The sequence below is a fragment of the Solanum stenotomum genome, chromosome 9, assembly GCF_019186545.1.
Source record: "Solanum stenotomum isolate F172 chromosome 9, ASM1918654v1, whole genome shotgun sequence".
NCBI lineage: Eukaryota > Viridiplantae > Streptophyta > Magnoliopsida > Solanales > Solanaceae > Solanum > Solanum stenotomum.
The window spans coordinates 52,404,681-52,476,769 of NC_064290.1; the positions used below are offsets into that span (position 1 = coordinate 52,404,681).

General features: G+C 31.9%; 5 protein-coding genes and 1 pseudogene across 5 annotated transcripts; 3 read left to right on the plus strand and 3 right to left on the minus strand.

The window, feature by feature from the left end:
* Positions 1 to 11,098: 11,098 nt before the first annotated feature.
* On the minus strand, positions 11,099 to 12,521 carry LOC125877819 (stemmadenine O-acetyltransferase-like). The gene has a single exon (XM_049559085.1). The coding sequence runs from the start codon at positions 12,491 to 12,493 to the stop codon at positions 11,099 to 11,101; it is 1,395 nt and encodes a 464-aa protein (XP_049415042.1). The 5' UTR covers positions 12,494 to 12,521.
* Positions 12,522 to 14,161: 1,640 nt separating this feature from the next.
* On the plus strand, positions 14,162 to 15,891 carry LOC125877644 (aldehyde oxidase GLOX-like; annotated as a pseudogene).
* Positions 15,892 to 17,629: 1,738 nt separating this feature from the next.
* On the plus strand, positions 17,630 to 22,772 carry LOC125877818 (xylose isomerase). The gene is made up of 21 exons (XM_049559084.1): positions 17,630 to 17,650; positions 18,313 to 18,392; positions 18,600 to 18,710; positions 18,815 to 18,889; positions 18,979 to 19,108; positions 19,209 to 19,300; positions 19,496 to 19,546; positions 19,780 to 19,856; positions 19,937 to 19,991; positions 20,133 to 20,234; positions 20,470 to 20,521; positions 20,682 to 20,727; positions 20,808 to 20,863; positions 20,984 to 21,035; positions 21,110 to 21,189; positions 21,299 to 21,369; positions 21,477 to 21,517; positions 21,741 to 21,840; positions 21,939 to 22,010; positions 22,102 to 22,179; positions 22,534 to 22,772. The coding sequence occupies exons 2-21, from the start codon at positions 18,324 to 18,326 to the stop codon at positions 22,567 to 22,569; spliced, it is 1,446 nt and encodes a 481-aa protein (XP_049415041.1). The 5' UTR covers positions 17,630 to 17,650; positions 18,313 to 18,323; the 3' UTR covers positions 22,570 to 22,772.
* Positions 22,773 to 23,630: 858 nt separating this feature from the next.
* On the minus strand, positions 23,631 to 34,727 carry LOC125876013 (ADP-ribosylation factor 1). Its single transcript, XM_049557108.1, has 9 exons — positions 34,571 to 34,727; positions 34,296 to 34,417; positions 34,137 to 34,175; positions 33,482 to 33,544; positions 29,889 to 29,907; positions 27,458 to 27,569; positions 25,127 to 25,174; positions 24,494 to 24,624; positions 23,631 to 23,872 (listed from the first exon to the last, which is right to left on the minus strand). The coding sequence occupies exons 2-9, from the start codon at positions 34,396 to 34,398 to the stop codon at positions 23,839 to 23,841; spliced, it is 549 nt and encodes a 182-aa protein (XP_049413065.1). The 5' UTR covers positions 34,399 to 34,417; positions 34,571 to 34,727; the 3' UTR covers positions 23,631 to 23,838.
* A 19,873-nt stretch (positions 34,728 to 54,600) lies between these two features.
* LOC125876010 (zinc finger protein CONSTANS-LIKE 5) lies at positions 54,601 to 56,137 on the plus strand. Its single transcript, XM_049557104.1, has 2 exons — positions 54,601 to 55,394; positions 55,539 to 56,137. Exons 1-2 carry the CDS (start codon positions 54,651 to 54,653, stop codon positions 55,935 to 55,937), a joined length of 1,143 nt encoding a protein of 380 aa, XP_049413061.1. The 5' UTR covers positions 54,601 to 54,650; the 3' UTR covers positions 55,938 to 56,137.
* A 5,614-nt stretch (positions 56,138 to 61,751) lies between these two features.
* Positions 61,752 to 69,451, minus strand: LOC125876004 (probable receptor-like serine/threonine-protein kinase At5g57670). Its single transcript, XM_049557099.1, has 10 exons — positions 69,292 to 69,451; positions 68,609 to 68,763; positions 67,866 to 67,984; positions 67,465 to 67,592; positions 66,601 to 66,984; positions 65,630 to 65,884; positions 64,937 to 65,094; positions 63,251 to 63,466; positions 62,059 to 62,208; positions 61,752 to 61,961 (listed from the first exon to the last, which is right to left on the minus strand). The coding sequence occupies exons 1-10, from the start codon at positions 69,434 to 69,436 to the stop codon at positions 61,815 to 61,817; spliced, it is 1,857 nt and encodes a 618-aa protein (XP_049413056.1). The 5' UTR covers positions 69,437 to 69,451; the 3' UTR covers positions 61,752 to 61,814.
* Positions 69,452 to 72,089: the final 2,638 nt, after the last annotated feature.

Below are 72,089 nucleotides of genomic sequence, written 5' to 3' on the forward strand. Positions count from 1 at the left end.
TGCTTATATTTGTGTAGGTTATGAGTCCGGATCTTCGTGATACTCTCTCTTCTCTTCTTATCTCAGGCTTCTTGTGGAGATTTGTGAGGTAGTTGTTTGTCCTCTCAATAGAACCTCTTACTCTTTTTTATGATTTTGTTCTACTTTAGAAACAATATCATTTGAGATTTGTGTTTTTCTTTCAAATCTATTGTAATACATTAGAGGAGTGTGCACATGACAACCAGGTTTTGCGGATTAAGTTATAATGACTTGTTATGCACGTTATTTTTTATTGTTAAAGTTTCATTTTTATTTTACTCCCACATTTTATCGTGATATATAGATTTTAGACTGACTTGTCTTGGTGGGATAAGACGAGTGTCATCACATTCATTTTGGATCGTGACATTAATCGACTTCTTATTTTTCACCATTCTCCTCTTTAAGCTTAAATGTAATTTGTAATTTTGATAATTTTTTGTGGTAAATTCAGTGATAGGTGATAAAATTAATGGCGGTATGAATTTTAATTTCGATAATTGGCAATGAAACTTGTGTGTTTTTTATGGTGGATGCTGAAATTTGTGATTATGATTGTAATGAATTTCAATGGTGGCAATAGTGGCGATGTGATTTCGATAGTGAATTTAGTTAAATTTATTATGGTTGTTTGTAATTTTTTATGGTGGCAGTGGTTGTGGGAAGATTTCGATGGTGAATTTGATTGTGGGTGGTGAAATCTATAGTGGTGGAGATGTGAGTTTGTTGATATTGACATCAGGTACTGGTTTAATGGTGGGTTTGATGGTGTATAGGGAAGAAGAAGCAATTGGAGTAAAATACAAATTTATTTTATTTTTAATTTAAATTTGACATAATTGTTTATGTGACTGTAACATGGTGATGACATGGCACGAGTATGAAACATTTCTCATCATGTGACTGATTTTATGTGCGTTACGATTAAAATAAAATCACTTTTAAGTAATTTAGGGTTGTTAAATAGATCGTTACAATAATTTATCTGTGTAATTGACTTTTCATGACAAGTTCAAAAGAAAAATGTATGTCTTTTCCCAATAAGAAATGTATCAATTTATTCTATTATGAATACACAAAATTCATGAACAGAGACCAGAACATAAGGGTCTATTTGGATAGACTTATAAAAAGTAACTTATAAGTCATAAGTATACGGTACCCTCCTTTTGACTTATTTTTAAACTATTTTTACCTAAAAATGGATGCTTAAAACACTTTATAAGCTTTCCAAACACCTCCGAAACTAAAAAACTACTTGAACGGGCACTGAGCATCACAACAGAAAATGCAATCACAAGTTTCATCTGGATCACATTCCCCTATTTGAATTGGTCCCTTAATACCAGGGGGTGGAGGGCTGTGACCATACTTGCTAATGCATAGAGCATTGCACTTCAAAGCATCACAAGGTTGTGTTGGTGATGGGATGTACACATGACAATAGCCCAATGATCCATTCATCTTAGTACCTTCAATTTTGTGTAAAAAAAAAAAGTACTTAGTAAAAGATCATAAATGATAAATTTATAATAAGATTTTCATTCATTGAATAAATAAATCACATAAATGAATATTTAACTTACTGTGAACACTAGTATAGAGGGCAAATAAGAAGAAAGTTATGCTTAAGAAGTACTTCATGATTGTGTCAATGAAACTTTTGATGTCAAATTAAGTTATTATAAGCTATATATATATAGGAACACATTAATTTAAGGTCAAGTAATAATTAACTTTTCAAGATTATGAAAATAAGTGAATAGTTTACCAGATTTTTAGTTAATTATTAAAGATAATACAGACATGACATTAATTAATTTTAGTCAAGTGACACTTACTTTTCAAGATTACTAGTATATATGAATAAATTACAAAAAATTTGACTATTTTTTACCTAATTAAATTAGAGATATATAAAAATAGTTATCAAAAATGACTTAATTGAGAGTAAGTGAGTAACTAACTATATATTATATAAGTTTATCGCACAACAAAAAATCGCAAAACAAATAAGATAACTGATAGATACCTTGACGAATAATAGGATACAAATTTAATCAAAAAAAAAATTAAGGTTATTCAAATAACTATATTTATATAAAATGTTGTTTAAAATTAAATTATCAATAAAAAAATATGTACTTCTACTACTAATATATAAATGGAAATAAATAAATAGTTGAGTTGGGCGTCAACATGTATGCATCAGTTGTGTGCTTCACCACATAGTCAGGTATTTTGGTTGGAGCTTGACACTACATGTCAAAGGTCTCTAGTTCAAGCCTGAGTGACCACATTATTGAAGATTTTGTTCTCGATGCTTGACGATTAATTAAGACGTTTAGATCAGTACAAGCATCAAATTAAAAATGTAGTGATTTGGCTAAGAAACCTATGACGTTTCAAAAATTCAAGTTAAATATAAAAATAATAAATACAAAAAATAGATCTGAATCACATAACAAATACATATTTAGATATTAAAATCAATATTTAAGCATGTATGAAGTGCACAAAAAGAATTAGAGTTGAAAAACAAGACAAGTGATCTTCTACGACATGTTAAATTGCGTTGAAAGTATAAAAAATCAGATAAGAACTATTATTAATATTATTTTAAAGACGTGTTAATTTGGTGTCTGCTTTTGAACTTGAAACATCCACTAATAATATTTAAATTATTTATTTCAACAAATAATAGACTAATATATACAACAAAATATTCACTTCCCATGGGCCATGAGGAGAAAAGTAACTGATCTATACAAAACAAATAGACTAATATTATTAGTAGGCATTTGGCCATGCGATATCATATTACGATATGATATCGTGAGATGAAATCAACATTTGGACATGCAATTTTACGCTGATTTCATATCATGAGAGGTGATATCATATTCTCCAAAAACCATGATATGGAATCACCATGTGATTTCATATCATGATTTGAAATATTTTAATACAATAATTGATCCATGAGTTTATATTTTGTTAAAACAACCCCACATTTATATCTACTAACCATTGTTTTATTTAAAAAATGTATTTTGACTGATTTTAAGAGTCGCCACTTAATTTTTAGAGAAAAATTAAGAAAACTATTTTTTCAAAAGACTAAAACAGTAAATCTATTGAAAACTTGAAAAGGGTTTGAGGTTCTTATTAACACTCTAGGAAGGTTTTAAAAGCACCTAGAATGTCCACTAATGTGGTTATCCGACAATCGATCATTTGGCTAAAATAATTTAACCTAATTTGAATTGAACAATTTTTATAGTTAGAATCGTTTTTGAAAAGGGAAAAGGAAAATATTGACCTTTCATTTAAGCGAAATATTTTGTAAAAATACCTATTTATTTATTTATTTATTAAGTCAAGTAAGAGATAAATAATCTGGTTAAGCAATTAATTCAAAATGGGTGTCTTTTGGGGATTTGAAAATTTTAAAACCCTTAAGATTAATAGCAGATAGTGACGAGTAAATAAACACAACAAATAAAGGAGGGAAAGAGATTTGGGCCCAAATCTGGTTTTCCTGTCCGCGTGGGCCAGTATTTGGGCCCATTTTCGTTTTGAAGGCCCAATTTTCACCTGTCCTAAGAACTAACAAGTAATAGTAAGTAAAATGGCGAGGGCTTAGGCCCAATAATAACAAAATACAATTCCGAATAAATAAAGATAGGCTTTGGCCCAATCCTTTTCAACTCCCGATTTGCTCCGCTTTTCTTTCAATTTTGAGACCTGTTCGTCGATTTTGATATCTAGCTGACTCGGATAAGAGGGGATATGGGCCTCTGTGGCCCAAAGGAAAATGTGAGGATAGAGTCTGTGAGGCCCTGGACAAATTTCACATGCAAACACGAAAATGAGAATCAATAAGTAAGAGTTATGAACAATATAAGAAAATTTATTATATTCTAATATTTACTACACTATCATATGCTAATATTTATTACACTACTATATTCTAAAATTTATTATACTACCATATTCTAAAATCTATATACTACCGTATTTTATTATTTACATACTACCATACTTTAATATTTATATACTACTATATTCTAAACAATTATATACTACCGTAATCTAATATTCATATACTACCATATTTTAAATCTATATATTGCCGTGTCCTAATGTTTATATACTACCATATTTTTTTTATTTTTTTTTTTTTGATTTGCACCGGGTGTCCGAGTCTCTTTGAGCCCCGACTAATCCCGGGGGTGCACAGGCCCTCGGCAAGGAGTTTCCCGCAAGTGCACCACGGTTAATTCAGGTTTTACCCAGTCCGATGGCCCTCAGAAATTGTTTGCACCTAGTGGGTTTCGAACTTGAGACCTTGAAAGGGAGCAAACCCCAAGGCTCAAGTCAATTGCCAGCAGGCCAAATTTTAAATCTATACAAACTACCACTCCAATGAAATACCCACTAGGAGACAAACCTTAGCAAAATAATTTAGATAGCCTAGACACAGGCTATTTAATTCTAAATGGAGGACAACCTAGTTCATATGCACTGGAAAACAAAATAAATAAATACTCAATGTTTGAATGTCCTAAGCATCCAATAAAATCCAAGTAATCAAATACTTAGCCAATGAAAAATAATATAAAGCAAGAACGAAGCATTTTAAGGAGAAGTCTAAAACGTGTCATTAAAATAAACAATAGCAAGAGACGATTTTAGAGTAATGGCAATCTGTTCGAGTGGACTTCTTCTTAAGAAAAATAAAATAAAAAAATGAGTAAACATGGGAATTTAAAGCAAATGGGCAGTCCAGCGAGAAGAAGATGCGGATTGAGATAAGTCGAGATCGAAAAAAAAAAACGATATCATCTCACCTCTTTTACCTTAATTCAAATATAAAATAGTAAATAAATTCTAACTAAAAGGGGACAAAATGAGGACATAAACTTGATGAAAACAGGTCATGCTAGGCAATAAGAGGTCTGAGGGATAAAAAAAAAAAAAACTAAACTATGGAAATAAGAATACAACAACACTACATACAATCTACCATATCTATTAGTTGAGATTCTGCTTCTATACGAACAACAATACTAACAATAACAGCCCGTGAGAAACCTGATACTTACAAGACATAGCGAAATACAAGTAAAGCCAAACAGATTCAGCAGCATATAGGCGAAACCAACTCAAGACAAGGGATGATAAATATACAAAGACAATCTAAAACTGCTCACTCGAACACAGGATCCAACGACTAAAATAGGACGATACCAAATTCGACTTTAACAGGGAAGAACTAGGTTCGTACATTACCATACTAATCGAGTTCAAGCTGAAATAAACATCGCATAATACTTCACTAAATAAATGATTAGCTAAACCAAAGTAAGAGGAGAAGAGAGGTCACCTTTATTAGAGCAGCGACTGGAATGACGAGCTTGAAGGTAGTGATTTCCACACCTCTTACGAATTCCGACAAAAAATAAATAAAAAAAAATTGAATACGAGCTTCAGATTGAAGAGAAATCAGAACTTAGAGTTGGTGCCTTGCCTTCAGACGGTAACTATGGATATCTCATTTTTCAAGTCTATTGCTATATGATTTTTGTCTCTAACTAAAAAATTCTCCCAACCTCTTCCCCTTTACTTGACTGTAATTCTTTTTTTCGACTAAAATCTCCTTCAAAATTTTCCCCCCTTTTTCCACTCTCCCCCCACTACAGTGAATAAAAGGAATACATATAGAGATTTTTAGGGCTGATTGGGGGGGGGGGGGGGGTCCAAAATCTGGACAGAAAAGGACATATTTCAAAATTCAAACTCCCAAACCTTTCACCAATTTGGAGAGACACCTTTTCTTGCAATTTTCGCCCCATTCCGAAAGAGGAAAGGGGAGAAAATGTGTGCCTCTTTCTCTGCTGCCTGCTGCTGTACGAATTCTGGGTTTACTGATAATGCTGAAGGAAGCATCGTGGTGGATTGTTGTTGTTAACGTTGGAATAGAAAAGAAGAAAAAAAAAACACAAAAGTGTTGGGTATTGTTGGAGGTTTGGGTCGGTTGGAATGGGCTGGAAAATGATGGGGTTGGAATTGAATTAAGAAGGGTGGGCTGCTGAAAATTTAAAGTAAGGCCCAAAATTGGTCCCAAAAGAATTAAATGGAGATAAAAGAATGACTAAAATTGTAATAGCGAAATAACCGAATGAATTGCGATTCTAGCCAATTAAGTTAATAACTTAGCCAAATTGAGTTAATTAGGTGATTCGGCTAAGAATTAAATGAGATGAATTAATATAAATTAATTAACGAGCTTCTTGACGTTAACGAAATAAGATAATTAATTCGATTATAGACTAATCGATTTACATATACACTTATTAATCCAAAAATTAAAACCATAATTCAAACTAGAAAATATTTATTTCAACAAAGTAAAAATCTTCGACATAATTTTCAAACATTCGTAAAATATACTAATTATATATATAATCATGTAAAACATATATATTATCTAAAAATTATAAAAGTGACAAAACTTATTTAAAATAACTTGCAAACTATATTATTACTATTTTATTTTTATTTTGAAATTTTATAAAACTAATTATTTTAGATCGTTTGAAATTGAAGAAGCTTGAAAATTAATCTTATCGGGGAGGGTCAAAATTAGGTGTCAACAACCATTTGTTTCATATGTAAATAAAATTTATAATCACATCATTACTTTTTAAAATTTATTATTCTCACCAATATAAAATTTATTATCACTTTAAATTTGGTGAATATAAATGATAAAGTAGAAATTCATTTGGTGAATATAAATGAGAACAAAGGGAGTAATACTTTTTTTATTTTTCATAATAAAAAAAAAACGTCTTAATCTTATGACTAAGCATAATATTGATAAAAGACAATTTTCATTGGCGGTGCCGCACTTTCTTAATCTTAGTATTTGCAAAATGTTCGTTCACACGACTGAAGGATATCAAGTCCAATTGATTGAAGACTTAGGAAAATTTGATCAATTAGTTATTAATATTTAGTCAAGTGGACTAGTTATAATTTTTTTGATTAAATTTTATTAGAAGTGTTTTTGACTCAAACTTGTGGTAACTTTTTAAAATTTCGTTATTCAATAATATTTAACTATTGATTTTTCTTGTAAATAGTTAGAAGTTAGTGATGTTTGTTAATTTTTATCTTAGTGCATTTAACTTCTAAGTTAATATTTACTCACTAATGTATGTTTTTTTTCTACTTTATAGGTTATTTGTAAGAGTAGTTGAGAGATATGAACATATCAAGTACAATTTATGTTAAATTTTTTTAATTAAATTAAAGTTAGATGAAACAATTATTTAACTGAAGAACAAATAACTTTGTAATCATTTATTATGCGATTTTATAATTTTTGTTTATTTGATAAGATTGAATAAACAATTGGGGTTATTTTAATAGTTTTACAACTTATGGGATTTTTATGTTTATGAGAAAATATACAACACAAAAATTCCATATCGCATGTCCAAACAAACCTTCAATTTCATCTCATGATTCCATATCATGATACCATATCATGATTTCATATCATGATATCATATCGCATGGCCAAACGGGCCCTTAGTGTTTATTCGCCACTAATAATATTTAAGTTGTTTATTTAAACAAAAAATAGAGCAATATATACAAAAAAAATAATTATTCACTTCCCACGAGGAGAAAAATGGATTAATATTATTAGTGCTTGTCCACAGCTAGTAATATTTAAATTATTTATTAAACAAAAAATAGACTAATATACAAAAAAAAAAAAGTAAGACGGGTATTATTAGTGCAAATCCACCACTAATAATATTTAAATAATTTATTTCAACAAAAAATAAACTAAATACTAAAGAAAATTATTCACTTCCCATGAGGAGAAAAATAGATTGATATTATTAGTGCTTATCCATCACTGGTAATAGTTAAATATAATTTATTTCAACAAAAAAAAATTATTCACTACTCATCCCCCAAGAGGAGAAAAATCAAAACAACCATGGATTTTGGACAAGCAATACGTGACAAGTGAATGACATGATTCTCGTTCGTGACTTAAAGACTACTAGTTCGAATCCTGTTCCAACATTATTCTTTGTGCGATGAGAATACATTCCTCGTGAGCCACTTGTTTCTCTTAAAGAAGAGGTCTTTGCACACCTACCTCCTTTACGAGCCGTCATTTAGAAGCCTTGATTTCGAGCTTTGAAAATTTTACCTAAATGTTATTGATCGAACACGATAATTAACAAATATGATGGCAGTGGTTGTGGGAAGATTCCGGTGGTGAATTTAGTTGTGGGTTATGGAATCTATGGCGGTGGAGATGTGTGTTTGATGATAATGGCATCAATGGTGCTGGTTTAATGGTGGTGTATAGGGAAAAAGAAACAATTAGAGTAAAATGGAATTTTATTTTATTTTTAATTTAAATCTGACATAATTGTTGATGTGACAGTGACATGGTGATGACATGACACGAGTATGAAACATTTTTTTTCATCATGTGACTGGTTTTATGTGTGTTATGATTAAAATAAAAAATCACTTTTAAGTAATTCATGATTAATAAATAGATCGTTACAATAATTTAAACATGTAACTAATCGATGCTTAAAACACTTTATAAGCTTTTCAAACACCTCCAAAACTAAAAAACTAATTTTACAGGCACTGAGCTTCACAACAGAAAATGCAATCACAAGTTTCATCTGGATCACATTCCCCTATTTGAATTGGTCCCTTAATACCAGGGGGTGGAGGGCTGTGACCATACTTGCTAATGCATAGATCATTGCACTTCATAGCATCACAAGGCTGTGTTGGTGATGGGATGTACACATGACAATAGGTCATTAATCCATTCATCGTAGTACCTTCAATTTTGTGTAAAAAAAAAAAAATTACTTAGTAAAAGATCATAAATTATAAATTTTCATTGAATATATAAATCACATAAATGAATATTTAACTTACTGTGAACACTACTATAGAGGACAAATAAGAAGAAAGTTATGCTTAAGAAGTACTTCATGATTCAATCCTCAAATTGTGTCAATGAAACTTTTGATGTTAAATTAAGTTATTATAAGCTATATATATATATATATATATATATATATGAACACATTAATTTAAGGTCAAGGAATAATTAACTTTTCAAGATTATGAAAATAAATGAATAGTTTACCAAATTCTTAGTTAATTATTAAAGATAATACAGACATGACATTAATTAATTTTAGTCAAGTGATACTTGCTTTTCAAGATTACTAATAAATATGAATAAATTTTAAAAAAATAATTTTTTTTACCTAATTAAATTAGAAATATATAAAAAATAGTTATAAAAAATGACTTAATTAAGAGTAACTAACTATATATTATGAAACTAGGCCTTCCCTTCCACCTAAGTGGACTATTCTTTCCNAAACTTTTGATATTAAATTAAGTTATTATAAGCTATATATATATATATATATATATATATATATGAACACATTAATTTAAGGTCAAGGAATAATTAACTTTTCAAGATTATGAAAATAAATGAATAGTTTACCAAATTCTTAGTTAATTATTAAAGATAATACAGACATGACATTATTTAATTTTAGTCAAGTGATACTTACTTTTCAAGATTACTAATAAATATGAATAAATTTTAAAAAAATAATTTTTTTTACCTAATTAAATTAGAAATATATAAAAAATAGTTATAAAAAATGACTTAATTAAGAGTAACTAACAATATATAATGAAACTAGGCCTTCCCTTCCACCTAAGTGGACTATTCTTTCCTTATGGAATCTAAGAAGAGAGATATTCTTGTGTAAGGCAAAAAATCAATGTCCTTCGGAATTATAAAAAGATAAAAAATTGTATGCCTTTAAATCCCGTCTTTCTTGATTCATATCAAGACGATTAATAGGTGGAGTTGTCTGAAGATAATGTTGAAAAATTTGTTCTCGATGTTTGACAATTAATTAAGACGTTAAGGTCAGCACAAGCATCAAATTAAAAACGTAGTGATTTAGCTAAGGATTTTATGACGTTTCAAAAATTCGAGTTAGATGTAAAGATAAACCTGAATCACATAACACATACATATTTAGATATTAAAATCAATATTTAAGAATGTACTAAGTGCACAAAAATAATTAGAGTTGAAAAGAACAAATAGAACAAGACAAGTGATTTATACCTAATCCGACGATATATTATATTGTCATGATCATCCGTCACTAATAATATTTAAATTATTTATTTCAACAAATAATAGACTAATATATACAACAAAATATTCACTTCCCATGAGGAGATAAGTAACTAATCTAATACAAAACAAATAGTCTACTATTATTGGTGTTTATCCGCCACTAATAATATTTAAGTTGTTTATTTCAATAAAAAATAGATTAATATTATTACTGTTTGTCCACCGCTAGTAATATTCACATTATTTATTAAACAAAAAAATAGACTAATATACAAAAAAAAAAAAAAGTCAGACGGATATTATTAGTGCAAATCCACCACTAATAATATTTAAATTATTTATTTCAACAAAAAAAATAGACTAAATACTAAAGAAAATTATTCACTTCCCATGAGGAGAAAAATAGATTGATATTATTAGTGCTCATCCACCACTAGTAATATTTAAATATAATTTATTTCAACAAAAAAAATTATTCACTACTCATCCCCCAAGAGGAGAAAAATCAAAACAACCACGGATTTTGGACAAGCAATACTTGACAAGTGAATAACATGATTCTCGTTCATGACTTAAAGACTGCTAGTTCGAATTCTATCCCAACATTATTCTTCGTACGATGAGAATATATTCCTTGTGAGCCACTTGTTTCTCTTAAAGAAGAGGTCTTTGCACCCCTAGCTCCTTTACGAGCCGTTATTTAGAAGCCTTGATTTCGAGCTTTGAAAATTTTACCTAATTGTTATCGATCGAACATGATGATTAACATATAGAACCTCTTCTCTTTTTTCCAAATCAATGATTCATATATTCAATTGAGATCACAAATTGCATCTAATGAAGTAAATCTTGAAGTTCTTTGTCTTGTTCAAAAAGTGTCATTTCTTGATCAACCATAACAATCCAAGCTTCAATTCCACCACGAAATTCTTTAGAATCTAATAAAATAATATTATCTTTTATCCCAAGAGTCGCAACAATCGTAGAAATAGACTCACCCCATCCAAAGTTTGCTTCATAAATCGGAAATTTACACCAACTTGAAATTGTTAACACGCGAAAATCATCCCCTTGACTCATAATAAATTTTCCAACTTGTTTAAAATTACTATTTACAAACTCAAAACCATCCTCTCCGCGTATTTTCTCCACGTAATTACCATCAATTCTCCCAATTGCACTCTTTATTTTTCCTACCAATGAACACCATTCATTTTTCACACTTGCTATACAACTTGTTACTAAAAAAAAGTTACCAAATGAATTTTCATCAAAGGGTGGAACTATCCTTTGCCTTATATTCACTGGAATAATTGCAACAGAGTTACACCCTTTTGCAGCCATGAAACATTTCCATAACAAAGCCATAACAACTTCTACACGTGTCGCGTTCTCATTGTAACCCCAATTTATCAACTTAGCCTTCACTTTGGCTATATTTGAAGTAGTAAAAACAATTCTTTTTACTACTAATTTTTCAGCTACAATACGAATTGGCATGTTGTTTACATTTAACGTGTTATCAATTGTCCCTCTCGATGGAAAAATTGACGATAAAAAGACGAAAATAGAGTCTTTTCTTACCTTGTTTGCCCCCATGTTCTTCAAGTGCATGTCGGATGCTTCAGAAGTAGTATATTTTTTAAGGATCTGGCACGGGTGCAACAATATTTCTGAAGAGTCTGTGCAACATGTGTTGCTTCTTATTGATCCTTCACTTGCATTGCTCCAATTCATAATGAATTTACAAAGGCTAGAAGCATCACCAATCTTATGTGAAATGGAGATACTAAGTGCTATACCACCACAATTGAATAAGTTAACTTGAATGGCTAAGAGTTGTTGAAAATTTGATAAGGTGCCATTTGAATTGTAAGGTGTGAGTTGGACCAATTCATTGGATTTTGGATTCTTGATTATGTCTAAAAGTGAAGCATCCACTTGTGATTCTTGATAGTAAGCTCCTTCATCATTGCAATCAATTGAATATTGGGACTTTATTCTTCCAGCCAAAGGGTAAAATTGAGTTAAAGTTTGTGAAAGTGAAGTTTTTAAGTGGTTGCATATTTGTGATTGTGTGATGTTTTCACTCTTTTTGAAGAACAAAATGAGTGGAATTGAAGAATGGGGTATTAATTCATCTATGAAAGAGATTTTGTGGTCTCTAAGTTCATGTGGAGTTGGGGATGATGGTTTGATAAGCTCTTCACAAATCTTGGCAATTTTCATTTTATTTTCTTGAACATGTAAGACGTGAATGTAGCTTGTTTCTTGTTTATATAAGCAATTGAGTTTAACTTATAAATACTGACAATGTAAGTTGTAAGCCTATGCAAGAATAAGTGGAATTAGTATAATAGCTTTAAAAAATTTGTCCAGTTGTCTCATAAAATACTTTTATATTATACTAACAAAGATTAGTTTAATAGATTAAAAATAATCTTTCTAATGATAATACAAATTTTATTGCTCCACTTTAAAATTTCTAATGATAATAAAATATTCTAGAATATCACATGGACATATATATATACCAACTCGACTGAATTCATGTGGTTGGACTAGTTGTTTATAGGTTAAACTTAAACTAGATTAGATCCCGCTTGTACCGGTCTAATACGTGCTTTTTTTCAATTTACGTGATATAAATAAAATTTGAAGAGTTGATCAAATTTTAATATGATTTTTTGATATTTTAAGTTATTAATTATTACTATAATTTATAGTACTTTTTACGTAATTTTTATTTATCTCAATTCATGTGTCATTAGTAGAATTTCGAGAGTCAATCAAACTCATTATGTGTCTTTTAAATAGTTTAAGTTGTTAATTATTGTAATTTATAGTACTTTTTACATAATTTCAAATACTCCCTTTGTTCCTATTTAGTTGTCACCAGTTTAAATTTCACGTCCCTTAAGAAACTAGATAAATTTACCATTGTACCCTTATTTAGTGTTCTCTTAAAGTCGAGTTTTCAATCAATGAACATGAATTAATTAATTTGACCAAATGGACATTATTTATTTACTTAGTTTTCTTATGTTGGTCAAATACTTATTTTGCAAGGCTAATAACTCTCAAGGGTAAAACAGGAAGACTGATGTAATTTATGCATTGGTTTTGTGAAGTGACAAATATTAAGAAACATTTATTTTTAGTAAAGACGACATGTAAATAGGAACAGAAATGGTATATATTAGTCCTTTTTTTCTCAATTTATATGGCACAAATAAAATTTCAAGAATCATTCCTAAGCGGTGGATAAACACTTATATTCAAACTATACTTTGTTTTGAAAAGAAGAATTAATAAAAAAGACAGGAAACTCTGTATGGGTCAATGGCTGATTGTTTCCACGGGGGAGAAGATCAGTCCCCAGATTTTTGCTATGTTGCTCGGACTCTCCAAACATGCTGATATGCCCTTATCAGATCCTCGAAAAAGTAACAGTTTTTGGAACATCTGACACACACCCAACAATACTTTTTGAAAAATTCGAAGCAGTCATTAGTTTTTAGCTATGTTGCTCATACCCTCCGTAAATGTTGTCAACACCCTTGTCGGATCATCCAAAATGTATAAGGAGTATCCGAAACACACCTGACAGTATGAAGAGTCCGAGCAACATAGGTTTTTTTAGTTGACACACTAGTAACCTAGTAGGTAGTGCTTGTATATCAGCAAAATTCTGGCAGCCCCTAACTTCCTGGACACATGAAGAAAGAAGTCATTTTCTTTGTATTCTACTGTAATTCAGCTTGAATTCAATACTTTCTTTGAATAATAATAATATATAAATATCATTTTTTTTACTCCTAAGTTTTATCAAACACACTAGTAACAACACCAAGAATATTCCTAGTTACATCTTTTCTTCATTTCATTTCTAAACTTATGGATAGGGAAAATATCATTTTCCTCTTCTTGCTAGTACTAACAGTTTTCACTCTTCAAACTTCCACAGCTTCTCAGATGTTGGTTTCTCGTAGACACCTCGTAGGAGAATGGCGATTGTTGCACAAAAGTATTGGCATAACCGCGATGCATATGCAACTCTTGCATAATAACAAGGTAGTTATATTTGATAGGACGGATTTTGGACGTTCTAACCTCTCCCTTCCAAGAGGGCGTTGTCGTTATAATTCCCATGACTTGGTCCTACACAAAGACTGCTCTGCTCACTCTGTTTTATACCACATTGGTAGCAACACGTTCCGTCCACTAATGGTCCAAACGGATACCTGGTGCTCCTCTGGTGCTGTCCTCCCAAATGGAACGTTAGTACAAACCGGGGATACCATGATGGAGACCATATAATACGTACTATAGCACCTTGCACGGGTGAGAATTGTGATTGGTTTGAGCTTCCCCGGACTTTAATTCAACGAAGATGGTATTCAACTGACCACATCCTTCCTGATGCACGAATAATCGTGATAGGGGGAAGAAAACAGTATAACTATGAGTTCTACCCGAAAAATTACAGAGGTAACTCTGATTTCAGGCTACAATTTCTCAAGAGTACTCGAGACAGGAAAGACGAGAACAACTTGTATCCGTTCGTGTTCTTACTACCAGATGGAAACCTTTTAATTTTCGCGAATACACGAGCTATAATTCTTAACTAGAAGAAAAATCAGGTGGTGAGGGAATTGCCTTCCATTCCAGGTGATGAACCTAGGAACTATCCAAGCACTGGCTCAGCAGTCTTACTTCCACTAGACGAAAATCGCCCTATGGAAGCTGAAATCATGGTATGTGGAGGAGCCCCTCGTCGTGCATATGGACTTACAGCTAATATGGTCTACATGAAAGCCCTTTCAAGTTGTGGACGAATCAGTGTCAGCGATGATCATGGTAGATGGAAAATGGAGACAATGCCAACGCCACGAGTCATGAGTGATATGTTAATACTACCCAATGGGGATATTCTCATCATAAATGGTGCATCAAGGGGAACAGCAGGCTGGGATAACGCGCGTTCCCCTGTCACTAGGCCAGTGATTTATCGGCCTAACATGAGGAGATACAACAGGTTTTCGATCATGAAAGCATCTTCAAGACCCCGGCTTTACCATTCCTCAGCCATTTTGATGACCGATGGACGGGTTCTAGTAGGAGGAAGCAATCCACAGGAAAACTACAACTTCACTGGTGTGGAATTCCCAACTGATCTAAGCTTGGAAGCCTTCTACCCGCCTTTCTTAGCCCGAAAACACAAGCATCTAAAACCAACAGTCCTCTCTATGGATGGAATCATATACAAAAAATCATTTTCCGCGACTTTCACAGTGCCTAGATTCTTGAGAATGGGGACTGTTTCAATCAGGATCACCGCGCCTTCATTCACCACACATTCTTTTTCGATGAACCAACGAATGGTGGTGTTGAAGGGAGTCGTGGTTGTTGCAGTATCCGCTAATACTTATAAATTCACAGCATTTGGTCCATCAACTAAAGAAATTGCACCACCAGGATACTATTTGCTCTTTGTAGTACATGCTGGCATACCAAGCTCTGGTATGTGGGTGAAAATCCAGGGTAGTACTTGTAGTACACAAACAAGTGTGATAACAAACAGTGACGGAACCAGAATTTTATACAAGTTGAAACGTATGACCTAAAGCAACTTTTGAAACCCCTTTATCATTTTACAAGAATTTTCCTTGTGTCAAAGGAATTCAACAACTTATATATAACTAAAAAAAAACTCGTTTTAACAATTTTCTAGCAAAGGGGATTTATTGAATCCCGTTTGTTCAAAGCTAGGTACGCAACCGTTCATAGATTACTTACATTTGTTAAAAACAAGGTCAAGTACATCAACAACCCCTTAGACTTGTCAATAAATTTCAAATATACATGCATAGGAAACTGACCTATTGAACACCTACATGTTAGTAAAGAAAATGTGTCTATTAAACACTTCACTAAAATTCAGTTAGAAAAACAAGACGTATAACATATAATAATGGCTTTAACATGGCAAAATAACAAATAAATTTCATTTCTTTTTTTAGAATATATAGGGGAAATGTGACTTTTTTTCTTGGTTATATAACTGAATAATTAGATGTTCAACTATGCTTGCTTATTTGTTTTGGTTGTAGAAAATATTTGACCAAGTTTTATGGGGAATTTGTTTATGTGACAAAGAGTCTCCTCCTCCTAAAAGGAGACCAATCACATAAAGTTTATGTAACAAGAAATCATATAGTTCATGCTTATGTTTAGACGCATAGTCAGAAATTGAATTTTATGAATTTGAATTTAATATTGAATTCATAACTCATTTTAATAATGAATTTGCGATTAAAGTAAGAGTTGTTTTTTTTTAAAAAAATAATAATAATTTGTGAACCACTATCAAATGAAACTAAAGGGCTGACAATGTAATTTACTATAGGTATATTAGATTAAAAAGTAAACAAATAACAGAACACGTAATCATCAAAGAAAATCCAAGGGATCCACGTGATATACCCATAAACAAATATATTTTTTTCGTTTCGTTTGATGTGATACTATTTAAAATTTAATAAAAATTATATNTTTATCCCAAAATGTAACGAAGGGTATAAATGGTCTATTTCATATAGTTCGGGGCCAATTTTGACCCTTTTCCGTAAAAAAAATTGTGAACCACTATCAAATGAAACTAAAGGGGTGACAATGTAATTTACTATAGGTATATTAGATTAAAAAGTAAACAAATAATAGAACACGTAATCATCAAAGAAAATCCAAGGGATCCACGTGATATACCCATAAACAAATATATTTTTTTCGTTTCGTTTGATGTGATACTATTTAAAATTTAATAAAAATTATATAATATCAAAAGAGATTTACGTTTTTTAAATTTTTTTAAATATATAATATCAAAATTTTAATAAATTTATATAGTTGTAAGGTGATCGAATTGATTGAACATGTAATTTTTATCAAATAAGTTTGAAATCTCCCCCTCCCCGCTCGCTAACCTCGCTTTATGCTTCTTCGATCGAGCTTGTCATACGAAATTTGACTAGTGAAATTTACCTCTCCTATATAATCTAGGACCTATTAAATATAACAGAAATACATATAACAATACTGTAATTAAATATTAAATAGTTTAAAATAAAACTTTTTAATAAACTTAAGAGAAATCAACGTCATGAGCACGTGTCAAAGTATATCTAAATCAAAAAAACCTCAATTATTGCAATTCTAGTCCAAATTAAACTCATAAAAGGATACGGATAAATCACAATTAGTTCCCTTTTCAATTAAAAAGTAGGCTAAAATATTAAGTTTTTTTGTACTATATATACACTCTGTTGCGTGCATAGAATTGTGTGAAGCTAGAGTTTTTCTGAACCCATCTCAGATTTTGCACTGGTAAGCCTTTTCCCTCTTTAATCTTTCTTGTTTTTGCAGATTACATGTCGGGTTTTCTTAAAATTGATAAAAAATAAATGGAGCTTTTTGGTGATTTTTGATCTGTTATGGATGTAAAGTTATGATCTTTGGGGTATTTTTGTTGAGATCCGTGAAGGGTAAGAGCTGAATTTTGTTTCTGGTGATGATCTTTTGGTTACATGAGATTGGTGACATTGTAGATTAGTGATGGTATAAGTTGCTTAAAAATTTATTGATTAGATTATCTTTCTTCTTCTTTTTTTTCGATTTTTACATGGATATGGGTGTTGGTTCTGATTATAAGTTTTTTTTTCTATATGGAGATTAAAAAGGGGGGTGGGGGTGTTAGTATTGGCTATATAGTGATGATAATTGTGTCATGATATATGGTGATTATTTAACTATTGGCTAATGTTTTGTGATTAATGGTGTTGCTAAAAATTGGAGCTTTTTCCTCTTCTTTTTTTTTAAAAAAAAATTGATTGGTTATGAGTGTAAAGTTTTGATCTTTGAAGTATTTTTGTTGAGATCTACTCCAGGATGGGGTGTGGAGGCTTGAGTAGTTAATGGGATTTGAGAACTCTTTTAATTACAGATTTTACTTTAATTAATGGAGTTGTTTATCTTCTTGTGCATTGCAGGTTTGACAAAGATGAGAGAAAGGAATGTTGGGAAGTGTTTGTTATTCCTTCTTTGTTTGAATGTTGTCTCAAGTGTAGTGGTAAGCAAATCTCCGGTTCTGCGCCTTTGGTCATCTCCCTTAGTATGATTTTCATGAGTATACATATATATAACCAGATTTCTAATTGTGACTAATGCATATCTTTTTGAGTTCTTTAATATTTGTTTTTCAATTATGTTGTTTCTTCTTATATTATGAAAAAGTATATATATCTCATTATGTACGTCGGTGTCATCCCAAATGCAGATTGCTGCTGCTCCACCAACTTGTCCAGCTGATACTGGCGGTGATTGTGGGAGTGATTCAGGTGAATGGGAAGGGGAGTTCTTCCCTGGAATTCCAAAAATTAAGTATGAGGTAATAATACTAATATACACCCATTAGTTACAGAAATTTGAAGTATTGAACTTGTTGGTGAATTGGGATATGCTATTTGACTGAATTTTAATTGCTAATTTTAGGGTCCTTCTAGTAAGAACCCGCTTTCCTTTAAATGGTACAATGCCGAGGAGGAGATTCTTGGGGAAAAGATGAAGGTTAGTTGTGATCACTTGTTTTTGGGATTCTTGGCAAAAACTATGTGATTTTGTACTTATAAATAGTTATAATTCTTTGTTTGATATAGGATTGGATGAGATTTAGTGTAGCATTTTGGCATACATTTCGTGGCACAGGAGCTGATCCATTTGGTGCTCCTACAAAGACGTGGCCATGGGAAGATGGTACCAATTCCCTGGCTATGGCCAAGAGAAGACGTGAGTTCATAGATTACTATGTCTTCCAATTTAGATGCAACTCTAATTTCTAAGTAGCTTTTGAATAGGACTTATTTCTCACGCTATTACTAATTTACAGTGAGAGCAAACTTTGAATTCCTGGAGAAACTTGGAGTAGAAAGATGGTGCTTTCACGATAGGGACATTGCTCCGGAGGGCAAGACCCTTGAGGTAAATTTGACAGAATGCTAAGCTTCTAGAGCTTTTATTCTGCATCCCCATCCCAATAATAAAGTGGATTGGCGAAGCTCATGTCTGATTGTTGAATCAGCTGTGTTTAATCCCAGCTCCGTCTCTTGTGAGCATAAAATCTTTGTTATCCCGAAGAATTTGACATTAACTCAAAATATATGGTTTGTGTTATAGGAAACAAATGCAAACTTGGATGAAGTGGTGGCTCTTGCCAAAGAGCTTCAGGTAATAATTAGTTATTAGTTTGATGAACAATTAAGTTGTAAACCAAGTGTCATAACTTTTTCCGACAGAACATGAATTTTCCTTCTGCTCTCTCACATTTCCTGATGCCTTCTTAAACTAATACCAGTTTTACTAGTTCATCTCGTCATGTTTTGTCAAATGGTTCTCCTAAGAACCATGTAAGGCTCAATTATGATTTGTCTTGAATACTTCCCTCTATGTGGATTTTACAGGGAGATAAAATTCATCTTTTGTGGGGTACAGCTCAATTGTTCCTCCAGCCTCGCTACATGCATGGTGCTGCTACTAGGTATGCGTTCATACAGAATTGCCTTTGATTCACCCTGTATAAGAAAAGTGTGCTCATGCTCGGAAAATGTGGAATTGCAGCTCCGAATTAGGTGTATATGCATATGCTGCTGCTCAGGTCAAGAAAGCCATGGAGGTACAAACTTCTGCTTTCCTCTTTATGTGACTTTATATAATGAGATCAGACTATTGAACGAGAACTCTGATTACTTCAACAAATACAGTACTTGAAGTAGGATTTGCTTGAACAGTACCTTTGCGTGTGTTTCATTTTCAGGTTACACATCATCTTGGGGGAGAAAATTATGTCTTTTGGGGTGGTCGAGAAGGCTACCAGAGCCTCCTAAACACAGATATGGAAAGAGAACTTAACCATATGGTAAGATTGTCACCTTAATACATATCAGCAAAATTCAGATATGTTAATTTCACAATTAACAGATTTTCTCTTGTAAACAAGTTAAAAACCCATCCTATGCCATTATCCCATCATTCTTTGTGGGCTTTGAGGGTGTTTGTGGCCCAATTCAGAAGAGAGTATCCGCTACTGAATTTGTTTATTTTGTTTAAGATTGCTTACTGTACTGAGAAATGTGATTTTTAACTCATTGCAGGCAAGGTTCATGGAAGCTGCTGTTGCTTACAAAAAGAAGATTGGCTTCAATGGTATTTCAACTTAACAACCTGTTCTAATATTGTAGAATTTAATTTTCTACCATGGAGCTCAAAGTTTTAATAGAAGTGTAAAAAACTCTGATTTGACATCTTGTGTAGCTCGCCAATCTTATTAGTTTGTAAGTTAACCTGTTATTTGATTTGATTCCAGGAACATTACTAATTGAACCAAAGCCTCAGGAGCCAACAAAACACCAGTATGTTTTACTTTATGTGATGCATGCTGAGAATGTGATCTCCTAAATATTTGCCTAAATTACTTGTTATATTAATCTAGGTATGACTGGGATGCTGCAACTTCTGCTAATTTCTTACGCAAATATGGGCTTATAGGTATTTAATTCACTCTTCATTTCCTTCATAGTGCATTCTCAAAGAAGTGGCATGGGAGCTTTGTTATTACATTTTCGAATAAGAGGGGATCATAATGATTTTCATTTGTGTTTTCTGCAGGAGAGTTCAAATTAAACATCGAGTGCAACCATGCCACTTTGGCTGGTCACAGGTTTGTGGTTTTTCAGTGCGAAATTAAGTATGCCTGTCTTTTGCACCTTATTAAATCAAACTCGTGTTTCGTAGCTGCCATCATGAGCTTGAAACAGCAAGAATTAACGGTTTGCTGGGCAACATTGACGCAAATTCTGGCGATCCCCAGATTGGTATGTTACATGAAAATATGAGAATACTTATTAAACATGTCAATGTTTTCCCTTGTTATTGCTATAATACCACGAGACTTGAAGATATGAAAGCTTATCCATAATGCAGGTTGGGACACAGATCAGTTTTTGATGGATGTCGCTGAGGCAACATTGGTGATGCAAACCGTTATTAAAAATGTCCGTGATTAGACATATCCTTTTTAATTGCTAGAAAACTGAAAAGTGTGAATCAGTCAAAAGTCACTAAATTCTTAATTTTTAACGCTGATCTTTTGTTTGAACAGGGAGGATTGGCACCAGGAGGATTCAACTTTGATGCAAAATTGTTAGTTCCATACTCTGCTATTACCTTTTGTTTTCCATCACGAATTTTTGACTTTGACAGTAACGAATTAGTCAATATCATTGAAGTGTGTCTCAATCCCAAACTATTTGGGATTGACTAGACAGAGTAACTAATCCAAAGACAGTACTTGTTTCGTTATCCGTCATATCAAAAGAGTATGTTTTTAAGGCTTGGGGATGATGGTTTTTGTTCCTCCTAATAGGCGGAGGGAGAGCACCGATGTTGAAGACCTATTTATTGCTCACATTGCTGGTATGGACACTCTAGCCCGTGGCCTCAGAAATGCTGCCAAGCTAATTGAGGTGGTGTTCCTTTCTCAACTACTAGCTAAATTTTCAATCAACCAATATAATAGCTCAAATATGCAATAGCGTACTTAATTTTCCTTGTTTGCAAACAGGATGGCTCGTTGAGTGATCTTGTCAGAAAGCGATATCAGAGTTTTGACTCCGAGCTTGGTGCTGCAATTGAGGTATTGTTTTACCATCACCTTTTCGTTTTCCATCCGTCTACCATGTTCCGTTCACTAACGCTTGAGATTAAAACTCCTTGTTCTCTAACAGTCTGGGAAGGCAGACTTTGAACTGCTCGAGAAGAAGGCGCTAGAATGGGGAGAACCTAAAGTTCCTTCTGGAAAGCAGGTAACATTTTATAGACAATGGTTATGCTTACAATGTTCACTTGCCATAAATAATATTTCATTATTTGCAAATACTAAAGTTTAGTATTAACGAATGACGTTCTGATCATCATTATCTACAAATACTGAACTTTAGTATTTGAAATACCAGTGAAATCGTATTTCAAGTAACATAATGGTTTTCACTCATTTTCAAGTGAAATTTACTGTTGAAACGCCACTTATCTTTAACGTCAAATACGTTTTCTTTTTAAACCTTCAACCAAACATTGTCATCTAATATGCACATATCTGGAACTTATTTTTGTGTGTGTGATCTTACTTTAATTTTTTTGTTTGGTTCAAAATATTGCAGGAGCTTGCAGAGATGATTTTTCAGTCAGCATTGTAGAAATCAGAGTTTTATACTTTTTAGCAGCAGCAGTAGGAAATAATATTATCATCATGGATAGGAAGAAAAATTGAGAATTAAATATTTTACATATTCAGTGTATGGGTGTTCCCAGTGAATTTTTTAGTAAACTGATTATGCAGAAAGTTGAATGTTTATTACCCCCACTTCAATGACTACCATGCTTCTGAACATTTTTTTTTTAATACAAGTTACTATGTAAAAAAGTAACTTTTTCTGTGTTGACGGTGTAAAAAGGTTTGGACTAATTCTTTCTAAAATCTCAAACAAGTAGGGATTGGCTATTTGAAATCGCTTCATTTGAGAGTGCCTTAGTCCTAATTGTATCCCCAAGCAATTTAGGGATCATTTATTTGAATCTTTGCTGTCTATGTCGCTTCATTTGAGAGTGATTTAGTTCGATATATTTAAAACCGATTAAATAACCCTTACCTAACATTTTACACATATCAACATGACAAACTAATTAGTATCGCCTATATATATATTTTTCTTCCATCATCTCTCCGTTTGTTTTTTATGTAATTTTAGACTTACTCCGTCCTCTTTTAACACCTCTAGTTGACATGGTAGGCTTGGTCAAGCCATCTCAAGTGAATTTGTCTCATTTTATCCTCTTTGTGGTATCATTTTCTAATTTATATACACAGTATAATATTGTTTTGTCTAAAAATCATCCTTTTTTTATGAAGTTGTCTTCAAATCATTATGTTGAACCTGCCTTCCATTTTAGTTAAATAATTTTCTATGAACATTTCTCCAATTGTATCTGTTTTATAACTTCATCTATGAGTTAAATCTAAATTGTTTGTCAACTTTACTCTTCTTCTGATGCTACTAACTAAGCTTAATATATAGTTAGTCTCACTTCTACTCATCATAAAACACTTGTTTTTCCTAACTTGCAAACATCATTGTTTTCGCTACATACCGCAAAAACTATATGTTAAAATCAAGATCAAGACAAATATACCAAAACAAGAAAGAAACACAAAAGAAAAGATGAAGGGAAAACCATTTGAGCTTTTCAAGAAAAGAGAAAGTGTAAATTGTAATCTATGAAGTCAAAATAAAGCCTCGTATTCTCATTATCTGTGATAAGTATAAACATTATATCCGAGCAGTTCGCATTAATCAGAAACTATGGCAATTAGAAAAATAATTGAAGGCCAAAATCGATTCACACATTAATACCAAGTTCTCTCTTGTTTGTCTTCACAGTCTATCTGCTGCATCGTTTACAAAAATTTAGCCACCTCCGGATTTGAGTGTATTACTCAACCTACATTTAGAAGAATCGAGAAAAAAGGCGTGAGAACGATAGGTTCATTTGTGTGTGTGTGTGTGTGTGTGTGTGTGTGTTCAACTCATGTGAAGACATTTCAGAAAAGAACTGCAAATGTGATATCAGCAAAGCAAAAGAAGAGAAGTTGAGGCTGAAAAATGTTTGCATAGCCTTGGATTGATCCTCTCATCCAAATAGACTAACCAAGTTTGACATATATCACTTTGTTTGTTAATCTTAGTTTATCAAATTATCTTTTCATTTTTGCTTATCTTTTCCAAAAAAGACAACCCAATTGAACAGAAGCTTTGGAGCAACGGTAAAGTTAACCCTGTGCAACCTATAGTTCACGGGTTCAAGTTGTGGAATTACCACTGATCCTTGAATCATGGTAGGCTGCCTACATTTCATCCCCTAGGGTGTGACCCTTCCCAGAACCCTACATGAACGCAGGATGTTGTGCACCGGAGTGCCCTTTTTTTCCAAGGAGCCCACTTAATGACAAATGAGAACACTGGTATGACCAGTGGAATCAACTAGAGTTTCAAAAAATACGGTTTGCATTCATGCCATATAATTGCCGTAGCAGCATTAAAAAAAGTAAGAAGTTGAGCTCACCAGTCCAAGCCCTCAAAGAGCCCTTCTCCTTTGATGGCAGAAGTCTTAAAAATAGCCCACTGCCTATTTTTAATCTTGTGCAGCTCTAAGGCCTCAGTCACTGCAGCATCATCAAGTGCACCAGGAAGATCCTGTCAACAATTGAAGACTCTAAATAAATGATAGTGAATGATTATGTGCTTATCTGAACAAACGGCTAATGTCACTCTGGATGTGGGTTGGTATTTCTGTGTGGCACGTGCACGGGTGAGAGAGAGAGAATGCAAGTTGGCCAAAGAAAGAACAACAACGACTACACCTTAATACCAAACTATTTGGAGGCTGCTATATGAATCATCTATTTCCAATTGCGCTCCATTGGGCTTATTCCAGTCCAATAACCAATAGTTTGGCTTTCAAAACAAAATAGGGATTTTCCAAATCTAGAGGTTCTATAAATCTCAGACTATCCGTACATTGGCATGCAAATCTCTAGGAGGCAAAAGAAGAACTATGTAGCAATTTTAATACTACTAAATAGTAACTCAAAACTATGGCTTAATAATGAAAGAAAACACTGCATTTATTCCAGGATCAAATGGACCAAAGCTTCTTCCTCAGCTATGTAGAAAAAGAACTAGCAAGGACGCAAACCTGCTTGTTAGCATAGATGAGGACGACAGCACCCTTTAACTCTTCCTCCTGGGAAGAAAAAATAAAGGAAACATGCATCATCAATGGCCATCCTCACAAGTAACATACATCGTAAATGCTATTCCTCAGAAGTCAAATAAAAGATAGGAACCAGAAAGCTTAACTAGAAATTAGAAGATTCAAAAGGAAAAAAATTGATGGCTTCCTGGTAGTACAAATTGTATTTCTATTATTTGTACAACTCTTAGAAAGTTGCATCTCTGGCACCCACACAAATACAATTCTACCATAAGTAGAAATTATTCCCCACTTGCAGCAAAATGGCTCTTTAACTTAGCAAAAGTTGTAGTATGAAAAATTCAAAAAAAAACAATGTATAGGCAACCTTTCCGTTTTTAAGTCCTTTACAATGTTCCTTTTTGCGAACCTTTTGAATTGAAGGACACATGTCACTTTCAGGTAGCAGAGTAACCACAACTAAAAAATCACTCGGAGAGATGTTAACTTCCATCGAAAGAGCAGAAAAGACCTAATCTCAAACAAATTTGAGTCGGCTATATAACCTCACTAACCATGTTTCTCCATTCAACTCATCTCAAGCCAATATTCTAAGAACTGCTTATTCTGTAAATCACTTTGCTAAACAGCTTTTCAAAAAACACTCTTACTTGTCCTGTTTTGACAAGCAGCTCCCCTCTACTCCACAGTTTCATCCAAACACCACAACTCAATCAAAACAAATATTTTAAACACCTTCAGTGTTGTGTGTTCCTCACTCGCCCTGACATGGATGACACATCAAACCCACGTAACATGTAAAATTATAATAAGTTTGAAATACCAAAAAAAATGTAATGAAAAGGAAAAAAAATGTTCAAAGAATTCTACAGAATATATCCCCCCTCCCCATTTTATTTGTTTCTCTTCCATCTCCCCTTCGAGTCATTTGCCTCTCCATTATTTTCTTCTTTCTCCCCCTCTGTCATTTTTCTCACCATCTTCAATCCCCTTCTTCAGCCTCCCCCTTTCATTTTCTACCGTCTACAAATTTGTTTAATCCAAAATAAGCATGAATAACAAATATAAAGGGCAGTCCAGTGCACTAAGCTACACTATGCACCCGCCGTGTACGAGGAAGGGCCGAACCACAAGGTTGTTTCCACAGCTCGAACATGTGACCTCCTAGTCACATGGCAGCAAGCAACTTTACCAGTTACGGCAAAGCTCCCCTTCATGAATAACAAGTATATGGACGAAAAAAATGACAATAAAGTGAATTTTTAATTGTTTGGTGTCACCTCTTCAAGAAACGTTTATTGGCAAGGAAAATATGTCTTAGAGCCTTGTGACGACATAGAAGTGCACACTAAGTGTAGCAAAACGCTCAACATGTTTTGAACCTTGCTTTAGAGTATAAGTGTGCTTTAAACGCCCTTTGACAACAATGGCACGAAGGAGCCAAGATCCGTATAAGGACACTAGGAAGAGACTCTGAACAATTCTCAATCGTGATGGGGTTACACCAGGGATCAGCTCTTAGCCTGTTTTTATATGTCTTGACGATGGATAAATTGCTGCGTCATATCCAAGGGGAGGTACCATGGTGTATGTTATTTGCACCATAATCAATTGAGGATTTGAAATTAGTATCTAACTTTCCCATATAAGTATTATTAGTATACTGTCATATTATCTTATTCTCAGTTTTTTATTATTACTCGTCTCGTTTGCTTTATCATCACTCCCATATTGTCTTATTCTTTGAGTTTTATTAGCATATGTTTTTCTTTTGCTTCAATTATCGTACTATTTGCTACTGCTATTGTTTTATTCTTCATCTTTTTGCTTTAAATTCCTTTACTCAAGCCGAGGATTTTCCGAAAACAACCTATCTACCTTCCAAGGTAGGGTTAAGGTCTGCGTACACACCACCTCCCGAAACTCTACTTCTGGGATTATACTGGGTATATTGTTGTAGTTGTTCCCTTATGCTTCTGGTTAACTTTCTATTTTGTAGTTTCACAAGTTCTATATATTCTGAAATGACAATTTTGGGGGTATTACTGTGTGTTCAGAATTCCTTCACTTAACAGGAAAACATTGAAAAGGACAAGTATTTCTTTTGCAATACTAGCTAACAGCCGTTGTTTTGGTAAATCAAGTTTGCTTAGCATTCAGTGTCTGGATAGTGGATCCAAAATAAAAAGATACGTCCTATTTAGCAGCAATTGGTCACAATTACAACCTAATTTTCAACAAGCAGGATATATATATAGAGAGAGACACACATATACATATAGAGAGTGAGAGAGAACAGCAAGGAAAAGGTACCTCCAATATGGCGTGGAACTCCTCGTTAGCAACCACGAGCCTATCAGTGTCACTTGAGTCGACAACGTAGATTATAGCTTGAGTATTAGGAAAATAGCACCTCCAGTATGGCCTAAGAAGCAAAAGAACCCATGAAGGACCTTTCCACATTTCAAAAAATCACAAAATGGGAGATGAGATATACAATATGATGGCAATTAAAAGTTCATACATAGTAGGTACATAGTATCAAAAGATGCGGAGATGACAGTATGAGGCTTAACCAGGGAAACAAGAGTGATTTACGAGAACCTCCGGAAGATATAGACCTTGTATATCTAAAAGTCATTAAATAGTTCAGTTTTTGAGGCACTAAATTGAAGAAGCAAGCCCCAACACCAAAATGGCCACAGAAAAAGTGCAGGTCTGACTCGGCTTTTACTCATGCCTGAAGATATCTTTTGATAAAGTAATAAATTTTTATTAATGTTTGAGCAAAAAACAGAACACCCATATACAACATGTATACCAAAAAGTAGAAAACATACAAAAATATATGGCATTCTACGAAAGACATCAAGTCATCAATACATAAAGGAATTTCATGGGTGCACCGAAACGAAATAAAGGATAAGAGGGTAATACTCAATCGTACAAAATTCATCTCTACTTACTCAAAAGCTCTCTTATTTATCTCTTAAAATAATACACATAAGTGCTGGTAGCACAACATTCAAGTCCTAGATATTTTCCTTCTTTTATCATAGTGACCATAGTTCCAAGAGAAAATAACCTCTTTCACAGTGTCTGGCATCACCCAAACTAGCCCAAACCAACTAAGGATTTCCCCCCACAACCTCGAAATTGCCAAACAATGAATGAAGAGATGGTCAACACCTTTGACATAAGCAACCTTCCTCTTTCTCAAATTCTTAGCCGCCAACATCACTCCTCTTGCTTCAAGCCAAGTGAAAAGAAAAAAAGAACACACCTTTCTCGATACTTTTTGAGATCTAAATCGAGCTATATGGAAATGCAATCTCCCCCCTAATCAGAAACATTTCATAATAAATTTTAACAGAGAACACTCCATTATTCCTTGTACCCACCTCCATACAGGCATACATCGTGGCTATCCAGCAATATACAAGCATACTTAGCTTGTGGAGCAAATAGACCGAGCTTTGGAACTCTGCCACCTTCCGGTCCTAAAGACATGTGACGGTTTCCTTAAAAAAATATGCCAATCGTGAATATCTGAATTAATAACTTAGGTTGTAGCCTACAACCTGGGAATCCGATACATATTGTTCCTTTTTTGATTAAGAGTCAATAAACTCTTACCGGCAATGTGTCAAAACATCATAGTAGAGATTTGGACAACAGCATAAACCTGTTATAGCCTCACAAGATTCATGAATATCAGTAGTAGAGCCCAAATATATGGAAATCTTCAAATTTGTTGTCCTCACGTGCTATCTGGCTCACAAAGAAAAGCCCATAGTTGGACACAAGACATCTCTTTCCCTGGGTTCTTTCTAAACTAAGCAGAGAAAAGAATATTTAGTGTTCTCAAAACTAAAAGAACTTTTCCTCAATTGATATGGTTTCTGAGACGAGATCTTCAAGGTAAAATTTATTGCATAAAGAACTTTATTCAAGCTTCTACTAGTATGTGTTAAGGCCAAACCACTTTATGACATATTTTGTCAAGGAATATATATTTAGACAGAGCAGCAAAAGGGTAAGACAAGCTCACTGGGACACATATAGTAATTCTCCAATATGCTACAGCACTAAGACCGAGACGAATTGTCTAAAAGGAAGATGCCCTATTTGCCAAGTCCAGAAAGCATTTTGGCTATAAAGTAGTCACACGGATAGTAGATAAGATCTTCCTATACTTACTGTAAAATGTTCTATAAGCTAAAGAAGTGGAAGTCGTTGTCTCGCGGCCTACTATTAATGCTGAAGCACTAAAAATCAATAGATCTGATTTCTAGACACTGCATATATTGAGAAAAAATCAAGTCTTGAATACATCGAACTTCAATTTTCAGCTTAATAATCCCAAATTGACTTGTTATTTCACATCCTCACTGATGAGCCAATTCCTGAATCACTGGATCCAGTTCTATGCATTACCATCCATTGAATCCCAACAGAGTGTGAAAACTTGGAAGGAAGTGAACCACTTATGACATTGGTCATCAAGTAAAGAACTCTAGATATTGACTAGGTGTGTGCAGTATGACCTTTATTTATAAAAAATATCAAAATTCTGCACTAGCACCTCAACTACAAAAGAGATGGAAAGACTGATAGGGGAGACGAGTATACTAATGACTGAAGTTAACATCCACCATGCACATTAGTAGATTTCAAGATAGATACAAAAGATATATATGTACAATTCTTTTTATTCTAAGTTTGAGAGCCAATTAGAAGTTACCTGATACTAGTCTGTCCCCCTGCATTATTGTAAAAAAGGTGAAAAAAAGAAACATGATTAGAAGAAAGTCATATTGTTGATTCTAGGTAGAGAGGAAAATAAATAGAAATGATGCTATGCAGAAGAGAGCAACAAAATCAAATCTGTCAAAAACACCCAAAAATTAAAGAAATAATTATAAAGAAAAAAGGGAAACGAGCAGGGGCGTAGGCACATGTATGCCAGGGTGTCCAATTGGACACCCTTCGTCGGAAAAAAAATACCGCATATACAAGTAAAATGATACACGAAGTGATTAAATAACATATTTTGGACACCCTTGACATAATAGGTTGTTATAGCCTAGTGGTTTAAGATGTCTTGAATGTGTGTTTAGACATCTCATTAGTCAGTGCTCGCGTGTTCAAATCTCACTTGCAACAATTTTTTTTTTCCCTTTTTAAAAAGAGCTTTTGTTGTTTAATTTTTGGACCCTCTTCGTGAAATTCTTGGCTCCGCCACTGGAAATGAGATGAGAGGAATGAGAAGAACCCTAAACAATGATCTTTGATCTGAACAATCACAGAGATTTGCACTATTACGCTTCCACTTTTATTACAATGCCGAGGTGTAGTTTAGTATTTTCTCTGAAGGGTAACATTCCTCTTTCGCTGTTTGCCTTTAAGCAGAAACAAAATTCATTTTTGGTTCATCACATTATGCCAACCTTTCTGCCTAAAGCTCTCCAACCACAACCTATCCCCTATACTAACCATTCTTTAAGTAACCCTTAGTCGAAATCTTTACATGATATAGCAAAACAAACTTGATGAGGAAAGGCGTAAATCACTAGGAAATGTAGCTAAAGGAATCAGATACTACACAAATTAAACAAGCCGAATAGTGAAGTTGTTTAATGAAAATCAGCAGAAACTCTCTTTTTTAGAAGATAAAAATCATCAGAAGCTCTTACAGTAAAGACTTGGGATATACGTCCACTACATGAAACTACACATTCTTTAAGCAGTAAGCAGTGAGATCACATGCTGATAATTGTACAACAACATACACAGTGTAATCTCACGAGTGGGTTAGGGAGGTAGAGTGTACGCAGACCTTACCCCTACCTTGGGAGGTAGGGAGGTTGTTTCCGATAAGACGCTCAGCTCAAGGAAAAGCATATCAAAGTAGATGGAAAAAGAAATAACGGAAGTGAAGATATCATGGAAACATACTATAGAAAGCATGACATAAAAGAAAAAAAACAATAACTATACATCACATGCTGAGAATTGTGTATTGAGATAATTCCAAGACTTTGAGTAATTTTTCCGTGGCAAGTTAGCCATATGCCCATATAGATAGCTTTACACAAAGTGTTCGCAGAATCCCTGACAACAATTTTTTTCCAACTCGTATCCTACATTCAGGAGTGTCAGTTCAGTGACAGGACTCATGAAGCGGACATGGACGTGAGGCTTAATACACACGTCATACTCAAGAGAGGAAGTTTCAAGTATCTAGGTCAGTAATCCAAGGTGTGAAGAGATTGACGATGATGTCACACATCATATTGGAGCCGGGTGGATGAAATGGAGACTTGCATATGGTGTTTTGTGTGATAAGAATGCGTCATCAAGACTTAAAAGGTAAGTTCTACCATGTGGTGGTTACCTTGACTATGTTGTATGGGGCAGAGTGTTGGTCAATCAAAAACCTCCATGTTCAAAAGATGAAAGTAGCAGAAATGAGGATGTTGAGATTGATGTGTGGGCAAACTAGGAGAGATAAAGATTAAGAATGAAAAACTCTGGACAAGGTGGGGGTGGCCCCCATGGTGGACAAGATGGAGGAAGTGAGGCGGAAATGGTTTAGGCATGTGAAGAGGAGAAGACCAGATGCTCTTGTAAGAAGGTGTGAGAGGTTGGTCATGGTCGGTCTGAGGAGAGGTAGAGGTAGGATGAAGAAATATTGGGAGAGGTTTTTAGGCAGGACATGGCACAGCTACAGCTTATCGAGAATATGACCCTTGATCGAAGAGTGTGGAGGTCGAGGATTAGGATAGAAGAGATAATCTAGCGATTTTCTTTTCTATTCCAGGAGTATAAGTATTATTCTGGTATTTTCTTAGTCATAGAGCTCTATTACAACCTGTTGTTTCTCTTGCTTTAATTATCCTTTTATCTAGTTGTTGGTTGTTGTTTCTGCTCGTTATTAGTTCTTTTTCACTTGTCCTTGAGCCGAGGATCCAAAGAGTTAATTACTTCCAATGTTGTCAAAGGCGGACTTAAACTGTGCTTAAGCCCTCAAGCGAGGCCCAAAACGTGTTGAGTGTTTTGCCTCACTTAACATGTGCTTCAATCTCCTCATTAGGGTCGTAAGACATACTTTTCCTTGCCAATGAGTCTCTTACACTAGACAATTGATGTTTCATGTTATCGTATTTTTTTAAAAATTCCTCTGTTCATATATTTGTTACTTATGATTATAATTATTAGTCTTGAATTAAAGATAGCTTATATTTTTCCTTTGCTTGAACCTTTTTCATTAGAGCCCACACTCTATTTACGCTTTGCGCTTAAAGCCCCAACAGACCTTAGAGCTTTTTTGCGCTTTTTGCACTTGATAACACTAATTCCTTCTATTTGAAATCACTTTGCATGTCATTATCTGAAGTGCACACTTTTTATGAAGCACATGGTGGTGGGGTCCTTTCCCACTTTGCTCCCTTGGTAACTCAACACCCAATCTTATGGTTGGAGGTGGAATATCTTTCCCACTAGGTTATCCCTCCTTTATCAAGACATGCACCTTAATTACTAAGTTTTAGGATACATTTTTTAAACAAAAAGGTGGTTTCTGGACCAGCTCGTGTGTGCATCTTGACAATTTAACCAGGCACCTCCTATGATGTTACCTCTAACCAGCTCAGAGGCCAGGTAAGTCCATTAAGGCTAAGGCAAATGGAAAGAATAACCTAGTGTTTTTTTGCCTCTGCCGGCATTTGGAGACCTCATAGCTCTCCCCCCACTTCACTCAATAGGTCAAACCCTTCTGTGCAAGCTTTAGGATACAATACGCCAGACACCAATAACCCATACACTGACACAAAGTTTAATTTAGAGATAAATGAAAGATTTACAATTTACATGAACTGATTACTCATTTTTTTAATTCTGAGTGCCTGTGACCATCCCTATTGAACTTATTTAGCCATGTAAAAGCATCAAAGTTGCGTGAAATTAGTGTCTTGAGCGAAAAAGTTGCAAAAGTTTGAACTAATTTCAGAAAACTGGGAAGAACGGAAGCCATCCTGTCTGACAAAACTTATTTTAAGTTAAGGAAATTTCATGGGAAACATTTACTACAGATAAAAGCGTCAAGCAAAGAACATGAAATGAGTGGCTTATGAGGATAAAGCTGGAAAAGATTGAACTCCTTACAGAACTAGGAAGAAAGAGAAGCATTTTTCTAACTAAATCTAGTTGAGGTTCAGGAAAACTCAGAACATATAGAACAATTACTTTGAATTTCACTCAAGAAAATTTTTCTAAGATAATGAAATGAAACTAAGACAAGTTTGCAGCAAACGTCAAACTAATCCATTAGCTTACCTAGATCCCAAACTTGAAACTTTATATTGTTATACTGCACCGTCTCAACATTAAATCCAATTGCTGCATCATGAAAATCAACAAAAACCATTCATTACAAGAAAAACAGGAGGAACATGCAAAAGAAAACCAATATCCTCTCTTCACTTAAAGAATGTAAGAAAATGCAATGATTAAGGTGGAGGCCAAGGTTCAAATCCCACTGAAGTATGACTTTGCTCGAATCTGAATCTTGATGTACACCTTACTAGTGTTTGCCAGGCAGATGAATTTCCCACCCATAGATGGCACATAAAATTTCGTAGATACGCTTCTACCTCATGACCCAAAAAGAAAGAGATCATAGACAATCACCACAGTTTCATTTTTCTATTTCACAATTCACACTTCCATATCCACTAGAAAATGGCTAATTCTATCTCTAATCAACTCAGCATGATTACTAGTCCTCCCTCTTCCCAAAAAAAATAATCTTTTTAACTAATACTCTTAAACGAACTAGCAACTTATTCTAACTATTGTATCGATTCGAATGTCTTGTCCCTTTCTAAGTACAAATCAATTTGTTTTGGATTAATTTGAAACATTTACTAAAACTGAGCCAAGTGTAAAGGGAACAAACAAATCTGGATAAAGAGTGACACAAGTAACCTACTTGGAATAGTGGAAACTACTTCACCCATCTGAAGACGATCTGCATAACCAAAAAGCAAGAAAACAAGGAATCATCATACTAATCAAACTGAATATGAAAACCCAGAATTCAAATCACAAAATAAGCAAAAGGGTATCCATAAAAACCAGTAAATCATACAGAGAATTGTTGTTTTGCCAGCATTGTCAAGACCAAGAACTAAGATCCGAGCTTCCTTGTTCCCAAATAACGAAGAAAACAATCGTGAAAACACTAATCCCATTTCCCCCTTCGCTTGCTTTCTGTATATACAAAATCAAAGATCAGATCTTGAAACAAACCCCAATAAGCAAAAGAAAAAAAATTGTTCACAAAATTGAATGTAGTGAATATTTAGACAAATTTATGGTGACCCAGTAAAGGAAAAAAGTTAGATTTTTATTGAAGTGAATTACCAGAGAAAGCTCAAGGGTCTGTTTTGGGAACCTGATTAGTGTTAAGGTTAAGTTAGAAGAGAGAAAGTGTGAATTGGATCAACCACAAAGACATATAGGAGTATGAAAAAAAAATGTTTTTTACAACCAATTGAGATTTGGGGGCACTTTTTTTTTTTAAAGTTATTTTTCAATGAAAAATGTTTTTCATATATTTGGGTTGACTCTTAAAAATTAATATTAGAATATTGAAGAGTGATTGGATTAATTTTTTATTAAGAAAGATTAATAATAGTGCTCGTGAAAATATTGAATACTTTTGGACCTGTATTCTACTTCAAGAAATTTCATTTAGTTATTTATAGTTTATTGAAACACACAATATGAAAAGAAAAAAAAATTAGAATTTTTTACGGTACCATCAAAAATACTAATAGCTTAGCAAGGGAGATAGCAAGTGTTGTCAATTTAAGGGGTGTTCAAATTATGAAGAGCTTGATTCAAAAACTTTTTGTTAGCCCTGTAAGACTTTGATACTTTAGGAACTTTCTTATCGATTCTAACCTCTTTTTTAAAAAAAAAAAAATAGACTCCCGAATCTAGAATTTATATTTTAAATCTTTAGTATTCTTAATACTAGACTTAATAACTTAAAAAATAATTATGAGTTCATTTTTAATGATACTAATGAATCCCAAAAGACAAGTAATCGTCACATATTACAAAGTGGAGAACATACGATATTCAATTTTGGGATCAATTCCTCATTCTTTAGTTTAGCAAAGTTTAGTAGCATGTCTTTTTTCTTTTTTTTTCTTATTATTATTATTATTAACATCATTATTATTATTATTATTGTTATTATTATTATATAAAATCCACACTTTGATATCTAAGATTTAATTTCTCACATTTTATCTTAAATAACATGTTTTTCTAGCTTGCTATATAGAATGGCATGACATATTTAAACTACATATCTTGGAGACGATATTCCGATATATGTCAAGGTTCTATCTTTCTTAAATTCCGTCTCCAATCAAACACCATAATTATCTGCACATTGGTTCATCAATAGTTCGAAAGGTAATTTAAAAAAAATGAAACCTAAGAAAGGTCCTTTTTTTTTTTTCAATACCTGCTAATTTCATACTAACACATTGGGAACTTTGTTGTGATAGTTTGGACATATTTGTTCTAGCCCATTTTTTTAGTTTTACATATTTGTTCAAGCCCATCTATGTATTTGGCCCAATCGGCCCATATTTACTTTTCACCCATGCATCACTATATCCTCAATGATCCTCTTTGTTTATCTTTTACTCAAATCTAAAATATTAGATCGAAATCTCGTCAAGAGATATGGTGGGATGGATAATATATATATATATATATATATATATATATATATACCTTTAGTTAGAGATTGTGCATTCAAGCACGAGGAATGAAAATACTTCGTCGGAATAAGCTTCCCCCATCCTTGCAGATGAATTTGAATTAGTCGGACTAACAGTAAATTACTGAAATGGGAGTTTGATGTACCAACACAGCTTTAACAAGTTGTACCAAAAGCTATCTAACTTGTACAGTAACTATGACCAACACAGCAACAAATAGTTGTACAATAAGCAACATAAAGTGTACAGTCTAAGTTGCTTCCCATTTAACATGTGTCAATACACTAACTTTTCAGCTCAGACAACCTGTATCCCTCAACAAAATAAACATATATGTCACCAACACCTCTTCAAAGAACCAGGGGCGGCTCAACGTAATTGGGGGCCTAAAGCGAAATTTCAATTTGAGGCCTAAGATATAAACAAACTTTGTATACATATTTATTCAAATTTATTTTTTCTTACACTATTTAGATGAAAATTATTAGTATTTAATATTGTTTTTTAGTTATTAATTTTAGGTAAGATTTTATCAACTCAACATTGAAAACATCCTTTCAGTGAGACAATTATTATATGAATTGCTAACATAATTTTATAAGTAACAAGTTGTCAAATATTAAATAAAGATAAGAGTTAGAACCACAAAATCTTATTCAAGAAGTTGATGACTTGGTATACACCATTTTAATATGCTTGTTGTAATGTTTGAAACTAAAATTTAAAAAGAAATCAAAAAAAAATTGTAATTCACTTTGTTCAACACTTTTCACTATTAATTCTTATTTTTAACAAAATATAAAAGATGTTAAAGTGGATAAAATAATATATATTTTTTATCATAATTAATCAATTTTTTCTATAAAAATTTAACACATAATTTATTCTTGATAATAATTTGGAGCATAAGGCATAAGCCTTGTTTTATAAAGGCAAGAGCCTGCCCTGCAAAGAACAAACTTGATCTCACTGCTTTCAAGCTTTAGGTTTCAATGGTCTATGAGTTCTCTTTCTCCTATTCTCTTCTATTTCAATTTCAAGTCTCTGTACTCATTAATTTTGGTATGTTTCTAGTTAAATTTATTTAGAGATTTTTGGATTTCAAAGGTTTGCTCTGAATTTTGTTTTTCCAGTTCCCAAGTTATTGTTCTCTTTATTTCTTTCAGTTTCAGTCTAACATTGATGAATATAGGAATCACAATTTTGGTATGTGTATCTTAGTTTCTTATTCTTTTGGATACAATTTCAGTTTCAGCCTATCATTGATGAATCAGTTTAACTAACTACCTGATTTGCACATGCATTGTGTTTCTTTGACGAATGTTGTCCCGATAATCAATTAATTTGTGCGAAGTTAGACGTCTTACAAAAATCTAAAACATCCAAGATCACTTAAATTTGAAGTGGATTGTGCATCCAAGTTATTTGATTATATGTCTCACTTAACTTATTTGAAGTTTCCTGTTGCCATTCTCTATTTTTGGGCTGTAGCAGGATAGTCTTATCATCAACTGATGTACCAGCCAGAAAATATTCATTAGATAGAGAAGATCATCAAGATTTTGCAGGTGCTGCCGAACTTATTTCAATTTCAAGAGCTTATATCACAATAATGTCACAAAATTATTATTTTATAACATTAAAGTAATCAACTGTGTCCATCAAAGTACAGTAAAATCAACCCAACATTTTAGACTCATGGTCTGATTTGATGACTGTAATATGTAAAAAGAGTTAAACTGCTATAACCTTTGGTGATAAGTGAATAATATCATATATCAATATTTTTAGCTATGCAAGAAGGAACAAGCCAATGGACTTGATTTTTTTATCTTCTAAGCACCACAATGCACTTTCTTGCTTGAACTCTTGATGTTGTGCTTGGTTTGTCAGAGGAGGAGCTCTTTGTTTTGATGAGATATTTTAGGAATCTTGCACTGTTTACTAGACTCACTTAGTTCTCCATCTGCAAGGTATATGTTAGTTCGTATTTTGGATTTTAATTAATTTGTCTATTCTTTTGAGTTGTTTCTTGTGGATTTCTAATTATCCTATATGCATGCAAATGATTTTATAGTGATTTGTGCATACATCCTTGAAGATACATAGGTGCAATGGAGTTTAGTTATATCATGTTGTTCTTAGATGATATCATTGAAGTGGTGTGACACTAATTCTTGGATGATACTGATTAAAGTGGTGTCGCAATGGCGATAGGAATAAAATTCAATTTTGTAATTTTTGACACTTACCTTATTTTAAGCTTTCACCTTCTAACACGTGAACTATAACAATAGACACATAGTGCCTTTTTTGACAACTATTCTTTCAATGTCAACATGAAAATTGACTTCAACACTGCTCTTCTCTTAAGATTTCATTTCTCTCAGGCTCTTTTAGAGGTAAGTATATCTTTCCTTTCAATGTATTTACATCTATGAATATGAATGTTAAATTTGACTGATCATAAACAATTTTAATAATTAAAAAGGTGTTGATTCTTATCATGATCGATTAGTAGAATGGTAAAGTTTCAGTTGCAAGGGTCAATTCATCATTTGGTAAATCCTTTTATTTAGAGGTGTAATTTTTTAATTTTATTTCTACAAGCATCTCTAGAAGAAGAAACACAGGAAGCGGTAAGATGTTAATGGATTTTTTCTCGATTGTTGAAATATTGGAGTAAAAAGTATTTACTTTTTTGTAGAGTTGTTGATTAACTACTTACTGATTTCTTATTTGATGAATTTGTGTGAATAAATTGATTTATGTTGAGGGTAGGAGTTGCAAGTTTCTTTACTTTATTTCTGCAAGGAACTGGATGATATTTTATGCTCGAATACCACTTGACCATAAGGTGAGAGGCATTCAACCACTTGACTCTAATGAGATGAATTTAGTGAAAAAAATTAGTTCAAAAGAAGCCACAAGTTTAGATAGAAAGAATAGTTAATGTCAATTAGAGACAACTTTGTTGAACTCTTCCTTTTCGAGACTTACCATCATATATGAATTATGTTAGTATGAATCTATGTATTTGTTAACCTTCTGATGGAGGCATATAGTATCACTCATATAATTTGCTAATAACTTTTGGAACTACCGAGATTGTTTTATGAAAATGGATTCTTGCAAGTTTTCTTATATCTTCTAAAATAGTTCTGCTCAAGAGGAGGAAAGCCAGAATATTTTACATTGTACTTGACTCTGCCAAATCTCAGGTTGTGGTGATCTCACCCCGTAATGATGTTGTGGAGGCAGGACATTAGTAGTATAAAAGGTTGTCTTTATCTGTAATTTTCTGAAAAATATTGTAGATCTCATTATTTTTCTTGCCTTCCCTATAATCTAATGAATAACAGAAAGGAAAAGAAAATTAGCAACAAGATAATCTTGCAAGAAATATCAGTGCAGTTATGGTTCTATATAGAGACCCGACTATATAACTACTTGCTCTTACCTTAATGGAAAAAAATGTACTGATATTAGATGATTCAGTTCTTGAATTTATCACTTTTGAACATATGTATGTTTTTACCATTTGCAACCTCCTCCTTTTTTGTCTGGCAATTTAGCTTCTCTACAATATCAGCACCTACTACATTTTAGTAAATATTTCAAGTCTTTCCTTATCCATCATCTTTTTTCATTTGCCTTTTCATTTATTTCAGTGCCTAAGGATGATACAAGCAAACCTTGCAAGTTGACTTCCTTCTTGGGTTATAAGGTTGGAATAACCCACATTGTGAGAGAAGTTGAAAAACATGTATCAAGTAAATTCACCCTTTTATTTATAACATTTCAGTTCTGTATTCACAATTTCAGCATACATTTATTATTTAGACTCGGGATTGCTAGCGTTGTCCTACTACCTTTCACTCCAAGGGGAGATACTACTATGTTTGATGCTAAATATTGATTTTGACATCTTATTTGTTGAAGTGTAAGGCTCCACAAAAGAAAAACATGTGAGATGGTCAGTATAATTGAAACACCCTCAATGGTGGTAGTTGGTGTTATTGGATATGTTATGGCATTCTCTAAGGAAGAGGCCATTATGAAGTACTCCTACAAATAAGAAGTTGATGAATACCAAAGATATTCAGGCACACTTGGAGAAATTGAACAAGTATGCTTGTGTCATCCATGTGTTAACTCACACATGTATCAAATTTGAATGACATCCCTTAGATTTTGGGGGACCATGTCTTGAATAAGCTTTAGCTATATATAAAAAATGTATTTCAAATTTTCAATAATCATGTGTTTCTCTGAAATCTTATTTAGACCAATAATCATGCTATCAGTTAATTATAATAAGAGGTGCTGTAAGAATTAGTTTTTAATTGATATTTGCACCTCTTAGAGTTAAATGAGCGTCGTAAGGATAATTTTAGTGATACGTGTATATCCAGAGTCGAATATCATATCTTAGAGTCAAATATCATATCCTTGAGTTGAGTATCTAATGTCGGAGTTGAGTATCTTATCCTTGAGTACTTCTGAGTTGAGTAAGTTTGAGTAGTTTTGAGTACCCTTGAGTATTCCTTGAGTTGAGTAAGTTTGAGAAGAGGTAAGTATGTTTCATTTCTATCAAGTTTCAAGCTTATGTTTATGTTTTAGAATTCCTCTTACATGCTCGTACATTCCACGTACTGAGCCATTTGGCCTGCATCTTCTCATGATGCAGACACAGGTATTCAGGATCATCAACAGGAGCTTCGTTGATATATTCGAGAGTTCGAGTTAACTATGGTGAGCCTCCTTGCTTCCGGAGGATTCCATTTACTTTCAGTTGTTAGGAGGTCGTGGGTATAGTCCAGACTTCCATCATTGTCATTTAGAGGCTTCATAGATAGACAGCAGAGTTTTAGAAGTCTTCATTTATTTTGTTAAATGTTTTAAAGACTAAAGTTGTCTTTTTATAGCGAGTTGTATATATTTATTATACAGAGTTTTCTTTGGACTTAAAGTTTGTATTTAAGTTTTATGAACTTTTATTTCAGTTTTTAAGCTTTGTATGCTTGAATCAGTTTTTCGTTTGTAGTCAGCCAGGATGAGGGTTCGCTTGGGGACCAGCAATGGTCTTCGAGTGCCGGCCACGTCCAGGGTGTAGGCTCGGGTCGTGACAAACTTGGTATCAGAGCACAGAGTTTAAGTGTCCTAGGGTGTCTATGAAGTCGTGCCAGTAGGATCTTGTTTATGGTTGTGAGGGCCCTACTTCTATAAATGAGATACTGCAGACATTTAATAAAAGTTTCCCTTCTTTCATACTCTTAATCGTGCAATAGAGCTATGTCATAGAGACTTATTCTAACTCGTGCATTTCTCAGAATTATTCGACTACCCACCATACTAGAGGTGGTTGAAACGTAGAGTCAATACTTTGTCGACGGGTTGTTCTTAGCAAGAGTTTTAAGGAAGTCATGAGACTCCAAAGGGGCTTAAGAGAAGTCCAAGAGTAAGTTAAGTGTTCAGTTTCAGAGTAATGCCCTCATATTCATATGAATCGTGCATTTGAGCTAAAAGCGAGTTGTACTCTTTTCCTTAAGCCTTGTTTCAGTTGAGATCCTTATGAGACAGTATGATTAGAGCTTGGGGTAAGATTTTCACCCGAAAAGGTAGCATGAGTTATGAGATCATGAGCAGTAGTAGTGAAAGTGCCCATAGTTAGAGGAAAGTATCCAGAGGTTTAGTAATCCTAGAAAGGGAGAGAGTGATGAGGCAAACTATGTTATTATAGTTATGCACCTAGAAAGTATTAATGAGGAGATTTCCCTTGTAGGTAGACTAAGAAGTGGTGAGTTGTGAAGAGCTCAGGATAGGAGGTAGAGTAAGAGTTGCAAGTCAAGATGAGTTAGAGTATACCTTAACTAGAAAGGGGTTATGAGGATGTGTCATTGTGGTAGTAATGACCAAGTGTAAGTGTTGAATAGAAGAGCAAAAGTATCCATGAAGTGATAGATCTAAGCTAGGCTTATGATTTTGAAGGAGAGCCCATAATATTCAAAGTGTTATAGAACTAATTAAGCATTGATGTATAGCGAATGAGTGATTAGTACTTATGTTGCGAAGTCGAATGTGATAGTAATTGTAAGTATGAAGGCTAAGAGGTGACGATTAACTACTTGTCATAAGGTCCTAGTGGACGAGTGATTCTAAAATTTGCACATAGTAGTAGTTGTAAGTTAGTATAGTAAGCGAGCAATCATATTAATATTCAGGTTTAGTCATAAATATTAAGCTTGAATTTGAGATGAGTGTCATGATCAAAAGAATGTCAACATGAGGGTGATGAAGTTAGTCTTGAGATTTGATCTAGAAGACTTGTCATAGAGTAGATGAGAAATTAAGATGTTTGTTGCAATGAATGTGAGTAATACAGGTGAGAGACCCTAACCTTTAGATAAGGGCAGTGAAGTGTGACTAAGTCACAAGAGTAAAAAGAGCAATAAGAGGTAGACCATTTAGAGATGATGGAATATATCCATAGCCTTCAAGTGTTAGCTTTAGACCTAAGGGGGAGATGACAAGATGAGATATTGAGTCAAGTGTTTGAGATTAAGATGGTAATGAATTCAAAGAGTTTGGGGATGTCTTTTTAGAGGTCCTTTCTGTAATGAAGTGATGTTAGAAAGAGGAGGTTGATGTTCTTACCGTGTTATTGATGGTGTGATAATTCCATCTAAGATTATTAACAATGAGGAAGAAGAGGATTAATTTTACTAAGAGAAATAGTTAAATGAGAGCCCTTAGTTGGATTTGAAGGAGTTGGTTAGTAGGGGTCCATGGAGTTGTTAGAATACTAAGCTTGAATGTGGTGTTAAACAGTGATAGTCTTGGGAGGAGATTCCTTATCGAGGTATAGAACCCGAACTTAAAGATTTGAGTTAAGCTTGAATATAATAAGAGCAGACCATTAGACTCAGACCTTAGTAAGAGTAACCCCATTTCATACCCAAGTCAGTCGTCATTCGAGGACGAATGATCCCAAGGGGGAGATATTGTAACACCACAAAAAAAAGTTTCGAACTAAGACTCGAACCGTTCTTCGTAGTGAGTGAGATTTTTGCAAGGAATTAAAAATTTCTTAAGTGTTAAGGTCATTAGATGTAACATCTTGAGTTCCAAAAGGAATTAAATTGGAAATAGCAAAATCTGAAATTTTGTAAGTTAAGCTAAGTATGAGTTTTGGGTCGACTTCAAACGACCATAACTCATAGCTCAGGATGATTTAGGTGTTCTATCAGATACCGTAGGAAAGATCTTTGAATTATCTTTCCAACACCACCGAGTTTGCTAAGTTTCGAGGTCGGATGAGTGAGATATGACCTTTTGAAGATAGGTTGTCCAGTTAAGGAAAGTTAGCCGAAAATAAAGAGGGTTATTTTGGTCTTTTCCTTACCCAACCAGATTTAATTCGTTTTAGTAATATTTTAAGGGTCTAATCCTATTAAGTTCAGTTTTCTAATCCTAAAATACGCCTAGGGTTTTAGTTGAGAGTTCAAGAAGAGAAAAGAAGAAGGGAAAAGAGGAGAAAAGAGGAGAGGATCGAAGCGTTCGTCGAGATGCTTGAGAGTTGTTGCGGATTGTCACCATGGGATTAAGCCCTAAGAGGTATGTAAGCTTCCATAGTGTTGGGTTCTTTCACCCACACGCCAATCATGATTTATTCAGCGTAATTTCGTTCTTGAAATTTATGGATTTAAGTTCTTGATGAGTTCTTGATAAGTGTTCTTGAAGTTTATTAAGTTTTGAAGTAAGATTCTGCTTAGGTCAACTTTAAACGACCATATCTCTTAGAATATTAAGAGTTACGTGAGTCATAACCTATCCAATTAAAGGTAATTGAATCTACTTTCCAATCCCACCAATTTCACCTCAATCCAATATCTGAGTAAAAAGTTATGACTATTTTAGTAACCTATACAGTGCTGTTACGTATTAGCCGACGGGAATATATTGAAAATAATCGGTTTTTGTCTTTTTACCTCCAAGAAAACCATCAATGAATTTCTTGACTAATAAAAGGCTCAAAACAATCAGATTTTCATCTTCACTCATGAAAATCATAATTTTTGGCTATAGAGATTTTAAGAAACTAACTCGAGAATCTCAAGAAAGGTCTTCTTGATTGTTCAAGCTAGGGTTTCAAGGCTTCTAATCAAGTTCTTCTTCAAGATTCTTAAAGATTCTTCAAGAATCTTGTTCTTCTAGGTATGTAAGGCTATCATAGTGTTGGACTAGTTCGTCCTCACACCCTACATCTACTTTCAGATCAGTAAAAGAGTAAAATAGGAAACTTTCCCTAGATTTGAGTATTCTTGAGATAAGTTGATTTTGAGTTCTTGAATTCACGTTTCTTTTAAAAGTTATATTCCTAATTATTGAATAGCTACATTGTTATTGAGATCCTTCATATCATGAATCATAACTCTTGAATTCATAATTCATAATTCAAATTCAAGAGAGAGTTTAGAGTTGAGTTTAAGAAAGCCTTTGAGTTCAATTGTTAATCCTTTGAGATCAACTATCGATTTGAACTAAGTTTTGAGGAAGTAAGTCAGAGAATGAGAAGAGTCACATACATGAGTTTCATAATGTTATGTAGACTTACGAGTTAAGTCGTTCATGCCCATAAATTCGGTATGAACCATATTTTAAGAAGTCTTTTACAAACGTTTTAACTTTGTTTTAAGACTTAAGTTTTGAGTTCAGTAAAGACTAAAGAGTAAAGAGTAAAGAGTAAAGTTTGAAGTCCTTTTCTTCAAAAGTATATGGGGACTAAGTATTCCCAAAGAGTTTATAAATGTTTTCACATTTAAATAAGAACGGAAACTAAGATTTCCAAAGGGCCTTCGGGCTAGTTTTCAGAAAAGAGTAATAGCTTTCTAAATGAAGCAAGCAGGGAAACTGATATTTCTAAGATAGCCTTTGAGCTAAGTTTTTGAGCAATTATCTCAAATCAGCAGAAAGAAGTATGTTTTTTAAAACATAAGAGCTAGTATATTTTTGGGAGTAGTATTGAGCACCGATATGGGGGAGAGTTCAGACAACTCACAGCCCCCATAAACCATGTAGCCATCATGGGTAGAAAATGGTCATACTTTTTAGATGAACCCTTTTCACATAGACTAGTGGATCCATTAGTAGTTCAGGTCCTATACCTTTGGCCGGGTATAGGATGCGCTGGCAGCGTGAGGTAGATCGCTGTATCGTTACTATAGCTCTTATATGATGGTTGTCGGTTAGAGAAACTCCCACAGAAGTTATTGTATTTTTATATACATCAGTTTATTGTATTTTTATATACATTTCAGAGTTATGTTGTATCCTTGCATACACACAGATTTGACAACATGTTTTTAAAAAGTTTGTTTCTTTATATTGCACTTGTTTTAAATTGCTTTATATTGAAATGAGTTCAGTCATATTTAGTTGAGTATTCAAAGTTGAGTATCCAGAGTTGAGTATCCAGAGTCGAATATCATATCTTTGAGTCGAATATCATATCCTTGAGTTGAGTATCTAATCTCTGAGTTGAGTATCTTATCCTTGAGTACTTCTGAGTTGAGTAAGTTTGAGTAGTTTGGAGTATTCCTTGAGTTGAGTAAGATTGAAAAGAGGCAAGTATGTTTCCTTTTTATCAAGTTTCAAGCTTATGTTTATGTTTTAGAATTCCCCTTACATGCTCGTACATTCCACGTACTGAGCCATTTGGCCTGCATCTTTTCATGATGCAGACACAGGTATTCAGGATCATCAACAGGAGCTTCGTTGATACATCCGAGAGTTCGAGTTAGCTATGGTGAGCCTCCTTGCTTTCGGAGGATTTCATTTACCTTTCAGTTATATCAGTTGTTAGGATGTCGTGGGTCTTGTCCCGACTTCCATCTTTATCAGTTAGAGGCTTCATAGATAGTCAGTATAGTTGAGAAGTCTGTATCATTTATTTTATTAAATGTTTTAAAGACTAAAGTTGCCTTTTTATGGCGAGTTGTATATATTTTATTATACAGAGTTTTCTTTGGACTTAAAGTTTGTATTTAAGTTTTATGAACTTTTATTTCAGTTTTTAAGCTTTGTATGCTTGAATCAGTTTTCCGCTTGTAGTCAGCCAGGATGAGGGTTCGCTTGGGGACCAGCAATGGTCTTCGAGTGCCGGCCACGTCCAGGGTGTAGGCTCGGGTCGTGACACTTTATACCACTAAGAAAAGGGCAGTAGCAAGCCTATGTAATAATGGAATAAAACTAAGCCTTTAAAACATGAGCAAATCAGTGAACAAAATTAACAAGATCTGCTAAGCCTTTAAAACGAGTTCATGCTTATGAGAGTTAACTTGAAGAGGATATTGATATCGAACTATGACACATTAAAACAAGTTTAATGGACTTTACAAACGTAATCAGATAAACACGAGAAGGTGAATCAAATAATGAAAGGTTTCAACATTTTGAGGAATCACAAAAAGGCTAACAACAAACAAAGAAAAAGAACGAAATACTAAATATGCATATCCAAATTTTCAGCGAGCAAACAACAAGCAAGAGTCCAACTCAACTAAACGCATACTGAAAAGAACCAGCATAGATCGAAGTTAAACAGACAAGGCTAAGCGGAGAGATTATTACCTCTTTTAGGGTAGCGAATTGAGAACGATGAGTCAGCGGCTATGCTCCTTCCTTCACAAAACTCGAATATGAACAGTGAACGAAAATTTCAGGCAGAAACTCGGACTCAAACGAATGTTATGAACCGATAGCAAATGAGAGAGGAGAATGAAACTTAGACATAGCATTGACTATCTTTTCTACTTTCTTTAGGTGTATTATGTATTTCGGATGTATTTCGTGACTATTTTCTCTTAAGCTTCTCTTTGTATTAGTTTCAAAAATGTCAAACTTTTCCAACTTTTTCTCAATTTTCCTCCCCACTTTTTGTAGCCTAACAATGAAGAAGGAGTGGGTATAAATAGGAAGAAATTAGGGTAAATTTTTGGGGGAAAAGATGAGGGTAAAATAGAGTAAGAACAGAGGAACAAATTCAAATTTCAAACTTTATTTCAAAATCTGAAGGAATATGTTGCTTTGTTACCCAATTTTCAGCAAATTCAAACGGAAGGGGGTCGAGGTGGATGGCCTTGATTAAATCGTCCGTCCTCCAGAACTGCGTGGCTCGATCTTGAGGCCGCAAGGACGAATACACAATTGCTTTGGAGGCGAAAAGTTGTATGAGTGTATTGTTTGTCGGGGGCAAGGAAGAAGACGACAATGAATTCGCTGGCACACGTTTCTAGTTAGTCGGGTTGCTGGACGCGGTGGGTTGTTGCTGTTCGTTTCTGGGCTGTTGTCCGTTTTGTGAAGAAGAAGAAAAACGAAAAAATGGCATAGCATGACAACCTATAGACTTTATTGGCAATAAATAGCCCATTTAAATTTTTTAGCAAAAAAAGAATTTTTTAATATTTATTTGGCATTAAATAGCCACATTCTTTTTATAAAAAATGATTTTTTTCTGATTTTCTCTCTATTTCCTAGCAGTTAGAGAGAGAAAAATTTATCTCTCCTTATAATTTGTTCCTTTTTTCTTTTTCCTTATAATTTGTCAACAATTTTTTTTTTACGTGTTTTTCAATTCTTTCTTTCTTACCTTTTTTTTTTCTCCCTCTTTCAAGTTTAGAATTTCTATCTTCTTCTTTGAAATAATTTCATTAAAGATCAATCCCAATAGTAACTTTTCACAACAAGTAACTCAAATCATACTAATTTTTTTATATTGATTGTCTGGGTTATTTTTTTTAAAAAGTTGAGATTTCTACATTTTTTATCTTGTAGTTGAATGCAATATTTTTTCTTTTTACAAATTTCCGTATTTGTATTATAATTTTACAACTTTTCTTCTCCCAAAAACTGCAACGTTTCGTGATTTCTGGAATTGATGTTTTTTCAATTTTTAATAAATAATAAATTAATATATTTATGACATTTTTTTGAAATATTGAATTTCGTTGATTGAATTTGATAATGAATATTTGTTTTGTCTCCAACAAATGTATCTAAATTTGTTAATGAATACAAACGAACATATAACAATGTAAAATTATCTAATTTGTTAATGAATTTCGTTGATTGCATTCCAAAATAGTAATGCAAACAACTGTATACCTATGTAAAATTAGAAAGATACTAATGCAAACAAATGTATACCAATTTATAAATGAATATGAACGAATGTATCCAATACAAATATATACCAATGTAAATTTGGAAGATACTAATGCAAATAAATGTGTACCAATTTATTATGAATAAGAACAAAATGTATCCAATACAAATGTAAAATTAGAAAGATATTAATGCAAACAAATGTACACCAATTTATAAATGAATATGGACGAATGTATCCAATACAAATGTATACCTATGTAAAATTTGAAAGATATTAATGCAAATAAATATAAATGTATACCAATTTATTATGAATAAAAAAAATGTATCCAATACAAATGTATGTCAATCTATTAGATGAATACAGATTAATGAATACCAATGCAAACAAATGTATACAAATTTGTTAAATGAATATGGATTGAGTTCAAAGGCAAAATAATTGGCAGGTAATGAATTCATAGGAATACCTTTGAAATAAGAATAATCATAATCAAAATATTATTTGCTAATTTTAAGAAAAAATATAATTCTAGACAGTATTTTGCTAGTTTTAAGTGAGAATGGTTGGAAGATAGAATAGAGATGACATTAATTTTCTTTTATTATTTTTAAAAATACGAAATAATTTGAAAGGAGAGAGTTTTGAATAATTTTTGCTAGTTTTAAGGAGAAATGGTTGGAAGTTAGAAGAGAGATGAAATTAATTTTCTTTTATTATTTTAAAAAACACGTAATAATTTGAAAGAAGAGATAATTCTAAATAATCTTTTTGCTAGTTTTAAGGAGTAATGGTTGGAAGTTAGAAGAGAGATGATATTAAATATCTTTTATTATTAAAAAAAAATTGAAAAAATGTTGATATATTACTTTTAGGCTAATATGTGCCAATTTTTTATTTGTTTATTAATTGCTAATTAATAGTGCGCTATATGTTGCCAATTGTATGTAACAGTTGTCTATCTGTGTCAATTCCTCTTTAGAAAACGATGCAGATGGGGGTCATTTTGGTGTGTGGTGTTGTTATTATTTTGTTGGGTTGGAGGAATTAAAAGGGTGGGCCTAGGTAGTTGGGAATTGCTGGATAAAAGGGTTGGATCGGATTATGTTGTGTGGGCTGGGATTAATTGGTGGGCTGTTGATATAAGTTGTAGGAATTTAAAAGTGGGCTTGGGTTAGGAATTGAGTTGTTGAATTGGGTCTTGAAAATAAGGTAAAGAATATGGTCAATTCGAATTAAGAAAATAGCCACATGAATGGCAATTTCGACCAAATTGATGCAATTAGATGAATTCGGCTTAAAATTAAAATAAGATGAATTTATATAAATTAATTAAGGAGCTTTTTAATCTTAACAAAAAATAAAATAACTAACTTAGTTATGAACGATAGATAAGAAAATATAACCCTCACTTTAACTAAACTAATTTTAATAGAATATTTAAAATAAAATCTTTTTGAGATGATTTTCAGATATTTATGAAATATACCAATTATATCTATAAAACTATATGAAATATATTTACTATTTATAAGTCATGTAAGTCGACTAAGATCACTTAAAATGACTTTGAAAAATATTTGAATTTTATAAAACTAATTACTCTAAATCGTTTGGGAATTAAGAAGCTCGGAAATTAATTCTTCTCGGGGAGGATCAAAATTGGGTGTCAATAGGCGGAACAATAATTATTCATTCATATTTAATTAGTTCAATATCTTCGAATAATGAATATAAAATATTTTTTGTTAAAAGACATTTTACTTTTAACGTGAGAATTATTAATGTGTCTCTGATTGTAATCGGATCCAACTTGAACACTGAACAAATCACCTCCCTCAAAAAAAGTTCAATGTTATATTTTCCGATAGTGCTTATCAACCTAGGAAACAACAAGGGCGGAGTTAGGTGGATTAAAGGGGTTTAATTTGCTTTTTTTCATCGAAAAATCATAAAATCAAATTTTTTTAATAGCAATGTCGTTCGTTTTTTATTAATGAATTATTATAAAAATGAACCTTATAGATTATATCGTGCAAATAAAATATATTTTTCTTAAGGTAAGTTTACTAATAAAAAATAACTCACTTGACCCGTCAAATAGCTGGTGAAGCACGTGACACTGGACCCACCCTGCTCTATATCACGAGAACACGTGTGGGACCCACTTGTCCACTTTGTACCAAACGACAAATGGACAATAAAACAAATAATTAAAATGAAATATATTTAAATCAAATAAAAAATGAAAAGAGAAAGAAGAAAAAAGAAGTAATAATAAATGAACAAATATCATCTTTTTTTTTTCTTTTTCCTAATCCTTCAATTTAATAAAAATCTTCTTATCATCAAAGGTTGTGGACCACGGATATGGTGGGTGATAATTAAGTATTCTTTCATTTTTAATTAAAGTTCTTGAATTTGAGTTATGAAAATTGAATGGTTTCTCTTTATCTTTAAAGTTGAGTTTTTGACATAATTCTACATTAGTCTGATATCATAATAATTATCGAACATCAAGTGAATTTTTTTTATTTTTTGTTTAGCAAAATGAAAAATCACAAATTGCTAAGAAATAGTAATAATATATATTATATACTTAATAATATATAGGGAGTGTCGTATAAAATGGGATTACTAACCAAAATTGGAAATTTAACTAATTTAAATTAATCACACTTTAATTCTCCTTGGTTGCTTTCTTTGGGTACTCCAATTTCTTTGGCATATTTTGTTCTTCCTTTTTGAATTAACTAACTCAAACTAAACAAAAGTCAATCCAATTAATACAAAACACGATTTTCATATACACAATTATCATTAAATCATATGGTTAATTGATAAACATTATCACCTCAATTTATTACTTTATCATCGTGTATTAGTATGACTTAATGTAAACATCAAATACTAATAAGCTTTTACCGGGTTGAGACTTGTGCACCCTCCCCTTTTCATTTCTACATATCTACCATCACATGATTGATCAAAGAGACAAATAAAAAGAATTAAAAAGACCATTCAGGAATTAAGAGGCGCATCCAGTAACAAACCTCCTTCAATTGAAAATTACATTATTCAATTACAAATTGTTCATATTTGAATCTCTTTAGTAAAAATCTCAATTCCGTCACTGCAGGCCCGAAAAGCTCATAAGATGATTCTATAATATCATCAAATTTCATTTAATCCTAAGTAATCGAAATTTAATACGATTAATTATTAAACTAAAAGGAGAAGAAGATTTTTTTTAAAGAAGAAATGCATAGGAATTGGTAGGTCGCGTGTCCACTTACCTTTACTCATACTTTACAAGTATACATTACCTGGCTGCTTCATTTATTTTATGTTGTTGCCACTGTATTTTAAAATAATTGTGTTGTACATGAATCTCATGTTATCGTAATACAAACAAAACAATTATGAAAAGAAAAGTACAATTAAAATTAATGAACATAATAGGTTTATTCTATTGACTTAGTTAATGGCATATGTTAGATACTGTCTCAGGATGAAAAATTAAAATTTCATTAAACAGGTACAAGATATAATGATGATTAAAAATTCATTTAGAGTAATATTTAATGTGTATTTTGATAATTCAACTTTAACTTTATGAGCTTAGTGACATAAAATAGTTCAATAATAGTTGTCCACTATTGACTCGACACACACCTTAAAAAACAATAAATAAGCAACACGAGTAATATTATTACATTACAATTTGAATATATATGTATTAGGCGTTGAATAATATTTAAAACCAACGATAAAACAAACATAAAAGGGTAAATTATTTCTTGATTTTCCAAATTGGACAAGTATTGTTGGATAAATATTTTTAGTATAGTGGACAAGTAAAGATGGACAAAGGGAGTATCAAACTCAGTATAACTAATTCTCATATGTCGAAGCAAATTCGAAATTTAAACTTTGTAGTTTCTTGCTACGATCAGGGGTGAAGGCTGAACTCAATAGTTTTAGCTCAAATTATGTATTTATCTTAAAAGATCATTATATATGTACAAATTATCAATTTAGCTAGTTCAAAACTTAAAAGATTACCATCTAAAATTCATAAACTTTAAATTTTGATTCCACCTATAATAATTGAATTTACTATTAAATGTTTTTAAATATTTAATAGATTTCTTGATATTAATATATACATTATCTAGGTAAAAATAATGTTGAGTTTACCTAATCCTTTAACAATTCCTCTATATCTACCCTTGCCCAAATGTGATTTTTTCTATCACTTTCAAGTATACAAATGAGGACTAAACATGTTCATGATATAACTTTCTTTTCCAGTCTTAATTCGCGCCTCTATCAAAAATAATATTTACATCTTATAAGATAAGAATAAAAATATGCGTACACTCTCTTATTCTCAAACATTAATCCCACTTGTGAATATAGAGTATGTTGTTGTTGTTATAAGTAAATTACTATAACTTTTCTTGCCTTTGCCCTAACTTTTAAGAACCTTTTGAAGTACATGTTCTGGAAGTTTCTATTAAAAGTTGGACTAAATAACTATTCATATTACTTGTGGAATAGTTATTTTATCTTCAAATGCAAGATGTTTGGAAAATACATCTAGCTTTATATAAAAGATAAAAAATTTTTAAAAAAACAATAATTGTATACTTTTGGTTCTTTTTGGGTATTAAAAGGATTTAATTAATGATGCAAAATCTATGTTAGATACACTTGAATTCATGCTGATTAATTTGATGTGAAGTTTTGCACTGCTTTTATAAAACTTTAGTCTGCCCTTTTCTAAGTATTTTTTAATTTTACTTAAATGTATGTCGAGTTTGAGCCATCAGAATGAAATTATTTAAGAAAGAAATGTTTACTTCACAAAGTACTAAGATTTATTGACGCAAATTTAGATGTTTGGAATGAAACCACCTTTGCAAGGAATGCCTTGAATGATTTTTTAGATTAACCGAGTTTCATAACATATATATTAATTTGCAGAAAATAAATAAAATAATATTATATTCAAGTATTAGAGTGCGTTTAGGGAAGAAAAAATTAATGACCTTTAATCGCAAGACTTTCGACTTATCCTCTAAATTAAATTTCAAATTCCTTATTATTATTATTATTATTATTATTATTTTCAACAAAGTCATCAAAGACTTTGAAATTTATATAACTTTCCGTCTCTATCATTTGAAAAAAAATGCTATAATTATATACTTTTAGTTTCAAGAAACTTCTTTCTATTTTACGTTAGGAAAGGGAAAGATTTAATTAAAAAATTTGGCATCCAAAATTGAAGTAATGATTTCGTTATTCAATGCTTGATGATGACAAGCTTCGATGAACATGAATTGTAGTGGAATGATTGAAATCTCCAAATTTCTAATCTGAGGTCTTGAATTTTCATATTCGAGCTCATAAAAATAAAAATAATACTATTATATTGATAATTGCCACACAAATTTAAATTTAAGTGAGTTTCAATACAAATATTAAATATTAGATTCTAGTGAGAAACCTAAAAAAAATAAAATTGAAATTCAATGCAGGGAAAATAAAAAGGGGTTCATGCAATTCCTTTGCCCTCATGGAACAACTTATAAAAAAATAAAGTTGATCCAAGAAGTCTTTTCAAATGTCGAGTGTCAAGTGTCAGCTAATCTTTTAAATGTAATTTGCAATCTTCTTTAGGTAATAAATGTTACATATTGCGCCTGGGCCATGCGCTAATTTGAATTGACACAAAAAAAATAAAGATAATGAAAAGTTAATCAAAATAATTGTAGTTTTTAGCCTTCGACTGATTAATTATTGTACAATAATATTATAGTAAAGGAAGTCATGACTATACGAGAAAACATGGTGATTGGTACAATCTTATTTGAAGTATAGCGCAAAAAAAAAGACACTATATTTGATATTATTATTATGACATGGAGCGTTTTAATATAAATATCGAATTATAAGATAACATTTTAATATAAATATCGACAATGAATTTAAACAGAAAAAATCATAATATTATGATCTCATTTTACTATCTACAAATAACTAACTTTACTAGAAAAGCTATGAAACTTTTTACTCACATTTGATCTTTGTGATAAAGTAAATTAGACAAACTTTTCACTTCTCTTTCTTGTGATCTAACACTAGATTTCTTTCTTCTTTTTTACAAAAAAAACTAATAAACTTGAATAAGTCTCTACATCACAATCAACTTCCACCCAAATTTCATCTTTATAATTTAAAAAATAATAACCCCACCCCCAAAAAAAAATAAAAATCCACTATCCTCAAAGTAGGCCCCACGTCGGCACAGACATTATGACAATTAATACAAAATAATATCATGCTTTGTCATAAAATCTTTTTTGTGGCCAAAATTCATCACACGTGTCACACCTATACTAGTCAGCATCAAGATTTCCCTTAAGAATAAGAAGTAATAGTTGTTCATTTTGCAAAAAAAAAATTCACATCAACATTAGGCTAGAGAAAAAAAATAAAAAAGAAATAAAGAAGAAGATTAATTATGGGCATATTCAGAGAAGCCCCCAATTGTTTTCCCGGAGGATGGAACACCGGCGCGACGGCTCGAATGGCGAAGTCGTGTGAGTATTGCCACTTGGCCGCCGCACTGGTGTTCTGTCGCACAGATAACACGTTTGTGTGCCTGTCGTGCGACACTCGCTTGCACGCCCGCCATGAGCGTGTGTGGGTGTGCGAGGTCTGCGAGCAGGCGGCGGCTAGCGTGACCTGCAGGGCTGACGCGGCTGCACTATGCGTCGCGTGTGACCGCGACATCCACTCGGCCAACCCGCTTGCCCGGCGCCACGAGCGGGTTCCCGTGGTCCCGTTTTACGACCCGGTGGAATCGGTCGTGAAGTCCACCGCCGCCACACTCCTCGTCTCGACCACGACCACGACCACGGGCATAGCCCCTGAGTTGAGTAAAGTAGATGCTTGTATTGGACACCATGACAACAACAATGATCCATGGATTCCACCAAACACAATCACATCAAAATTTCCATTAAACACAGAAATGAAAGCAATGGATTTCATATTCACAGATTCAGAAAACTTTCTTGATTTTGATTATCCTGTTTCTGTAGACACACAATCTCAACCTCATTACAATTCAGCAAATGATAGTGTTGTACCAGTACAAACTAATACTGCAATAAAATCATTGCCATTTCATCATCAAGAGAAACATTTTGAGATTGATTTCACTCAATCACACATCAAATCTTACAACACCCCATCACTCAGTGTAAGTAACCAAAACAACAAATCTTGAAAATTAATCTCTTTTTCTTGATTTTTTTGAGAACCCCATCATTTTACGAATATCAAATTCTGCAATTTCTTCATAGTTAAAGCTAAAATTTCTCCGTTTTTTTTGTGGAATTTTCAGGTGTCTTCGTCTTCTTTAGATGTTGGAATTGTACCAGATGGAAGCTCAATTTCAGAAATATCATACCCATATATGAGAACTATGAATAACAGCAACAACAGTATTGATTTATCGAATTCTGCAAATCATCAAGGTGAAAAATTACTGGGTTTAGATAGAGAAGCAAGAGTTTTGCGATACAGAGAGAAGAAAAAAAACAGAAAATTCGAGAAAACTATTCGTTATGCTTCAAGAAAAGCTTATGCTGAAACAAGGCCAAGAATTAAAGGTCGATTTGCTAAAAGAACAGACGGCGGCGCCGGCGCCGGCGAGTTTGATGACGTTGATGGGATTTTCTCCGGCGCCGAATTCATTGCGGCTGACTCACGTTACGGCGTCGTTCCTTCGTTTTTAACTTAATTTAATTATTATTAAAAAGGAAATATAGTTTTATTTCTATTTTTAGTTTATAAGTTGTATTTCCAAAAATTCCAATTACCCGAAAATATCCAAATGGGTATTGGGTTTTTTATGTACTAATGGAAGGGTACTTTGGTAACTAAGATAATAGTCAAAGTATGTTTTTTCTTATATTTTTAGTAACTTGTTTGTTGAGGATCTATTATTAAATTCTGATTGGTTGTTGACTCAAAATGGACACGTAGTAGATTTCAATATAAAATATTAAAATGATTCAATCATTTTTTTCTTTTTATATTATTTTTTCTGAAATTTCTTATTGGGAAATGATATGAAATTTCTTATTGCGTATAATAAATCTTGCATGATCTGACCTTTTCTAAAATCTCGTATAACGACAACTTAGTTTACCAAGATGTTCATTTTTTATTATTTCTAGCTGGTTTGTTTGGGATCTGTTTCTGAATTATGATTGATTATTCAAACCAACTGCACCACCACTAGGGGGTTTCAATTTTTTAATATATTAATACGGGCTACTTTGTATCTGAACATTGAAAGAAGTTTATGATTATTTTTTTTGTATGTATAAAGCTTATGAAGATGTAAAGGGGAAAAAAGACTATCAAATAATGTGGTAAAACAAATAAAATCTCTTTTCATCTTTTATGAGATAGATGATGACGATTTTTGATAACTTGCTAAATTTCACCAAACAATGGTCATTGCCGAGATTCTAAAATATAATTCTATAAAGAGAATTTTTTTAGGTAGGGAATGTATTTTGATTCAATAAGCGCATAGATTTGAGTTGATTATATTAGTGAACATACTAATTATGTGATAGTTAAAAAAAAAAAAAAAGAACCATCAAATGATATTGTGTGATGGAGATTTCTTCATATTCTTAACAAAATGTCTTATATTCAAATCCCTAAAAGTAGAAATAGCTAAATGAGCATGCAAAATCGATATAATTAGATCAATAAAAGAAAGAAGAAAAGTAGAGACTATAATAATAGAACTTGACTCCTTTGCACGTCTATTATTAGTCTCATATATATTTTTTTACATATTTAATGGATATTCTGCTATGTTTTATTTCAGTTGAGAGTTTTTCAGAAATAATCTTCTATTTTCAATAAGGATAAAACTTGTGTATATATTATTTTCAAATTTCTCTATAAAAATTTTATTGAGTATGTTATTTATAGAATATATTATTTTCTCTCTTTCAAGAAGATCTATTTCTTATATGTTATTGGCTATTTCAAAACCATTTTCAACCCAACATTTTTGAGTTGTCAATATCAATATGGGCAGTGGAGATATATCTGTTTCTAAAATTTGATTGGCTTATACTTACTGTATTATGTCCCACATTTTATAATGTTAGGGCAATTATATCATAAATATATTTTAAAAATTGCCTCATCCAACCGACTATCACCTGTCCTTTTAGCCACTTTGATAAATAAATACTATTTTTTTCCTCCTATACTATGACTAGTAAGGATTTAACTTCGGTAAATACCTTTTTATTCTTAATCAAAGTTTCGAGTTCAAGTCTTCATGAGTATAAAATTTTCTTTGTTCGAAAGCATTTTACCCCTTAATGTAGGACTTTTTAGCCCGAATTCGAATTTAATCGGACTTTAATATAGATATCGAACCCCGAGTGAGAAATAAAAATAAAACTATGGCATTTTTGTTGCCAAAATGCCACTTAAATTATGGCCATACTAATTGTTTGTTTATACATATCTTAAGTTGTTAAAATATGAAGGGATTCGACCAACTATACAATTATCTTGGTGTGATTTGTAGGTTAAGAAATTTGATATAATGCTTTATATTAGGATAAACTGTCTACATTACACCCCGTTGATAATTATTTACCTCTTTAGAAAAACATTTGAAAATTCATTATATTTTGAAAAGAGTGAAACTTATAGTTTCTAAACATATATTTAAAATTGTATTTATAACAATCAACGTTAGTCCGACCAGTGAACACTAGATACTCGATGGACAAATTGAAATAAAAACAAATAAATATATTATAGCACAACGATTATTAACCCTTGCCTTTAACCCACATGCGTTATAGTGGGATATGTTTGATCCACTAACTTCCTTCATTTTTAATCAAAAAATTTAATTTCAAGCTTTTAGAAATAATCTTTTTGATTATTGAAAAGGTCAAATTAGATCATGCGATAAGCAAATTCAAATTAGTTCAAAATCTTAATACAAAATCGAACGCCAAATTGAAAAAAAATATCCATTAATTGCCTTTAGAGTGAGCCATATAGCTCTTTCTAAAAGCTGCCCTTAACTATAACATAAAATATCTTCACATAAATTATAATTGGCATAATCCATAATGGACCTTGTTTATTTTCTACACCAACCTTTATTAAACTAATAATAACAACTAAACTAAGAGACAAAGTTAGGTTAAAATTTTATAATTTTTTTTTTATGAAAGTTGGCTGGATTGAGACCCAAGAGATGTTGTCAATTTACTAAATATTAGTTGAGAATTCCTCAAAGTTTCCATAGAGGTGATGATGTGTCCAAATTATACAAGTCAGATAAATTTTTAGTTAATAGTTATAGTCATTATTAATATTAATCAATATAACACATGCCATTGTCAATTAACTAACACTTCGCCCACCTGAGTTATGATTAAAAATCAAGTTATGTTCAATATTATGTAAGACAAGCCTACATACACAAAATATTGCGAACTTTTATATATACTATTAGGAATATATATATGGTCTCTATAATGTTAATATATATATTAGGAATATATAATAAAATAAACACTCGAAAAAGCATAACACATTCAACATATATCTTTTGAATAAAAAAATATCTTATGAATGATCCGATAACGTATATATACCAAACAAACAAATGGTTAGGTCAATATAACTAATATTTTGTAAGATTGCTATAACCACACACTAGGGAATTAAGTTTCAAGGAATATATTATATATAGTATGAATTATTTGATTAAGTCTGAAGGAATTTCAGTTATTAATCTTATTACATCCCTTAATGGTGCGTCTTTAGTATTGCGTAATAAGTCATCTCAATAAAAGTAGTACGCACATAATTTTTTTTAATTGTAAAGCACCTTTTAATTAATTAAGCAAATACTTAGAGAGATTAAAATATTGTTGTCACATTTGTTCCCTTTTTAGGGCACGTATTCACTTATTTATATGATGATTCAAAACTTTTAACCTATCAATTAAGGTAGAGTGTGTTTATTCAACCTTATAAATAAAATATTAGACTGTCTTCTAGCTTTTGCGGTAGCTTACAAAATTTGTGATCATTATTTAACATTTTCTCGTAAGATTTTCAGTTTGCTCAAAATAACTTTAAAATAAGTCTAAAAGATCTACAAATTACAAAAAAAAAAACACGAAAAACAGTCATTTACTTAACAACTGAAATACTCTTTAAACTATGGTCTAAAGAGTTCGTAATCTAATCTAATGGTCTAAAAAAGTAATCATGTACAAAACATTTAAATTTTATCCTTATTTTTATAAGCCCTACAAATAGAGTTCTTGGGGAACTATCCTTACCGACAATGGTACGCTCGAATTTAATATTTTCTCATATTATTTGATCTGACAAATAAAACATTAAACTGTCTTTTAGCGTTGACAGTAACTTATAATATTTGATATCAGTACATAATATTTTCTCATAAAATTTTCAGTTTACTTAAAAAAATCTTTAGACCGTAATTTTAAAGGTTCATCAATTACAAAAAATAAATAGTCATTAATTTACCAAACTACTGAAATTCTCTTTGAGACTATGGTCTAAAAAGTTCATTGTCTAATCTAATGATCTAAAAAAATAGTAATTTACTAAATATCTATATTTTATCCCTATTATTAAAGTCGTACAAATATAGTCCTTCCAGAAATTGATACGCTCAAATCTAATATTTTGTCATATGGCCCCTTAGCATATATTACATTCAATTTTACAAATAAATTATCAGACCTTCTTCTAGCATTTGCACCTCATTTCATATTCATTCCCATCAACTTTGAGTATGCACAAAGTAGACATCTAAATTTATATGAAATTGAATAAATAAACACACACGTTCTATATGAAAAATTATGTCTTACGTGTATTATGCCGTGTAAGACTCATGTGTTTACTTGTTCAACTTTATACTCGTTTAAATGATTATTTGTGTACATTTAAAATTAAAGGATATAAATAAATGATGACAAGTCAAATGATACATTTATTTATTATGCCGTTATAAAAATAAGAGAAATAAAAAGAGAGCCATTTACTAAATGGCAAAAAATAGACAAATCCTCTTGTCTCTTATCACTTTTGTTGACATTATAGAATTGACAGGAGAAGGAGAAAGTGGGCCCAAATACACGAGGCTAGCTCGTGAAGTTCACGTGTTATGTAGGCCCAATAAATGGCCCATTTTAGAACAACAAGTTGATCTCCCATTTCACTTTCTCCAATTGCCATCTTACCAACAAGACATTTTTGCCCAATTTCTACTCTCTTGTCTGAAATCCATCAAGCACTTAATTTTTTTTATTTTTTAGGGAAAAAGGATAAATATACCTCAAACTACCGTAAATGGTATGCAGATACCCTCCGTCATACTTTTGGGACATTGGTTCCCCTGCCATCCAAAAATTAAAGCATATATACCCTTTATACTAACGGACATACACGTGTCATAATCTTACCATCAACCCGACATGTATTAAATATCGAATCGACGGATAAGATTGCGCCATGTGTCCCTATTTAGTCTTCCGTTAGAGTGAAGGGCATATATGCTCTAGTTTTTGGATGGCTGGGGTACCAATGTCCCAAAAGTATGACGGAGGGTATCTGCATACTATTTTCGATGGTTCGGGGGGTATATTTGTCCTTTTACCCTATTTTTTAAAAATATATTATCATGGTGTATCGAAAATAAGTGCTCTATCTTTGAGGTAGAGATTCGATTGCGTATACTCTATCCTCATCATATCTCACTTGATGGACTATACTGGGTATATTGTTATCGTTGTTGCTGTAATCATAGTGTATCAGTTAATTTACATGCATTGTGACTATTTTTCGGGGTGCCTACTATCTCTTACTAGTACAAGTACCAAGTAACTTTGTTCACCTAGAATTGAATAGATGAGAAGAAATCATCTCATGTTATATACATAATGTTATTTTTTCCCACATGAGATTGTGCATTTTTTTGGGGTGGGTAGGGGGTGCGGGGAACAGTCGGCTTGGCTATCGATGAAAAATCTAAAAGGTGTTTGCCGAAGTTTATAAGTTAAGTCAAATTAACTTATAAATATATTTTTTAGCTTATTTACTTAAATATCTTTAAAGGAAATACTAGTATTTAGCAGTAAATTGCTTATCAAACACATCAAATGTCTTTTATCAATTTAAGTACCTTATTAGAGTACTTTGATTACAAATATTCTCTACTCTTATGTTTTGATCTATTACACATGGCAATTTGCAATTGGGTACTAACCAAAAACCTATATATATATATATATATATGCTATTCAAATCATAATACACTACCACCAAAAAATATGGTGCGGTGGATGAGATTGTGCCTCCCATAAATCAGAGGTCTCGAGTTTGAATCTTGAATATAAAGATAGGGAGTGCTTCTCCTCCAAATGAGGCTCTACGTGACGTGAATTCAAAATACTCAAGCTCTAATATAGTAACAGATACCGAGTGAAAAAAGCCATAATACACTAAACAATAAGTGGAAAATCTATGGAAAAAATGAGGAAAAATAATTCAACATTATGATGAAAACTAAAGATTAGAAAAGGTCTTCTAAAATTAAATCAGAAGGAAGATCATATCCAAAAACCATTGAGTAATCATTAACTTCATCACTTGTAAATTTTGGTATTCTCCAACTTTTTGCTGCCTCAGAATCATCCCCATATCTCAACAATTCTAACACCTAAAAAATTAAGAAAAAAATTATAACCGATCATAATTTGTTTGAGACTGAGACATTATACTATATAACTAATCACGATATAAATATAGTATTTTACCTCAGTCGTTGACGGGCGCCATACTGAAGATTGTCTTACACAATATGAAGCTGTAAGAACCATTTGATGCAATTCGTCCATATTAAATTCACCCTCCAACTTTGGATCTGCTAATTCAATTAATTTTCCACCTTCCATCAAGGGTGTCGCCTTAAAAATAGAGAGTAACATTTTAGCAGTTAATTAAAAAAATTTATCGAATAAATTATATACATAACAAATACAAGTTTATAAATATCTTATCATCCTTCATATTTATTTATTTTTGAAAAAAATATCAGAATATATTTCTTGAAAAATTATAATTTTTAGATTTTTTTTGCCTCCATTAGATCACACGTCATTGTCATAGTCAACTTAGTAAGAAAAAAAAAAAAAGAGAAGGCAATGGGATTTTTTTGAGAGCAATTATTATTGTTATTAAATCTATGGACCAATATCCAAAATATTGTTGTCTTTTTCATTAGATTTTTTTTCTTCAAGAAATTCCAAATAAAGTAAAAATCAACAACAAACTATTTTTTCCGTTTTAATTTAGAGAACATATTTGACTAAGCATAAAGTGTAAATATTTAATAAAGAAAGTACTTTTCCGTTTCAATTCATATGCGTACTTTTTTTTTTAGTCTGTTAAAAAAAAACGCAACACATACTTTTTTCTTTAGAAATAATTTTACTTTAAACTTCTCGTATTATCCTTAATAGTATGATTGATTTATAGCCATACAAATATATATTAATCATTTTAAACTATAAGTTTTAGAAGTCATGTTTCTTTCTTTCTTAAACTGATACTACAAAAAAGAAGAAGTTGCAAGTATTTACAAACTTTGTTGCTTATTCGACGCTAGTTTGCTTGTAGCTAACCAAATTTTGTAATCATCCATCACTCAATACAATAAGTGTTGTTTAACTACAAAATTTATCCGATACTAGTTTCTATTTAATTAGTAGTGCACATGTCCCTAAAACTCCTCCACACAAATTGTGACAGGAGAAGAAATACCTTTGAAACTTGTGGACATAAATATTCCATAACATCTTTGTAAGTGTAAATTTTTTTAAAACTTATGATCTTACGTATGTGACTATATAGAAGCTTTTTGCTAATACTAAAAATAAGGTTTAAATTAAATATTCTTTTTTGAAATGAACTAAAAAAATAGCGTTAAAAGGAATAAATAAAACTTACCCATAAAAGTAGATTTTGTCTTGATGAGTCCACAGGCCTTCTACCAGTAATAATTTCAAGAAGAAGAACTCCAAATGCAAAAATATCGGTTTTTTCATCCACAATTCCATGCATGAAATATTCTGGTGCTAAATATCCAAATGTGCCCTCAATTGGAATTACAGCATGGTGTGTCCATTTATTTGGTAGCCATTTTGCTAGCCCAAAATCTGATATCTTCTCAAAAAAAAAGAAAAAAAAGATGAAAATGATATATAAAAAAGAAAAAACTTTTCATTCATCTTTCTTTTTTTTTGGTTTCCCACCCCCGAATGACCCTTGCAGTGCGCCATTCAGATTTAGTCGGGGCTCCATGTGCGCTCCGGACATCGGGTGAGAAACCAAAATAAAATAAAATCATCTTTCAATCTCTTCCATGTTGGTAGAAAAGTAGAAATTATAGAGGCTAACCACTTTTTGAAAAAATAATAATCAGTATTTGAAAATTCGTTAAGTAATAATCAATTTTGACATAGAAATAAATATCACGATATTGTTATATATGTTAAAATCTATGACACGGATGACCATAGATTTTTAACTTGAAAAAATGTGAAACTCTATGATAGTCTATTTTAAGAAAATATAAGAGAAAAAAAGAGAGTAGAAGGGTAATGATTGCAGGAGCTAGCCACCTTTCGGATTAGTTTTTAGAAAATAGCCAATGTCTGAAAATTTGTTGAAAAATAATCGTTTTGAATGTAGAAACATCATGATAATAATTGTAGAATTCGAACTTAAACAAGTGAAAAATTCAGGACATATTCATGACTTTTTTAAGGGAAAATTGTATGAAATAACAAACTATTAATTCAAATTAAACGTTATAGTCATAGTTTCTTTTATTTGTAATTCGCAGCAAACATTCCATGTTTTTTGCCATCCATTTGTATACCGAAATATACAAATGCAAGACCCATTTGTATGCCGAAATATACAAATGCAGGACCCATTTGTATACCGAAATATACAAATGCAGGACCCATTTGTATACCGAAATATACAAATGCAGGATCCATTTGTATACCGAAATATACAAATAGACCGAAATATACAAATGTAGGATCCATTTATATACCGAAATATACAAATACAGGACCCATTTGTATACCGAAATATGCAAATAGACCAAAATATACAAATGCAGGACCCAATTGTATACCGAAATATACAAATAGACCCAAATACATATTTTTAATGTATATGTATACCGAAAAATACAGATTAATAGCCATAGCAAACATAAAGTTTGCTGTGAAGCGCAATTATACAAACTATAGCTATAACATACAAATAGGATTTTTATGTTTGCTAAACCTAAAATTTACTCTTTTTTTTAATCCTTGACACTTACATTAATTTCAAACTTACGAAAAATGAAACTTCATGACAACGTCTTGTATATTTTATCTAAGATATTGTGATAGAATTTCACCTTTTTAAATTTGAAATTCATGAGACTAGGACAGTATTATGGTCTCATGAATTCCAAACGTATCTATTTCTCAATGACTTTTGAATATTTGGTTATTTTTCAAATCTAGTTCGAAAATGGCTATTTTTTGAATTTTACCCGATATAAGAGTTAGTAAATATACAGAAAGCCCGTTAAAAATTGCAAAAAAAAACGTGCTTTATGAGTTGTACCTGAGGCTCATAGTCTGGTCCTAGTAGAACATTTGATGCTTTGATATCACGATGTATTATACGATGTTTACAACATTTGTGAAGATAATGTAAACCTCTAGCGATTCCAAGGGCAATTTTATATCTCATTGGCCATTCAAGTGATTTGTTTGATTTTCCTACAAAGAAGCCAAAAAAAAGAAGTCAAAAATTGATGGTCATCGGTTCAAGAACGTAAAATGTTCCAAATCCCTTATATAATATATGTAAAAAATTATACAATGTTGTCAATATTTACCTTGCAGAGGTGAAATAACGATTTATTAAACGCCATTACTTGGAAGGTATTATAAGTTTTAAAAGTTGAACACTTGAATCCATCTGGTTAAATTACGAATTCACCTCCTAACAAGATCATGGTGTGCATACAAAAAACCATCTATATATATATATATGTGTGTGTGTGTGTGTGTAAAAATGCTCGTAGCTAGCTAACAATTTGTTCTCCGATGATCTATCGTTAATTTGTCCAATCATATTTTAATACTGGATATGATTCACTAGCTGGTAGACATAGCAAATAAGCCAACAATAGTAATATAATGGAACATGCATTATTCAACTTGATTAACGATGAGTTAATTTTATTGTTTAACTACAAAATTGATATAACTAGTATGAAATGAAAAGAGTAAATTAGGTTAAAAGGCATACCATGTAATGCTGAAGAGAGAGTGCCATTGGGATAGAATTTGAAGATGAGATAGAATCCATTTTCAATGCAATAACCAACTAAACTTGCTGTATTTGGATGATTAACATGGCTAATTACACCTAATTCCATTAGAAATTCTTTTTCTTTGTTCATATTATTGCTGTCTTTTGCTAATCTTTTTACTGCAATTCTTCTTCCATCTTCAAGATCTCCTCTATATACATCTGAGTATCCTCCTTGTCCCACTAAATTCTCTACAAAAAGAAGAAATAAATCAATGACATTTCACAAAATTGAAATTTTATACCATTAATTAATTAAATTCATGATTTAATTAAGGGGTTTATTTTCCTTTCCCAAATAATAATTACATCTCAGTCCCAAATATAATAATTATGTCTAGTCCCAAACATTATATATATCCTTACTATTTTATTTAGGTTCAACACATAAGGGTTGCGGTATACGATGCTTTGCAACATGACCTTGGGTGATCTTGAACTTTTACCTAATCTCCCCCCGCATAGACAAAAATAACTTATGCACATAGTACAACTACAACTAATTATGCCCGATAGGCAACATAGATCATATTTTAAATTAATTTTGTTAACCGGAGTCAAAAGTTCAAGACTAATACCCTTCATTGTGTACTATTTTAAAGAAAAATTTCCCTTAATTTAAAAAGCCAAACTTAGCCCATTGGACTATGGGGGACATAATTCAAAGAGTAGCCTTAAAAGGCCATTTGGTCAAATATATGTATATAATTCATGTATAACATATGTATCATTGTGCATAAATAATATATAATCTATCTATCTATCTATCTATATATATATATATATATATATATATATATATCGATTAGAAAAATTTAACAGTAAATCTGTTGAGCTATTTATGTGAAGATCCTTTCCGAAAGAGGTAAAAGACATACTAATATATATTACACATGAGGAACACAAACCTGGATGGAAATAATTTGTAGAACTTGCAATCTCCTCATAGCTAAAACACTTCAATGGAGACATTGGTTTATATTCCTCATTTTGAAATCTTGAACTCTTCTTCCTTGAGCTCGAATCAAAAGGTGAACGTAAAAAAGACGAAATTCGCCTCAATGGAGACATTGGTTTCTTGAAATGATCTTGTTGATATTTGAAATCCTTAGTCACTAATGATGATGATAATATTGAAGATTTAGTGATGGAATTTTCACCAAAACTTGAACTATTTTCTTCTCCTTCACAACCATTTAGTACAGTTCTTGGTGAATTCCTTGTAATAAGTTGTTTTTCTGAAGAAGGGGAATTATTTTCTTTAAGCCATCTTGTACTAGGTTGATGATTTTCTGCATACAAGTTGTATTTTTAACGTTAATTTCACGTATGATTATTGAAATTTATTAAGTATAATATAACAGTAAAATCACGAGTTGTTTAAAGTCACGTACTCACGTTAAAATAAGAAAAGTTTATACACTATATAGAGGTAAAGTCATGGCACAACTATTTTTTGTCGCATTAAAATAACTGAATTGTATCAACTGTAATAGAATGGTAACGGAACTTTATCCACTATAATGATAGAAGTGATTTTAATGTAATAGTGGGTAAAGTCTATGACTTGTTATGATTGATAAAAGTTGGCATTTTTGATGTGAAAAAAAAGTGTGCGATAGTGACTTAATTGTTATAGTAGGTAAAATTTAGTTACTTTGACGTGATCAAATATATAGTTTTGTGACTTTATTATTATCGTGACGAGTAAAGTTCAGTGACAATACGACGTAAAATCATCTTAATTTTTGTGTGATAGGAAATTGAATTACCTTGGATTCGAATGGAATTGGATTGAATGTTATGTGGTGGTGGTTGCCCTGATTTTCTAGCTACCACAACTAGTGAACAATTATCTGGAACTCTTTCACAACAATACTTTGCAATTGTGAATGGATATCTGAAAAATATATAAAAAATAAAATAAATAACAATAAGTCTTTTAAGAATACAAAATACTAATAATGTGCAAATTTTCGATGAATATTTCTATCAGAACATCATCGAAAATGTGAAGCTGTCAAAACAATTTTCGACGAGCACAATTATGACAAAATCTCATAAAAAGGTCATCGAAAATTCATGTGTTTCTAATAATGACATGCAAACGAAAAAAGATTATTTGTTTTTGGTAGTGTATCAAAGTTAATTTCTTAGAGTAAATTAAAGTTACCTGCAAGTCTTATTATTTTTGCCACCAATGAGAAGATAATCAGCTGGAATACTTTTAGCCTCTTTAATTAAACCTCTCCCTGGATTAGAACTAAAACCAACTCTTGCCTCTAAACCTACCTGAAATTTTTTCAATAAAATAAATTAATAGAAATGACAAGACATTTTATAATATTAATTGGAGTAAGATAATTAGACTTCTCGGATTTGAGTTTAGACTATAGAAAAAATCTTGATAGGTATCATTTGACTTTATGTGATGAGAATCTGCGGTCTAAAATAGGTAGTAGACACAAAATGTGAAGCAAAATTGGATAAAGGTGAGTTTAGGTGGACAACATGGAAAATAAAGGTCAATATAGGGAATTTTTACAATGATCAACCCTAATGAAGTCTGGGATTGAAATGTAATTATTATTGTAATCGAAACGAAGGAGAATAATTTCTTAAAACTTATAAAGCAAAAAAATTCTTGAAAAATACAAGTGTTATACTTGTTTATACAACAACAACAATATATCAAATTCAGTGTAAATGCACAAGTGGGGTACATGGTATAGAGAAGGTAGAGTATACAAAATTTTACAAGTGGGGTCTAGAGATGTTAGACTTTATGGAGTTCTTGCCTCTACCTTTGAAAAGGTAGATAAACTGTTTTGAAAGATGTTCGACTAAACAAACATTGAAAAAGAGGCAATAGCAACAAATAGAAACAACAACAAGATAATAAGATTGAGAAGCTACCTGTTTATATTGACATGTTTTTGTAAATTCTCCCATCATAGAAATAACAAATGCTTTTGCCTTTCGGATTTGTGTTTGATTTTTTGATATAGATTGCCATTTCTTGCTTTCTTCTTTCCTTTGATCACCAAATCTCTTGCTTTTCTCTGTTGCCACTGTTTCATCAATGACCAAAAAATGAAAAAAAATAATTAAAAAAATCAATACATTATATACAAATTCTAGGATTAAAAAAAGCTACATTTTTTTTGGAAAATCATTAAAAAAAAATAAAATTGTTTTGCTAACTTTGAAGAACGGCTGCATATGAGAATGTTGAAAATATTCCACAAAGAGATGTATAAAAATCAAGATCCCTCCTATTTTATTTTATTTTGTCTTTCTTTATCTTCTTTTTGATTGGTTTAAGAACAAAATCATTTTAATTGAAGTCACACGTGTCATTCTCCAAGGGTCATTGTCACACTTGAGGGGGAAACAAACAAGAAAATATCACAAAATAAAAATTGTGGTTATAATTGAAAGAAAAATAAACATACTAACAATGTGTAGTTCTATAATTGTATACTTAGGATTAGCTAAATCTCTAATTTCCCAAGTGAGACATATCACACAATACAAAAAAAATAAATAATAACAAATTAAAATTGTGGCTATAATTGAAAGGAAAATATTAAACTTACCAACAATGTGTTGTGCTATAATGGTATCATTAGGATTGGCTAAAACTCTAATTGCCCAAGAAATAAGTTCTTTACTTTCTTCAACATCCAAAGAAATTCCCACAAGAATTTTTGATGGTTTATTAGTATTACTTGAAAAATCCATTTTTTGCCCCAAAAATGTTTTTTGTTTTGTTTATCACTTCTTCACTATCTTTTTTGTTGATGAACACATAGAATTGTAGAAAACTTGTGTAAGAGATATTTAAATGATTAGTGGTATTTATTAGGACTTGTGGTTGGAGTGGGAGGGGGGGGGGGGGTGTATAGTGTGACCACCTTGGCTCATTCAATTATTCTTTCATAAGAAGCATAGGGAAAAAAAGTATAATGTAACTTTTGGATTTAGCAAAGGTAAAGGAGTTTTTTGCATTTGATTTCTCTTGTTGCATAAGTTTTGTACATATTGTTTGGTAGGTAAAGTTGTGTGCCACTCAAATGAGTCATTCTTTTTACTCTTATTTGCCTTGCCCTCATGGAAAGGGAACATTCTTGGGTGGTGGTGGAGACTCTACTTAAAAAGTCATAAAAATATGCACATTTCCGATGAAAAGTTCACTGTGAATGTTCCTGATGACGAGTCAATTTTTTGTTAGAATTAAAATAACGATCAATTAATCTTTTAGTCGATACTGACTAGTGAAAGATTATAATTTAACGATCAAGCACGATAATAATGATACATCTCATTTATTATATTGAATAAAAGTTAACTTTTATACACTAATAATATTAAAAAAACTTTTATAATAATCGAATCACCTAAAAATAATATAGATGGTGATGATTTAGAATATAATGACCTCATATAAATTGATTGGTGAATCAGTGAATATCAGAAGAAGGAAAAAAAAAAAAGCAAATGAGGAAACATAAGTCTTTTTGTGGCTACTAATTAAATAAGAGAATGGCCCAAAGATAAGGTATAATTGGCTGCAAAGAAAATAATAATATATCAACTTATCATTACTTGTCCACATTGCCAAACTAATAAACTATCCCTACATCCTTGGAATAAAAAAAAGAAGAAGAAGATTATTTCAAAGTCTGACATGTGCCTCTTGGTGTCATATAGTGTATTTTATTTATGTACGACTTGAAGTTTCGATTAATTTGAATTCGAAATTTCAAAGAAGAAGCACTTTTTAACTTTGAAACCTCTAATTAAAGATGTCATTGTTATGCACCATCCTAACTGGTGGGATCATTATAGTGTTGCCTTTACTTCATTTGACGTTTGATATTCATCACTTTATTATCTTAATTAATTAAGAATTCACATAATATTTATAAAGCCCGAACATAAAATACTTGATTAAAGATAAAAAAATAAAAATCTATTCATCTCACAATAAATAATAATCCTCTAAGGTTGGGTCATCATAGTGTCATGCAAACTAAAGTACAATTTGAGACCTAACACCACTTTAGTAAATAATTATATGTTGTAACAACAACATTATCATTCCTCACCAAGAGAAAATAAAAAAATTAACACACAAATAACTAGAAAACAATGATGATGATGATTATGTAATTATATATATGGCAGTTTGAAACATGCAGCTAACTGTACAATCATTAACATTTTCCCAATTATTATGGTATGGTATGGAAGAGACTTTACTTCAAATCAATATTCACTTTACTATGAAATTTACTATGTAAATTACTAGAAATAATGAATTCAAAAGGAGATCTATAATAAAATTCTTTAACAAGTGTAAACAAATAGACTAATCCATACATTCATATATATCATTAGAATAAGTGTTTCTCCAATGACATATATGCTTTCATAAAAAATCTCAACTTTTTTCGATGAAAAGCTATCGTAAAAAAGTTTATGATGAACATATTTTCAACATATTCCATCAGAAATATCATTGAAAAATTGTGTATTTCTAATATTAGAGAAAAAATGAAACTATTACACAACAAATTCTTCATACACGAAAAGTATTTAGATATCGTATCATTCTGAAGTCGAGCTATTTTTTTAATTCATATCGGGATGAGTGGGGGTGGGGTGGAGAAGGAAGAAATTATAACTAACCTCATGAAATTAGGCAAATGAACAAGTCTTTCACTAAAATTCATTTCCAAATGATGTGATTTAAGTAGGCTGAATTCTTAATTATCAAAACTAAAAAACGTGCAGTAATAAAAACAAAGGAAATAAATTGAAGATTCTATGATAAAAATTATCTTGAGGGAAAGAATTTAGGGTGTCAAGTTCATTGAATTATCTAATAATAATAATATTAACAACAACAATAATGATATTATTATTATTATAATAATAATAATAATAATAATAATAATAATAATAATAAATAAATAAATAAATAAAAAGTACCAAAATCACCTCATGGTCTTTTAGCATAAAATTAAATATTTAACTTGTAAGAGACTAGGAGTGCAATACACTATTTCTTTTTTAGTTTTCCCATGTGATATTCGTTATCCGTTTTGGGCACAATTAATTCAAATTCGTTCAGTAAAGTTCAACTTTGAGGGATAGTCCATCGAGGCGGTTTCATTTCGAGCATGAATTTTAGATCTTTGATTAATGAATCGTGCGGATAGCTATCTTTTAGCTATGTTCATCCCTTTTTAGTTTCTAAAAGCAATAAAATTATGAAGTTTATTACTCATATAATTAATAGTTTCTTGATATTAGATTTGTAAATTAGGCACAAACATGAAGAATTTAATTACACAAAGACTAAAAGTAGCTTCTGTCTCATTGCTACCTC

Coding starts and splice junctions, on each gene's coding strand:
- LOC125877819 (XM_049559085.1), bottom strand. CDS start 12,493: ATGAAAATTGCCAAGATTTGTGAAGAGCTTATCAAACCATCATCCCCA.
- LOC125877818 (XM_049559084.1), top strand. CDS start 18,324: ATGAGAGAAAGGAATGTTGGGAAGTGTTTGTTATTCCTTCTTTGTTTG. Junction 20,728..20,807: donor CAGGAGCCAACAAAACACCA/GTATGTTTTACT, acceptor ATATTAATCTAG/GTATGACTGGGATGCTGCAA. Junction 21,036..21,109: donor GCCACTTTGGCTGGTCACAG/GTTTGTGGTTTT, acceptor CGTGTTTCGTAG/CTGCCATCATGAGCTTGAAA.
- LOC125876013 (XM_049557108.1), bottom strand. CDS start 34,398: ATGGGATTAGTGTTTTCACGATTGTTTTCTTCGTTATTTGGGAACAAG. Junction 25,175..27,457: donor AGTTCCACGCCATATTGGAG/GTACCTTTTCCT, acceptor TTTTCTTCCCAG/GAGGAAGAGTTAAAGGGTGC. Junction 24,625..25,126: donor TCATCTATGCTAACAAGCAG/GTTTGCGTCCTT, acceptor AATTGTTGACAG/GATCTTCCTGGTGCACTTGA.
- LOC125876010 (XM_049557104.1), top strand. CDS start 54,651: ATGGGCATATTCAGAGAAGCCCCCAATTGTTTTCCCGGAGGATGGAAC. Junction 55,395..55,538: donor ACAACACCCCATCACTCAGT/GTAAGTAACCAA, acceptor TGGAATTTTCAG/GTGTCTTCGTCTTCTTTAGA.
- LOC125876004 (XM_049557099.1), bottom strand. CDS start 69,436: ATGGATTTTTCAAGTAATACTAATAAACCATCAAAAATTCTTGTGGGA. Junction 68,764..69,291: donor TATAGCACAACACATTGTTG/GTAAGTTTAATA, acceptor TTGATGAAACAG/TGGCAACAGAGAAAAGCAAG. Junction 63,467..64,936: donor GACCAGACTATGAGCCTCAG/GTACAACTCATA, acceptor TTTTTTGAGAAG/ATATCAGATTTTGGGCTAGC.